Source organism: Lactuca sativa, chromosome 5 (assembly GCF_002870075.4).
Source record: "Lactuca sativa cultivar Salinas chromosome 5, Lsat_Salinas_v11, whole genome shotgun sequence".
Lineage (NCBI taxonomy): Eukaryota > Viridiplantae > Streptophyta > Magnoliopsida > Asterales > Asteraceae > Lactuca > Lactuca sativa.
The window spans coordinates 181,264,112-181,336,200 of record NC_056627.2 but is presented as its reverse complement, the minus strand read 5'-3'; the positions used below and the strand labels follow the sequence as shown (position 1 = coordinate 181,336,200).

The 72,089-nt window shown below is 37.3% G+C and overlaps 3 protein-coding genes across 8 annotated transcripts; all 3 read right to left on the bottom strand.

Annotated features, from left to right (window-relative positions):
- Window positions 1-37,100: 37,100 nt before the first annotated feature.
- On the bottom strand, window positions 37,101-38,886 carry LOC111897614 (peroxidase 47). The gene is made up of 4 exons (XM_023893573.3): window positions 38,537-38,886; window positions 38,262-38,450; window positions 38,004-38,166; window positions 37,101-37,649 (listed from the first exon to the last, which is right to left on the bottom strand). Exons 1-4 carry the CDS (start codon window positions 38,741-38,743, stop codon window positions 37,258-37,260), a joined length of 951 nt encoding a protein of 316 aa, XP_023749341.1. The 5' UTR covers window positions 38,744-38,886; the 3' UTR covers window positions 37,101-37,257.
- Window positions 38,887-44,109: 5,223 nt separating this feature from the next.
- Window positions 44,110-46,543, bottom strand: LOC111897646 (probable anion transporter 5). Its single transcript, XM_023893607.2, has 2 exons — window positions 46,401-46,543; window positions 44,110-45,646 (listed from the first exon to the last, which is right to left on the bottom strand). The coding sequence occupies exon 2, from the start codon at window positions 45,516-45,518 to the stop codon at window positions 44,205-44,207; it is 1,314 nt and encodes a 437-aa protein (XP_023749375.1). The 5' UTR covers window positions 45,519-45,646; window positions 46,401-46,543; the 3' UTR covers window positions 44,110-44,204.
- A 6,016-nt stretch (window positions 46,544-52,559) lies between these two features.
- Window positions 52,560-66,428, bottom strand: LOC111897616 (lysine-specific demethylase JMJ26). 6 transcript variants are annotated; one of them, XM_023893576.3, is made up of 13 exons: window positions 64,829-66,426; window positions 64,598-64,719; window positions 64,217-64,313; window positions 63,971-64,112; window positions 63,613-63,676; window positions 62,531-63,245; window positions 61,661-61,990; window positions 60,717-61,541; window positions 60,549-60,621; window positions 60,379-60,464; window positions 53,856-53,975; window positions 53,260-53,324; window positions 52,560-52,924 (listed from the first exon to the last, which is right to left on the bottom strand). In XM_023893576.3, exons 1-13 carry the CDS (start codon window positions 66,026-66,028, stop codon window positions 52,894-52,896), a joined length of 3,870 nt encoding a protein of 1,289 aa, XP_023749344.1. In that variant the 5' UTR covers window positions 66,029-66,426; the 3' UTR covers window positions 52,560-52,893. The 6 variants fall into 6 exon arrangements, 3 of the variants coding, with proteins under 3 accessions (XP_023749344.1, XP_023749345.1, XP_023749346.1); XR_006192505.2 differs by lacking the exons at window positions 52,560-52,924; window positions 53,260-53,324 and adding an exon at window positions 57,293-57,513 and having other exon boundaries at window positions 53,851-53,975; window positions 64,829-66,428; XR_008224430.1 differs by lacking the exons at window positions 52,560-52,924; window positions 53,260-53,324 and adding an exon at window positions 57,353-57,513 and having other exon boundaries at window positions 53,851-53,975; window positions 64,829-66,428.
- Between the last annotated feature and the right edge of the window lie 5,661 nt (window positions 66,429-72,089).

The following is a 72,089-nucleotide window of genomic DNA, read 5'->3' as shown; positions in this document are numbered from 1 at the left end:
AGGTTTCAGACGGAGTAGATGTGATCTTGTTGCAAGAAATTTGCTCACTTGTGGATGGTTAGGGTTTTGCAAAGATTGGTCATGACTACCCTGGGAATGTTAGAGCGTGCTCAATATAGTGACCATGTTTCTGAGTGGTTGGCGCATGAGAAACGGTAAGGAATGATTTCGAGGACGAAATCTAATTTAAGTGGGGGAGAATTGTAATACCTCGTTTATTTATTTATTTAATAAATAAATAAAGTAATAAAAACATAATAACCCTAAAAGCGGAATAGTGTAGCAAGAAGTTAGTTACGGGGGTTAAAAAGTCATAATTGAAAGTTTAAGGGGCTAAAAATACCATTTTCAGATTAATTTATAAAGGATTTTGACGCCAGGGGCTGAAAGGTAAGTATTGGATTAAGGTGCAAAGATTTTATGGAGTAAGGGGCTAAAAGTAAATTCTAAACTTAAAATGTAAAGGATTTCAGAAGTAGGGGTTTAAAGTGTAAATTATGGAGTTATATTGAAAGGAAATTGAATGGGAGGGCACTATCCTGCCAATATAGCAATATGTTAGTGTGTGTCGGATATATATGCATGCGCTATGAAACCCTAACCCTATTTTGACTATTCCAGCCGTCACCCTCCTCTTCTTCACTTTCAGCCGCCACCCTGCCTTGTGGCTCCGATCATACGACTCTGGCAAGCATGTTGTTTCCCAAACCGATGCCATCTTTCCTCCGCCACCTTCGCTTCCACTTCTGGCGTCGTTCTGCTGACGTTGAAGTCGTGAGCCGCCATGCCGTTCTCAATCAGCGAAGACGACGAGGACCACGAGCATCCGCCTCTCCGTTTAACTATCACCATCCTCCGGAGCTCTCTCAAACGCCACTTCTAGGCCACTATTTGCTCCCCCATCACTGCTATCAGACGACGTGTGTAACCAAGGAAACCCACCAAGAACGGTCAAAGGCAGCTGTGCCATCAGGAGGTCGGAGATGTCGTCAATGCCTTCCTGTTATGCACGACGTCTCTTCGTCAGCGTTGCATCTCAACCTCGTTGGCGTCCAGATTCTGAGCAAAGTCGTGTAGGGGTGTGTTGATTCTTGACTGAGAACCAAAAAGGAATCACCGCCACCACCGTGAGGTGGTGGCTGCCGTCCCAAAATTTTTACTGTCGCCGCCGTGAGCCACCACGTGGGTGGCTAGGGTACATCTCGCAATCAGAAGCATGTATGTGTGTGTTGTGTATGGTTGTGTTTGATCGGAAAATCAAGGAAGGCCAACACCACCACCGTGAGGTGGTGGCTGCCACCACTTACCACCGTCGGCCACCATTAGGTGGTTGTGTATGTGTTAACTTTGCTTAGTGTAGTGTGTGTGCGTTTATTTTTAGTATTTTTCTTTGTAAATTGTAAAATGGAATAATGAAAGGAAATTCCACCACCTTAGGGTGGTGGCTGCCGCCACCGGCCGCCGTGTCGGGTGGTGGTGTGCTTTGCCTCGTGGTGTTGATTCGTTTGGGGTGCTTGAAATCCTAATGGGCCCAATGAATCTTAATGGACTCTAATGGACCCAATAAAACCCTAATGGGCTTAATAATATTTTAGTGGGCTTAATAGGCCCAATAAATCCCTAATTGATCTAAAAGCCCAACAAATTAATAAATAGGCTAGTATTTGGGTTGGAAACCCTAATTAGGATTTGGAAAACCTTAATGCCATCAAAACCCTAATTTTGGTGAATTAATCGAGACACACAGGACTTATTAATAACTTGGAATATTAAATAATAATCAGTGGCAGAAATTAATCTAAGCAATATTGGACTTAATGGATTAAGTCCTTAATGGGTTAAGTAGGAAACTTAATCCTAATCATCATTTTATGTGAAACCCTAATTTCACTTGGGTTTATTGTTAGGCCTTTCTATTGGGCCTTGATGATTGGGTTATTAAATGGGCTATCCAAGATCAAGCAAATGGTCTAGAGTAATTTGATGGGCCTAAGGTAAGGCCCATGTAAGGGGCTTGGGCCCAATTTGGAAAATTGGGCCATAGATGGGCCATAGCTTGGGCCTTAATGATTATATGATGTTGGGCCTTAGATTGAGCCATGTATAGGCCTAAGCCCAATTTGGAAAATTGGGCCATGTGTTGGGCTTTGATTCCTAATTGACTTTGGGCCTATGGATTGGGCCTTGGGCTTGAATAAGCCAAGCTAGGGGTAATGTAGTAATTACCCAAAGAATGTATTTATGGTTATGTATTGGGACATGATTATTAACTGGGTGTTATTTTGGTGTTGACAGTTCGGGAATCTGTCAACTAGCAGCTGGGGTCGAGTCTGCGGGACTTCAGCAAGTGTAGGTTTGTATCTTCGGGACTTCAGCAGTGTGAGGTGAGTTACCTTCCAGTAGTGGTGGGTCTACGGCCACAATGCCGGCCCACCAGTAGGAGTTGTATGTTAGATGATTGTCTTTGTGATATCATCTAGCTTTGCTACTACCTGATATGTTATATGTTGGCATGATATGTTATATGTGATAGTAGTGGAGTTCGGTTGTTAGGACCAAAGGGTAGGTCAGACACCCCAGATATGTCTGGCAGTATGTGATGATATGTTTACATGTTGGCATGATATGTTATATGTGATATTGGTAGTAGGAGGGGAATAGTCCCCAAGTTTGGTTGTTAGGACCGAAGGGTAGTTCGGACACCCCAGATATGTCTGATAGTATGTTTATGTTATGATATATGTGATAGTAGCAGTAGGGGGTGGAATAGTCCTCGAGGTTCGGTTGTTAGGACCGACGGGTAAGTCACCACCCCAAAATGGCTTGACATGGGTAGATCAGCACCCCAGAATGGCTTGACACGGGTAGGTCGGCACTCCAGAATGGTCGTACCGGGTAGGTCGGCACCCCAGAATGGTCGTACCGGGTTGGTCGGGCACCCCAGAATTGCCCGACAGTATGTATGCTTTGTGATTGTATGGTATGTGGTATGATGGGGTAACTCACTAAGCTTCGTGCTTACAGTTTTCAGTTTTGGTTTCAGGTACTTCGTGTTTAAAGGAAAGGAGTCGGCTTGATCGCAACGCATCACACTATGTTTTCCACACATGAGATCTTTGGGATTACACTCTGACATGGTTTTATGATAATATGTTTTGATTATTGACACTTAGGTTTGACACGATATATTATTATGAATGTTTTTACACTAATGGTTTTATGTAATAACTTATTTAAAAATGAAATTTTTGGCCTTGAAATTTGGGATGTTACAGTAGTTCCCACACAGTTTGTGAACATCCCGAAGATGAGTCTTGGGTTGTTGGGATTAGCTCTGCAACTGAATCAAATTGTTCCCCCTAAACTGATGACAATTCCCCTGGGACTGATGATAGTTCCCCCTGAACTGATGATTGAGTTACTATCCTTGGATCCTCTTCGATATCAATATTTTCAACTTCTTCATCCTATGAATCTTGAGAGATAGTTGATTGATTGGTCACTTTGTATACAGGTACTGGAACAACATCTTCAAGTACTGGAACCTCGATGGTTGCGATTTCTAAAGGATTTGAGTTTCCCCCCTCAACTGACGAGGTGGAAGTATTGAATGAGATTCCTTCCAAAATGGTTGGTCCATATACTTCCAAATGTTGTTGTGCTACCGGGGACACCAATATCTCTGACACATGTGCAGTCTCTGCGGGATTAAAGAGTTCATCATAGTTAACTTCAACTGAGTTTAAGGGTCCCAATGATGGTGGAATTTCATTTTGCAGGATGAACTTGGTTTCGTTGATGGGAACAGTGTTGCGGACATAATAGTCATCGAATTTGACATTGAAGCTTTCGACTATTAGTCTTGTCCTCCGGATGAGAACACGATATGCAACCTTGTTCGTTGAGTAACCCAAAAAGATGCCTTCATCAGATTTTGGTGAAAATTTGTTAATATGATCCTTGTTGTTGACCACACAAGACCTGCAAGCAAAAATGTGAAAGGAACATACATTGCGTTTTCTTTTGTTAAGACCTTCATATGGAGTTTTGTTAAGGCATTTGCAGATGATACTTTGATTTTGAACAAAACATGCAGTTGCCACTGCTTCAGCCCAAAAGTAGAGAAGTAAGTTGGAAAAATTGAGAATTAATCTAGCAGCTTCGACGAACGTTCTATTCCTTCTCTCTAATATTCCATTCTGTTGTGGTGTGTAAGGTACTGAGAAGTTATTATTGATTCCTTTTGATACTAAAAAGCTATTGAACAGTTGATTAGTGAACTCGGTACCATTATCACTTCTTCTTCATCTGATAGGCAAATTGATTTGTAGCTCTATCTCTTTTATGATGTTGATTAGAATATGCAGTATGTCTGAATTCAATCTCAGAAAGAAGACCCAAGTGAAACAAGTGTAGTCATCAACTATAACAAGAATCTATTTTTTGTGATGATGGTTGGATATAGATGAAGGACCGCAGAGGTGTATGGGAAGGAGCTCCAGAGGTTTAGCAATTGAAGAATCAACTATCAGAGGATGAATTCCTTTGGTTTTTTTGCAACACTCACATGATTGGCATAAAGTATTGTTGTTGAATTTCAGAATCGGTAGTCCTCGGACTAGTTCTACAGTCAATAAGTTGTTGATGTATCTCAAATTGAGATACGCAAGCTTTTGATGCCATAACCAACTCACTTCAGAAATTTCTTTCGAAAAGAAATATAGTTGTGTTTTGTCGATGATTAGAGACACACCCAGTGGATACATTGTCCCTTTGGCTTTGGACTTGATCAAGCACTTGTTTTTCTCATTTGTCATGATGTAGCAAGATTCGTTGTCGAACTCCACCCGATGAACAACATTACACAATTGACCCACACTATTCAAGTTGTGTATTAGACCCTCTATGTAAGCTACCAGTTGAATAGAGAAGCTACCTGTAGTTAATGTACTACGTCCCCTGATTATTCCATTTGCATTATTCACGAAGGAGACATGTCCGTCACCACTGATCGGCCTAAAATCTCAAAGGTAGTCTAACCTTCCAGTCATATGCAAGGAGCAGGCACAATCAATTAACCATTCTTTTTCTTGGTCCTCTTCGCACATAACCTGTATGATCAGTTGGTTAGTTTGGGCACCCAAACTAGTTTGGAACCCGTGGTAACATGGGAACCCTTTCTATTAATGTTATGCATGTGAGACTCATAAAGATATATCTTTTTCCATGATTGTTTGTGTCCATAATGTTTTATTTTCATTTGAGCACTCCGAGACGGGATTAGACGTTTCTCTTTTAAAAGCGGGTAAAAGCAAAAGGTCAGGTTCTTTTCATTAGTCCAAAGATCGTACATGGTTAAAGGTCTGGAGGGTGTGTCTATTTCTTTGGACTGTGTGACAACCGTCAATTTTTTGTCAAGTCAAAGTCAAACAAAGTCAATGGGTCAAACCGGTCAACTCAAATAGTGCTTGTATGTTAGGGGTTTACTTTATGTTTACTAATGAATAACATTCAATCTTAATACAAAGTATCACTCGGAAGTTACATATGTTCAAAATTCTAAACCCTAACTAGGGTGAGTGATGTAACGACTCTATAAAGCACTATTATGTACCTTTCGGGGGTGTAAACACTCGTAACATGGCAAAATGGGGTCTACAAACATTGCACTACAGGGCCAAACACTAACAAAGGCTACAAACAAAGTCTCTCTCAATCTCTTTCACTCTATCCCAAATCTCTCCTAAACCTCTTAGTAAAAAAATCACATTTTCCAATGATTATATGAGCATCCATACCATCCTGAACCTTCTCATGGTCGAAAATAGCTTAAAACGGAAAAAGGAAGTCAAAAATAGGCCTGAAGGTTCGCAGGTTACTATTCACCTGCGAACCCTCGCAGGTCCTCGCAAGCCTCTCAACCACCTTTCATTTTTGGGTAAAGGTTCGTGTCTACTGGGAAGTTTCACATCTGGCTCTCTCACAAGCGGAACCGGACACTTTCGCACTAAACCGAGCTGGTTCACACCCCAAACCGACTAGTTTCGCACCTACACGGCGAGTTTCGCCTCTACTCGACCACTTTCGCCTCTACTCGGACGCATTCGTGTTTGGTTGGGTACTTTCCCTTCTCACCAGCAACACTCGTTTGTACTCACAAGACTTGCATGAGAGCCTCTCGTACCCAAAGCCCTTCCTCTCTCCATGAACCTTCTCTTCGCGTCCAACCCTCTCACCTTCACAGAATGGCTTCTCATGCCCGGTTTTCGACCACTTTCGCATTTAAGCCCGTTTTTGATGATTTTAACGTGGGAACTTCATCAAATTTGTATTTTCATCATTTTAAACTCCCAAGATTCATATTTTATTCCCATATTGAAGATTTATTGTCTATAAATCATATATTTTGTTCAAAATGACACATAAAGGCTTGTTGACTTTTCCATAAAGTTATGACACCAAGCCATCCCCACATCAAGTTTATGTCACTATTCACACTCTACCTAGTTTAATCATCGCCCTTTTCAACTCTTCCCAACACTCCATTAGATTTTTCCCTTGACAAATCCACTCAAGAAAATCTTTATTCTTCACCTATAAAATCTCATTTGCTGCCCCCAAGAACAAACTTTCTCTCTCTCTCTCTCTCTCTCTCTCTCTCTCTCTCTCTCTCTCTCTCTCTCTCTCTCTCTCTCTCTCTCTCTCTCTCTCTCTCTCTCTCTCTCTCTCTCTCTCTCTCTCTCTCTCTCTCTCTCTCTCTCTCGAACTCAAATTCCCCAAGAAGTCTTGAGCTTTTCCTCCATTCTTGGTAAGTTATTCATTCAACTCCTAAATATTCTACACTTCTTCATACAAATCATGGATCATCTACATAAATATTGACATATTTGTTCTTAGGATCTTCAATCCTCAAGCATCCTTCAAGTGTTCTTGACTTGAAACCCCTTTTCTTCAACCTTCCACCTCAGGAAATCACTCAAGGTGAGTTCATACCCCTATCTTTTCATGTTTTCTTCAAATTTTAAGGGGAGAATACAAGTTACAACACCAACACATATTCTAACTCAACCAACAGCTTTCAATAGAAAAGTTGCGGTCTATTCATGAACTGTTTTGACCATCATAAACTTAATTTTTTTCAAAATTTTTCAATATTCATTTAGTTCAGTTTTATAAATTTCTAATGACTACTTGCACACGTTCATACGATGTTTCTACAATTTATGGCATTTTTACAAAACTGTCTATCATTTCAGAAATGGTTTCGGACCAGTCTGTGAAGATGGACATTTTCACACTGGTTAGAGAATCACTAAAAATCATAATAAAAATTATGAACAAACTAGACACATTTTCTGAACTCCTAGAGTTTACGGATTCAGTTTTTGACTTCCAATTATTTTTCTATGATTTTTCTAAAAACAGTGACAGAAAAGTTAAAACTAGTAAAATAGTTTGTAAGTTGATTAACACTTTTCAACATGTTGAGCAAAGTGTATAACAATAAATAGCTACAATGTTGATTTTATTTCATGTTAGTTTACTTCCATGAGACAGAAATAGACATTCACATAAGGTTATTTCATCATTACAAACACATATGATAAACGATAATAGGTATAGTTTATGGTACATTAACACTACGAACATACTAAGGAAGGTTTCATTTACACTACAAAAAGGGTTTTCGTTCACACTACACATAAACTCGTTGAATCAAATTTGGGAGACACTACTCATTGTACTCTTTAATGTAGTTTATGGTACATTAACACTACGAACCTACTAAGGAAGGTTTCATTTACACTACAAAAAGGGTTTTCATTCACACTACACGTAAACTCGTTGAATCAAATTTGGGAGACACTACTCATTGTACTCTTTAATGTACTGGTTAAAGTCCTGTATTATAACCATAGTCTCCTGTAAGTAGAGCGTGATACTTGTGTATAGATCAATATTGGGACTGACAATCCCGCACCTTAGTTGCATGCAACAGCTAGACCAGTAGGTCTGGGGTGACAAATGTCAAAACATTCCGACGCCCGAAGTACGTCGTAACAGGCTTACTATGTCAACTGCACGGTTATAATAACTGACATAGGGAAACAATGACACATATAGTTTACGAAAATTCTTACATTCAAAAGGTTTTTATTTATTTAAAGTTGTATACACTATTATAAGTATGATAAATACTTGTACAATTCAGTCTTTGGGTCTTAAGACTACAACTCATCTCATAAGGAAAATATTGAATTTTTCTTGAACATACACTACATTTACAAAGACAGGTTTTCAACTCTACATAAAAAAGCTTATGCACTCACCAACTTAATTGTTGACACTCTTTCAAAATTACTTATATTCTCAGGTAATCAATAAAAACAGGTAACTACCATCTTTTTATGATGGAACGCTACGGCGTCAGACAACCCATTTTATCATTATACTGTAATCGATTTTGAAACATGTAACTAATGAAACCATGTAACTTTCTCGATTATATTTAAGATGGTTGTACGTACTTTGATCACTATTATACTTGTTTTTATGATACTATACATGAAGTCATCCCACCCCCGGACGCTTCCGCCATCCTAGGTTTTGGGGTGTAACAAATTGCTATCAGAGCATTGTTTATAGTGAACTAAGTATATTGAACCACATAAAATATATGAACTATAAACACAATGAAACTAAAACTCTTTGACTAAACATTTTTCATACAACTATACTTTTAAAAATAAAATAGTATTTTTATGAAAAGTATAGGTACATGTATACATACCATTATAGTGTCGTAACTAGCAAAATACAAAGAAAAAAGGGCGAGTTGTACACTGCGAGTATGCCTTGGGATATGTAATCATGTCTGGGACGAATATAGTCTGATCAACTATATTTGTCCTAGAAGTGACTCGAATATGCTGGGGGATAGTCGTAGGGGACAACAAGTCTAACAACCTACCATCACCCATACAAGTAATGTACTAGGAAGCAAACATAACATTTAAAATACTATAGGAGTATTTCATATTTCTATAGCGCAATATTTCTATATCCATTATGTGCCTCTTACACCCCTATTCTTGCACAGACGTCATGGCAGGATTCCACTTACCGGGAGACCCCTACTTCCTGAATAAAGGAAACGGGGGATGGATAGAAGAGGAACCAGAAGAAGATCATGAGGAAGTGTTCGAAGAAGATCCCGAAGAAGATGAACTTGAAGAGGAACTGGAGGAAGAAGAAGACGAAGAGGAGTCAGAACAAGAGTCGGAAGTTATCAACCCTCCTTATATTGACAGGGTTCCCGCAAACCGATTCGGCTACAATGAGCCTATGCCTCACTGCGCGGTAGACATAGAGAGGTGGAGTCGTCATCAGTGACAGCGTTCACCTTTTGGCGAACAAAGAGGGTACTATGAGCTCAACCATGGATGACCAGCTGAGAGAGCCCTCCCAGTCGTGATCCAGCAAATCAAGAACCTCGGGGACAAAATAGAGAAACGGCAAATCGAGTTCGGGAACTGAGCGCTGCTACGAAAGCCACTAACTCATTGAGGACCTTATCGCCGCTCGAGCGGAGGTAAGGGAGTATCAGGAAAGGCACTCGACTCTCGAGGAGAGAGTGACCGCAACCGAGAGTCGATTAGTAGAACTACAGGGCGCCTCGACTTCGTCTCAGGGACTGCAGGGGACTGATCGTCGTGAGTAGGGTTCGTACTACTCACAAATCCTTATAGATTAGTTTTATGAGTATGCGTTGGTGCTACTCCTCTCTGTGTGTAGGTTCAATATTGCGATCAAGTGATTACACTAGTCAAAGGATTGTACTACTATCAAAATTTTCCTTGCATTGATGTGATGTAGACCTGCATCAAGGTCAAATTTTCCAAACACTATGTACTAAATCATATCAATGATATTGGCATGTGTATTATATTTCATTGGGAGCACTACCACTAAATACATAACAGTGTATATCGTTACTTATGGTGAATCTACGATTACTTAGTGTATGCAGTAGCATTGTATGTAATTAAGATTTTATCGATTTAGAAATGGTGGTTCCACTTTAGGTCATGTTCCTTGTTTGGTTGTGGGCTTAGGGCAGATCCATTAGATTCAACGATCTGTTCAATCTTAGTTATACACAACTAGCATGCACCACGTGGTTGTAAAAGGACCTAGTATGGATCAAGTCAACGGATTTCATTAAGATATTTCTATTAAATCCACACGTTCACTCATATGGACTTCCATTGTGAATTGCTTGAAAATACTTTAAAGTTAGGACTTAATACAAATATGCTAGTTCAATAACAACCGAATTATCCCAAGCATTTCAAACATCAAATTAAACATGTAATATAACTCACCAAAATTGACATCGATAGTCGCACAAATCGATTTTGCTACTCCATCATTAACTTCTCTTTCCTGATGTAAATGATTTTTCTTATGATTCTCTCAACGTCTTATAAAAAACTCGAACAACTAGGGTTTCTTTTTGTTTTTGTTTATGGTACTTGTGCATCACGAAGAGGGTAATGGGCCGGCCTTTAATTTTAATCATGGCCCATGTTCCATATATTATTATTATATTTTACACTTTAACTAATTAAAGTTGAAAGTATGCCTTTGGTCGATGTATTTATGGAACTATTTATAAGTTAATACATTAGCCTAGATTTAGATCATTTTAAACTCCAACATTAGTAATGAATAAACAATTAAATGGGGAGAGTTAATAATATTTGAAAGGGTTAAGGTTGATATTTTCCAATAAACTATTGTATAAGTGCTTGTTTAGTAACTAATTTTTTTTTAAAGATTTAAAAGGTCATGCAACTTGTTTTTTGGTCAATTTGGTCCTTATGACAAATGATAATAGATTTATTCATGTTTTATTTTTTGCTTTCTAATTTATGTCATTGATTTTTTTAGCAAATATTATTTCATAATGATGTTTGAGCATAAATATATTTCAGTCTCACACTTGTACAAGTTTCATTATGAAATGATATTAGAAGTGGTGAACGTCTAGCAAAATTTCACTGCCCCAATAACACAAGAAGAAGTGTCATTCATTGACATCTAATTCCCTAAAAGCTTAAAGCTATACTTGATGTATCAGGTGAATTATCCCTTTGTCACAGACATCATGTTCAACATGAGATATAGATCACAATTAATATCATTTAATTTTCAACTTCTGGTAAGACCTTTGATGTCTAACTCTCAATAAATACAAAGAACAAATCCTGTCTCGAATATATACGCATCTTGCATGGCTCACATCATACCTAATAATAGACTTTATAACTTCCTGATTAGAAAGCAACATTTGACTACATTAAAGCATAACATTAGTTAAGTCCTAAATATGTATCTCATGGATATAAATAAGTTACCTTTACAAAGTATCATTCATGGCGATGATCCATGAAATTATCTTAAACAGGTCAATCCAATACTTGTTCTCTAGCAAGCACCTATGAACTTGGTTACAACACTTTGTCAACCATTCCAATTCATATTAGTCATACATCATTATTGTTCCTAAAATAATAACCGGCTATGGATTTTAGAGTGAATAACACTAGTACAAAAATTAGATATGGTCACACCAAAAAACTTTGATGATATGCATATAGTCACACTTGAATTTTCAACATGTGTGTGATGAAAGGTCGAGCGACCATAGGGTACATATGGTTACATTAGCGACTTAGTTGTCGTATCCATAAAATAACAGTAACAAAAACAATAAAATTTGTGACCATATGTTTTTTAAAGTATAGAAAATATATATTGTGTGTGACTATTGTTCGTCCTTTGGCCACATGAATAAATAATTTATGTGGCATTTGCGTTGATTTAGTCACACATGGAATGTATTTTTGGGGGAGTTAGTCACTTATAATTAAGCTAAATGTGCCCAAAACTATTAATAAGTGTTCGCGTATGCTTTTTAAAGTCAAGAAAATATGTATTTTTGTGACTAGTGTCTGTCCTTTGGCCACATGAATATACAGTATATGTGGTATTTGTGTTGATTTAGGGGCTGTTTGGCAGGGCCAGAATTTTTAATATCTGAATTTTTAAGATGTTTGAATTTCTAAGAGGGTCTGAATTTTTAATATCTGAAATTTTTAACATCGTGTTTGGTTGGAACCTCTGAATTGTAATATGAATGATAAAAATGACCATTTTACCCTTCTATAGTATTGTGTTGTGCTAAATTATAAATACATAATTGATAAAAATTACAAATGATCATAAATAACCAAATTAAACATAAATTCTTTCAAATTCACTTCTTTCAATCCATAGAAACATAAACATCATACAACCAAATTAAAGATAAACTCTTTCAAATTCACTTTTTTCAATCCATGGAAACAATTACATCATACAACCAAATTAAACCTAAATTATTCCTAATTCACTTCTTTCAATCCATAGAAACATAAATATCATATTATTTCAATAATGGAAACATAAAAACTGTAATTGAGCTTCACAACTAATGAAAAAATGATTCAATAAACAGTAAAAACTTAACCCCAACAGCTGCTGATTTGAATGAGCTTCAAAACGTGGTGGTGCCTTTGATCTCAGCTTCTCTACTTGGTCATACAAATTGTAATTGAGATAACTGCAAAGTAGCAGATTCATGTTTCCTGTGCATCATAAAATTTCAAATTTCATAAATCACACCACAAATAATGATCACATAAACAGTTATAACAAATAAATCTGAGAGCCAATTCCATGATATGATCAAACAAACAATGATAGAGATCAAAACTTGAGAGATTATTACGTTGTAAAATGGAAGCTATCATATGTGAAACCAATTTAGAAGGAGCCAATGGAGCCCAATTCAGGGCAAGAACCAACTTTTCATGATTTTTAGGGGAAATCTTGATGAGATTTCACAGAAGTGGAGGGCGTCGTTGGTGGCGGGGCTGGCAAAGGCGGAGATGCTGACGATGGTGTAGGGTTGCAGGTTCGACCAGCAGTGGAAGGGAGAAGATCTGCAGAGTGTCGTCGCTGGTAGAGCGGAGGGTGGATGTCGGCGGTGGGTCTATATAAGATTTATCAACAATTCCAATTATAATGTTCATTCATCTAAGTATGGGAGATGTTTCTAGAATGGTCAGGTTGGCATGGTTGTTGGTTTTCAGAAAGGCTATATGTCGAAATGATCCTGCCTCTCGACTATCCAACATGGCTAATCCTTATTTGATTGAACTTTCGATATTCATTGAGATTAGTGATGGATATAAGTTTCACGATCAGATTTTCATAGGAACTGAAAAACTATTGTATTTAAGGTTAATATTTGTTAGATGTGTTACCCGTTACGCTGGAAGGATATCTATTAACCATCTAACAAATTTCCCAGGTGAGTCTTCTCACTATATTTTATACCCCATTATGTATCTTTTGTATACTATAAAAAAGTTACCCTATAGTATGTCACTGGGCTAGTTCGGTTAGTTGCTAGTAGTATTGGATTATTGCTTGTTGTATTGTTTTTATGTATTGATATATTAAGCGGAGAGTTAACGACAGAACAACCTTGTGTTGAATGCCAATAGACTCGGGCGGATTAGCTTTATGCTAAAGGCCAAAGCGTAGACCATCTATATGTTGTAGACAAAATGGGGCGAATCGGGCTTATGTCGAACGCCAAAAGGCGGACCAATTATATGTTGAAGGCCATTATATGTATGCATTGTGTGTGTGTGTGTGTATATATATATATATATATATATATATATATATATATATATATATTGTGGTATATGGTATTTTGGGAAGTTGTTTATAAATATTTTTCAGGTACTCATGTGAAGGGTAACGTTCAATTGTATTCATGCGTATTCACTACATATTTCTACATGATGAAATCACACTCTGATATATAACAATAAATAAAAATGAAAATTTGGCCTTGAAAATTGGGACGTTACATACAAACAATAAAGAACAAAAAAGAAAAAAGAACGAGATGATCACAAAGATACTTTCAATAAGAAATAAGGTTCTTACAAAGAGAACAGGTCACAAAGATGGCACCAAGATCTATATGAGTTTAACCCTAATAGTATAATATATACGATTATAGAAACGAAGATCCCACTATTTTCGGGATATAACTAATCTATGTAAAGGTCTAATCCTAATCAATTAGATTACAGACTAGACATCTATTATATATATACAACGTATAACTGCCTAATATACATAAGATCACGAAGATCATTGAGTTCATGCTGATGTTGATCAATTTGGTATTGGCATCCACGTTGGTGGTCAGCGGGTAGTATTTGACTCATCAAATCATAATCTGCAAACTTACAATCTCCCCCTATCTGATGATTTTAAAACTAATATGTGGAAAACTTGTCAGCTTCTGAAGTGAGGAGATAATGAATACTCCTCTTGAGATTGCAAACTTTTCTTGTATTTAGAAATTATCTCCCCTGAGAAAAAAGGCATCTTGAAAGTATCCCCCCCCCCCCCAAAAAAAAAGATGAATACGTTGTAGTATATGATAAGGCTTGTTGAAATTATCTCCCCCTAATAATATGAATACTTCTTAGTATATGATCTCTCCCCTTTTTGACATCAGTAACATGGTATTATGAGCGGAAGCGATCAATGTATCAGAGTTGTGTTATCAGTGGATCAAAGTGGCAGCTGACAAACGAGTGTGATTGAGATGTCTCTTGATAGTATGATTTTGCATTATCATTGACTGACATAGTATTGCGAAGTCTCATCATTGTATGGTATTATATGTTGAATCATTAACTTCTTTTATTTGAAGTATAAAGGGTGAGAATGGGTTGATGCGTGTAATACATTCCGGTACAGAATGTTCCCATCGGCAAAGAATGTCGAAGTTTTATTAGTGTATGGTAGATACGGTGAATCATCAACTTCTTTAATAGAAGAATTGTTGGGTAAGAATGGGTAGGTGTGTGTAATATATCACGAACAATGATATACCTATCGGCACAAATTTTTTGAATTCTCATCAGTGTTTGGTTTCAAATGTTGAATCATAAAATTTTAAAGAGGAGTGTAAGGAGAGAATGGATTGGTGCATGTTATAAGCTATGGTACATAGCCTAACCATTAACACTGATTTTTCAAGCTCTCATCAGTGTATGGTATGGTATGCTGAATCATAAAGCTTATAAGAACAATTTAAGGGCAAGAAGGGATTGATGTGTCTGATAGCGTACTGTACAAATACTAACCATCAACACAAAATTTCAAACTCTCAGTAGTATGTGGTATATCATAGTCAATCGATAAGTTTTATTAATAAGAGGTTTAAATGAGAGAATGGGGTGTTTTAATGATGCTGAGGTAGAATCAGCATGAATCATAAACAATGTAAACTTATCAACAAGAAGTGGTTTATATTCTGTATCATAAAGTTAAGTTGCAGTCTAGAATTCAAAATTCACCATCAGTTCATTTAATGTGGTACAATATAAAAATGGTAAGGAGATGATAACGTGATAAGTTGTCAACTGGTGGATAGTTAAAAGAGGGAATATACATCTTTTTCAGGAGAGTTGGATATAGACTTTTTCAGAAGAATCATAAAAACTAATACAAAAAAACTTTTGATTTAAAGGCTTGTGAATCAGTTTCCTTTCTTCGAGATATCTACCGTTCAACACTATCTATATAAGAATACACAAACATAGTCAAACGTATTAACACAAAACACAATTCACAATATACAAAGAGAGAGAATGTCTTTAATTGATGAGGTATTGCATATGGATTCCAAGCTTCATGTTTATCAAGAATAAGGGAAGAGCAAGAATCAATATTTGTAACCAGCGAGTTAATGGGCTCTAATATGTGAGTTGAGAAGATCAACACGAAGGCACTCGAGGTTTTACCAGATGATGAGTCAGTAGATGTAATCAAGGCTCATTGTATTGACAATGATTGCTTGTATTCATAACAGTGAGTGGAGGAGAATGATGGATTTAAATTTGCTTCCTTGTGAGCTCCCCTCTTCCAAAACTCTAACAAAAACCCAATAAAGCTCAAAATTGATGAAATGGACTCTCAAGCAGGCATGGACACTAGGATTTCAAGATGGGGAGATGAAGGCTGAAGAGGATGCCCTAAACCTAGAGTTTAGGGGCTTAAATATTGTAGAAACACTCAAATTTCGTGGGCTCAGGCTGCACCAGCTACCACGCCATGGCTATTTATTATCACGCTATGGCGGGCATCCAAAACATGTGCATGAAACTATCATGCCATGATGTGGCCATCCATGCTCCACATCATGGCACTCAATCTTTCCCACAAATCCTCCCTTTGATTCTTCCAAGCTCTCAGCTGACCTACATAGGAAAACGGGTGTTACAATTCTCCTCCACTTAAATTTGATCTTGTCCTCGAAATCAGTCCTTGAAATTTCCTTTCACATACCCGCTAAACCACTTGATTAGTCGACCACCTCGGGAAACTTCTAAATACTTTAATAAGAAGAAAGATACCTAAAGAAAAACACTACTCCACGTGACATCCTTAAACTACAAGAGAAGAGTCCACATCTCAGTCCAGGACCCTCAGATCCCACAATAATGCTTAGCCTTCAGATAAATTGAACCACCCCATTAACAGTCATCACAACCAAAACTCCCAGACCTGATCCAACCAAAGTCTCCTGGCCTTGCACCACTTATCGAACATCTGAAATAGGAACTACATCTTACACCATAGCAACCAATCACACATATTGATGCATCAGTGAAAAATCCTTACAAAAACCCAACAGACAAGGCTAAACCACCTTTTTTATCAACTATGTTGACTGAAAATTTACGGATTTGATCGGTCCTAGACCTTTTCGGCCATACGTCGTCCTTCTGAACAATGAATCCCAGACCTCTCGACCGATCGTCGTTATGCTAACCGTGCATATAAATACACGAACACAAGGAAACCCAACGATCACATACTAAACTAGATCATGTTACTACTCGGATCTAATGAACCTGTCCTGCTATCCACTGACAACACTCAGGCTTACCGTCGATTTGCTAACCATTAACAGCACTCAGGCTTACCCCCGATCCACTAACCTGTAATAGCCCTTGGGCTTACCCCTGGTCCACCGACCAATAATTGCACGCTCAATCAACATAACGCATAAAGACCTGAATAAAACTTATCTACACCTACTAGGACTTTGGGTTGTGACTCAGACTTCCAAGCCACAATCAAACAAGAGCAGACAAGGAAGCCCTCCTCACAACCCTCAACCTGGGCTCCTAACATCCTAGGGTCTAAAATGCGAGGACGCCCTATAAATTACTAATAAAACTAAAACTAATAAGATTCGACAAGAAATCCAATAGCTCACGATGACCCGGATGTGAAATCAGAAGATAATGCACTTGCGCGGAAGTCTTGAACCTGGAGAAATCTGGCTGAGAACTGAACCTTGGCATAAGATCTTCCTGTTGCGAGGTTTCCACTCTCCCACACTTAGAATCTGCTAGACTCTGAAAACTTTAACAATCCTTTAAATCCCAGGCCAACATGAACTCTACTACTTGATCCCCACCCTAACATCCAGATACACAGAAGAATCTAAACCCACAACAACATTCACAATTTCAACACGAATGAAAAAACTCCAAGGACGATAATCAATACCTTCATAATAAGAAATCATATAAAACTAGAGATAATTATGATAATTTCATTCCACTGATAAACCAAGTTTACAATTGAACTTCAAATGATAACAAAAGATACAAATGATAACAATATTGCAGTAACCAACAAAACCGAAGAACTGATAACTCAAACCTCGGTCCCTGAAACTCTTACTGCCCCATGACAACCATCAAGTAACTGCAATGCTAGGGGTATAGGGTCCAACACCTCACCGAAAATGAGAAAGGGAGAATGACATTTGATGTGGCCCTCCTGGCTGCAATGGAAGCAAACATGCATACTCCGACTGTAATCCCCAACGAAATGACCCTCCTCGCCACACTTGCGACAAACAAAAGATCAGAACCTTCCATCATGAAACTTCCCACACTTGTAACACTCGAAACTCCTCCCTTCAACTGGTCCTGAACTCGAGTCAGAGGACTTGAATCATTTGGCCACCGGCTGGTACTGTCTTAAAGTTGCCCTCTCCTCCTTCCTATAGATCTCGAACTTAATCTCCCTCCTCCTTGCACTTGACTGTAACATGGTTAAGGTTCGATACGGCTGAGTCGACACAAAATCATGAATCTTTGTCTTCAACGTACTCAAGTATCATGACATTTTCACCAACTCTGAAGCAACATAATCCAAACAAAAAATAAATCTCTCTATAAACATCATGGTGATCTCCTTCACCGACTCATTCGTTAGCTTGAGTGACAGGTAATCATGTTCCAATGGCTCTCGCTCCACAAGAGGAACATACTACACTCGGAATATATCTAGAAACTACTCCCACGTCAATGTGTCTCGCTCTGCATGTGAAAATCCCTAAGTCACAAGCTCCCACCAATCCTTCACACCTCAACGAAGAATATTCAGTGTAAATTTCACTTTCAAGTCCGCGGGACACAAGCATGTATAGAAAAAACCCTCCACGTTTGATATCCACATCAACATGATAATCGTGTCCTTATATCCTCCGAACTCTGGAGGCTTCTTATAACTAAACTCTCGGTATTGCATCCCCTAATCTCTCTATAATCCTACAATGGCAACGGTTGTTGTGGTTGTGTCAGCTTCTAACTTCGTGATGGCGACATAGCACCGATCAACATGGTCTTAACCGATCCAAACAACTCCGGAATCGCCTCCTTGATTTCCACAAGCATATCAAGAGACATGATCCCACAGATCTCCTCATCACTCGGACCTGCCCTCACAATGCCACCAGCACCTGATCATGATCCTCTGAGAGCCACCATACTGAAAAATATACAACGAAAAGTTCAAACATCAAACACAGTTCTCAAAACACAAAATCTCCACCTATTAGTTCCATAGTATCCTCAAGGTTCCTCCTGAATCATATATGGATCCTGTTCTTTTAGTACTAGAGGCCCATACTACCTTCCATACCTATTCGTAGTTGATTCAGAATTCATCCTAAGGTCCTAAGTCACCTGCTACTTTAGACTCACAACTTACTTCCTAGACACTCCTCCTAGGATTGTCATCGCTCTCGCATCGTTGGTTGCTTTATGCATGCTTGTTATACACAATACGGGTTCAGATAGATTGTCGAATAATTGACTCTGCCCTAAGTCCTCAACTAAACAAGGAACATAAAATAAGGCTAAGTAAATCATTCTAAGGCTATTTAATCCCGACCATATACAACTATACACCATACACTTAACAATCACACAATCAAATAACATATATAAAGCAATTCCCTATACCATAAGGCATCACAAAAATCATTCATTACTATACAATAGTTCCTAAAAGAACCTTATCCTATCAACTAGCATGCTTTTCTAAAATTTTCACATATCAACAAGTTCAAATTCAACAAATATAACAAGTATGGATATTTTGGGAATCACTCTCTTATTCAGGCTTTGGATGACAGTGCACACTCATCTTCCTGTAAAACCAAGGTTAAGTCAAAGGTCTATATTCTCAATTCCATGCCAGAAATCAAACAAGAACATGAAAAGAGAACAAGCCTCTGTCCTTCACCCAACTCTTTTATTATAAATTTTGTTTTCAAAAATGTTTTGTGAAACTTCTTGGATCCTAGTTTGAGTTTGGATTCACATAATTGTTCCTCTAAATCCCTGAAACTAGGGCTCTGATACCAACTTGTAACATCCTATTTTTAACAACCAAAATTTCCATTTTTATTAAGGTGAAACTCCATAATATAAAATCCATATTTAGAAAACCATTTGTTTCGAATTACATTTATTGAAAATTAGTGTAATATAATAATGCAAAATCTTCATTGCTCCTAATGAATGTGTACATTCATACCCTCGCCTTCCTATGATGATCGATAATACCTGAAAACAATAATAGTTGGGTAAGCATGAAGCTTAGTGAGTTCCACCAAAATACCCCACACAACAAACATAAAAGCATGAAAATCGGGTCCTCAATCATCGGACTGGAATACCCCTGGCCCATAGTATACGGACTGGAATGCCCTTGGTTTGTTGGTCTGTAGTCTCAACCAAACCGCTCCTCCCGAGCCTCCGTTCCTATGTCTTACAGTTGGCTCGCACATGGCATCTTGGCCTACATCACACAACAAGTAGGCACATAATCAGGAAATTATAAATCATACAGCTCACTACCGCCTACTAGACCCCTCCATGCACACTGCATCGCTGCTATCTAATCTCCATGGAATGTGTAACCATAAGTAACCAAAAGTGAGACAGCCAGCCGAATAGATGATCCTACTCTAGAGCCATAAGCAAATTTGGAACAGGAAAGAAAGTCTGGATTAAGAGTTTTCAGGCTATCCTATGTGACACTCCATTAGACGGTAACCGTTCTAGTGGTACACTAACCAGCATACCATTACTTCTGGATCCTAACACTTAAGGATATACATACATATCTAGCATACCACTACGTCACAAACCACCCTATATACGAGGATAAATAACCAAATCTCCAAAGCATGCATATGTATATGTAAACAGAGGTGAGATCTACACCTAGATAGATGATCATACTCTACGGCTGCAAAAAAAGGAGGAACCCGAAAGAAAGCCTAGATAAAGAGTCTTCAGGCTATCCTACATGACTACATACAACCCCTAGAGCATTCCAATAAATGATAGCCAAAACTAGTTGGCCGGCATTGGTGCCTTTCACCCACGGGTAGAGTGAGGAAAACTCACTTGAATCGAAGAACCAAGAAACACTACGACGTGCTCCCCTTTCTGCATTGCTTTTTCTCACGAACCTTCTAACACCCAAAACATGGTAGAATCTTAATCAATAGTCCAAAACATTCAAGTTTGACCTAAATCCCAACTTGGTCAAAAGTCAATGGCCAGTCTTGGTTAAATTCAATGCCTATCTCACGGCCCTCCCTCACCAGGTCGTAGGAGCGTAAAGACAAACAGCCAGCTATGAAAGACATTTCAACGTCATGGTCTACCTTGGCTACGGCGTAGTAATGTTAGGACAAGGCAGTCGTGATTTTTAACTTCGCAACACCGTGGTTACCATTGTCTACATCATGGCTACCCTTAACCACACTATGACTACTAGAAAAATTTCATTTCTCTTATTAAGAGCAAAATCCTTTCATACCCAAGCTCATATTTCTATATCTATTCTTCCACACTGACTTAATGGATAAATTTTCCGACTTTATCCATTAGGACTCCATATCATGGTTAGATGTATCATTTAAAGTACATTATGTCCTTAATGAGGTTGTAACTTGAACATCGACACAAAATACACCAAGTGTGGTCCTTTTCTCATTCAACAAAAGTAAAAGGGCCTAGGAATGCTACCACATGTTTTGGAGTTCTTCAAACTCCAAGAACACCCAAGAAAGGGACAAAAATCACCCAATATGACATAGAACTTGAATCTAGAAGGAAAGGTGTCAAGGTATGAACTTTGTACCTTTAAATACTCAAAAACTAAAGTGAATTCTGGATCCAAACTTGCTTCTTGTTCCCTTGGTTCTGTATGAGCTTCTATCTTCCAAAACTCTACCAAAAACCCAAGAACAAGGATCAAAATTGATGAAATGAACTCCCAAGCATGCATAGAGGATAGGGTTTCGAGATGGGTAGATGGAGGCTGAAAGAGATGACCTAAACCTAACGTTTTGGAGATAAATATGATAGAAACCCTAAAATTTCATGGGCTTGGGCTGCATCAGCTGCCACACGGTGGATATTCATTGTCATGCCTTATCGGGCATCAAAAACACGCACATGAAGCTTTCATGCCACTTTATGGCCATCCATGCCATACGCCGTGGCACTCAGTCTTTCCCACAAATCCTCCCTTAGATTATTCCAAGATCTCAGTTGACCTACATAGAAAAATGGGTGTTATAGATACATCCATCTCATAGATATCGGGCCTCTAACAATCGCTTCATCAGGTAAATACAAAACTAAATGAATTATAATGTCAAAAATCGTTGGAGGATAAATCAACTCTAACTTGTACAAGAATCTAATAATGTCTTATTTTACTTTTCATATTTCTTCAATCGTTAGTGTTCTTGAGCAAATTTCTTGAAAAACATACAAAGATCTACAGTTGGTGTAGAAGTTTCTTTTTCCAATAATGTTGTAACTCCAATCGTTATCAAACGTTGCATAAGAATGTGATAGTAATGAGATTTCAGCCCAATAATGTTAGTATCATTATCTATGACTTTATTATGGATCTTAGATCCAAACCCATCTGGCAGTTTAACATCTTTTATAAATTGACAAAAGATTTTGCGGTCAGGATTCTTGAATGAGTATGTTTCATGTGGTCTAGTGAACTTGTTACCCCTTCATTACAACCATTGATTAAACTAAATATTCAGATTTCTCAAGTCATCCCATGCATTTAATGTGTCTTTAATATTATCATTCATCAGAGAAGTACCCAAAAAACTCTCACCCAAATTTTTATCGACATGCATCACATATATGTTGTGCTTCAACTGTAGAGAAAACCAATACTCCAATTCAAAAATATGGTACATTTCAACCGATTCAACTTGAATCCTTACCGGCCTATCACTTCCTTGACAATCTTAAGATGTTTACCATGTTTACAAAGTAGTAGACTACCTAGTTGCTCTTGTATGGCTTTATTAGTAAAGTGTCTCAGAGCGGGTCTTATCTAGGGTTGCCAGTTAAATTCCTAACTAATCCTTAATGGATCATTAGCATCTAAAAACCGACGATGACCAACATAAGCGAATTTATTTTTTACATGGTACAAGTGAGTGTCTTCATCGCAAGTCGATCATGCTCTATACCCTTTCCAACTCAACTTGATAAACTACTACGAGCTAGAAAGTCATTTCTTCTCCATAACAACATAGCTTTCATCTTGAAAAATGTGTTTGTCATTACATCTCTAAAACATACACCTGAGTACCACAAAAACTTTATCTCTTCCACTAATGCCCTAATGAAAACATGCATGTCCTTTTTAGGTGCTTTAGGGCCAAGAATCAACAAGTCCAACATGAATGATGACTCTTTCATACAAATTTATGGTGGCAGATTGTATGTGTTGAGTACGACCGGCCACATGCTATGTGGATTACACATGTTACCAACTGGATTAAAGTCGTCAACTACAAGACCTAGGCATACGTTTTGAGGTTCACTCGAGAAGTCATGGTAATCTACATCAAATTTTTGCCAAGATTTTCCATCAATGGGATGAGGCATCCCACCATATTCTGATCTCATGGTACTATGCCAAATCATATTTTTGGAAGTGTATCGTGAAGAATACAAACATTGTAGTCTTGGGGTTACTAGAAAGTACCATAACACCTTATGAGCTTCCTTCTTACCCATAGTTTTTGTATCAACCCACCGACTCTCTTTACAAACGGGACAAATCTATAATGACTTGTGTTACTTTAGAAGAGAAAAAAGTTGTTTTTGCATACATATATTGACTCGTGCCCCAAACCTATCTTCTTTAGTTTCATTTTGGCTAGATAATATGAATAGGGAAGCTTGTTGTCTTGTGGAAATGTTGAATGCAACAACTCAAGGAGTTGATCAAATGAACTATCAGTCCATTTGTTGTTGACCTTGATATGCATCATCTTTGCTAAAAAATTCAAGGGAAGAAAACGTACAGCCAGGGTATAACTTGGTTTTGTCTTCCTCTAACAACTTTACAAAATCATCATTGACACTACTACCCCTTGTATTCGAGGTTTAATCATCGAGGTTGGTATCATTTTCTCTTGACTCCCACATAACATCGCCGGTAACATCATCCATCTCGTTACATGTCACTACGACATCTACAACCGGAGGAATTATAGGTTCACCATGATATGTCCATGTTTCATATGACTGAATGAAATGATGTATACGTACATGACTTCTCATTGTTCTCGGATCCACGAAGTAACGATTATCACATTTCTCACATAATATCTCATAACACATAATGTAAGGGTATTTTGGGAAATCACCGTTCGGGCGCTGGCTGATCGTACACACTGCTCCGTTCTGCCTTTCTCAAAATCTTTTACTCTCTTGGAAAAAAAAATTATTTTATGAAAAACTTCCTCAAACCCTCAGTTTGAGTTCAGATACGCCCGAAGGTATATCCGAATCCCTCAAACCAAGGCTCTAATACAAACTTGTAACGACGTAATTTCAAAACAATTTTTCACATTATAAAAACATATCTCCATTCATTAATATTATAAAGTCTTGTTGTTCACATATTAATTCATAACTACAACCCAAGATCATAATGTATAAAATCTCCTCACGTGTGTATTGATCATGCCGGCGCCTTACCGTGATCCTTACTGGTACCTGAAACACATAACACAACTGTGAGCATAAATGCTTAGTGAGTTCCCCAAAATACCGCAGACAACACATACGCCACTCGAGGCTACAGTACGACCTTCCGGTCTTTGTGTCTCAGCGGGACCCTACAGTCCCATAGCTCATTGGACCTTCTGGTCCGGTCATAGCTCGTTGGGCCCTATGGCCCGATCTGTATCGTTGGACCCTCCGGTCCGGTCTGTATCGTTGGACCCTCCGGTCCGATCTATACAATCATATAACATACATATCTCACATAGCACATAAACTCATTCATAGCACATAATCTCATACATAGCACATAAAACCCTCCGGTTAACACATAAATACCACTCTACGTAACGTATAGTGAGAAGACTCACCCCGGGTATCTCAGATAATCTCGCACTCGAACCCACTAGTCTAGCCCCCGCCTAAACACATAAACAACACCCTCAAATAAATAATGGCTCTCAAAGGCTAGATTAAACCCACTCCTACAATTCCACAGAAGGGTAAAAGACCATTTTACCCCTCCCTGACCCAAAAGTCCAAAGGTTGACCAAAACCCTAAAAAGTCAACGGAAGTCAACAGCAAGTAGTACGCGGGGCGTACCAACTCGTGTACGCAGGGCGTACTCCGGCTAACCAGAATCGGGGGACTCGACCCCTTACGCGGCGTGTACTGGGATTACGCCCAGCGTAAGTCCCAATTTCCTATTCTCAAAAGTTTTTGTCTGAAACGATTAAGACAACAGCTCATATCACATATCTAGGCGCTCCACTGCCTCCTAACCCATAAAGTCAGAATCTTTAGGTCTTTGCATGGCTAAAAAGGTAATAACTTCTTCCAACCTCTTATCCCCTTTTTTCATTAAGACCATAATTCATGCATGACTCCTTAATGACGATCAAGTTTGGATTTTTATTCATTTACAACACATCCAAAGCTGAAATGGGGCAGATCAAGGCTTATGGAGACCATTTACTCAAAAGGTCTCCATCTTGGGACAAAACCCTAAGAAATTGGACCATGAAACACAAAAACCAAAATGAAGAGGAAAGTTCTGAGCTTTTTACCTCCAAGTGATGCTCCCACCCTTGCAAAGCTCAGGTCCAAAGTTTGCACACCAAGACTAGCTTCCACAATGATTCTTTCTTCTTCTTCACAAACACACAAAGGAAATTCCAAGCTCAAAAGCACACACACACAGGTTAAGAACAAAGGGTAGCTCTCTCTTAGGGTTTCACTCTCTCAAATGGTAGCTGAGGATAAGGCCAACACATTCCTTATAAAGGGCTCAAGCCACAATTAGGGTTTTGCATCTGGGCCGGTTACGCCCAGCGTACCCAACCAGGTCCGCGTCCAACTTAAGCCCATGAGTATGCACAGCGTACTCTTCAGTACGCCCAGCATACTCATTTGTCATAATCTTCTTTTAAGGGCTAAACTTGACAACTTGGAAAAAGGAGAAGGGTTTAAGAGATACACCTGAATTTCGAGATGTTACAATTCTCCCCCACTTGAAATAGATTTCGCCCTCGAAATCACTCCTCAAACCACATAGATAAAAAAACCGAACACTCGAACAACACCACTAAGAGGTCCTCACACCAAAGCAATATCTTTCTTCATTAATACCTGGATTCGACCAAGAACTCCAAATTGGAACAAAACTGGCCCTTCTGACGCTAAAATCCCCCCCCCCCCCCCTTCTGACCTTCCCAGAATCGGGAAACTCTAGTGGCCTGGCCCGCCGCCAGACCTCCCACTCACGCTATCATTATGATATTCGCTTCTCGAACATCAAACTTTGATAATTCACTGCTCCTCTGATTCTCACAAGACAAAATCCGACAATCGACTACCGATCACTTGTACCAAAACAGTCTGAATCACGTCCCAAGGAACGAAAGCATTCACATCCCACCAGGGCTCATCCGTTGAAATACTATTAGCATCCATCCGAACAATAAACTTTCAACATCCTGTTCTCTGACACAAGAAAATCATGCTCGCTCAGAAGTCCTCAGATATCTAACATCATAAGCCTCAGTTGCATTCCTTGTATCCCTTTTAAACACTGAGTACCAGGTCTGATCTGGACCCAACAGTTGCGTCTCCAGGTTCATCCGTTACATTATCCCAACCGTCTTCATGGTTTCCGTTTTACTATAACCACATTGGCCCAATGTGACACACAAGTAACGAAGTTCGCTTAACCTAAGCGAATGCTACCTTACCAACTGGAGATCGACTAATCCCCGACCTTTGTCCTCTGTTACTCATCGTTCCATGCATCTTACAGTACTTCCCGTACCCGAGTACTGACCCACACAGGTCTAAGACATCATATGACAAACAATACTCCTCAACATGGAACCCACCTCTGAATCCAGGATCTCATCTCGTCTATTCAATGCACCCCCAGATCCAAACTCAAACTCGAGAGTTTGGTCCAACCTAGAGTTGGAACCACTCGTCCCGAAGAAGCACTCAACCTAGAACTCATTTCCCGCAACCCATGTGTACCTCAGTTATCCCATTCTTTCGGATTGCGACACCCACAACTCAAATCAGAGTATAGCGATTCTCGACAATTATAGAGACCTCCTTCTCCTCCCTGATCTGGCCCCCAGGCTCCCGATTACTCAACCCAATAAGGCTACTCAATCCTAAGAACTCTCTTTCATCATGCTCTGATCAACAAATAATGCGGCTCCTTGCCGCTCCATGACACCCTCCTACTAACTAGTGAGTACTACGCCCCCCCCCCTGTAGTATCACAACACCCTCTCGCTGACTAGTGAGTACTACGGCTCCCCGCAGTATCACAACACCCTCTCGCTGACTAGTGAGTACTATGGCTCCCCGCAGTATCACAACACGCTCTCGCTGACTAGTGAGTACTACGGCTCCCCGTAGTATCACAACACCCTCTCGCTGACTAGTGAGTACTACGGCTCCCCGCAGTATCACAATGCCCTCTCGTTGACTAGTGAGTACTACAGCTCCCCACATTATCACAACACCCTCTCACTGACTAGTGAGTACTACGGATCCCCGCAGTATCACAACACCCTCTTGCTAACTAGTGAGTACTACGGCTCCCCACAGTATCACAACACCCTCTCGCTGACTAGTGAGTACTACGGCTCCCCGCAGTATCACAACACCCTCTCGCTGACTAGTGAGTACTACGGCTCCCCGCAGTATCACAACACCCTCTCACTGACTAGTGAGTACTACGGCTCCACGCAGTATCACACCACCCTCTCGCTGACTAGTGAGTACTACGGCTCCACGCAGTATCACAACGCCCTCTCGCTGACTAGTGAGTACTATGGCTCCCCGTAGTATCACAATGCCCTCTCGCTGACTACTGAGTACTACGGCTCCCCGCAGTATCACAACACCCTCTCAACATAATTCAGACTCGCGTCCACCTGGATATCCTCTAGTGGTACCACTGCCAACTCATCGGCTATACACTTCCTCAGTTGCGACATGTAGAATGTATCATGAATCTGGTCCAACTCCGCAGGTAGCTCCAAGCGATACGCTACCCTGCCCACCCTCGCGATCACTCTAAATGGCCCAATATACCGGGGCCCCAGCTTGCCCCTCTTCCTGAATCGGATCACTCCTTTCCAAGGAGATACCTTCAGGAGCACAAAATCATCGACCTGGAACTCGAGCTCGGATCGTCACCTGTCTGCATAACTCTTCTGACGACTCTGAGTGGTCAACAACCTCTATCTGACCTGTTGTATTTGCTCTGTCGTCTGAAGCACTATCTCTGTACTACCCATCACACGTTGCCCTACCTCACCCCAGCAAATGGGGGTCCAACACCTCCTCCCATACAACAGCTCAAAGGGTGGCATATCAATGCTCGAGAGATGGCTGTTGTTATAGGAAAAATCAGCCAAGGCAAATACGGGTCCCAACTCCCGCCGAAATCCAGTACTCATGTCCGAAGCTTGTCCTCGAGCGTCTAAATCGTCCGTTCGCTCTGTCCCTCAGTCTGTGGGTGGTATGCGGTACTAAAATGCAGCCTCGTACCCAATTCCTCATGAAATTTCTTCCAAAATCTGGAAGTGAAATGCACATCTCGATTTGAGACAATCGAGACCGGTACTCCATGCCGCGATACCACCTCCCTCACGTACAACTCTGCCAATTAGTCTGGAAATAATGAACTATTATTCCTCATCATACTCGACTCCTCAACCCACACTCTGTTACGTCCTTTATCAGAAGAGCAGAACCCACATGTCCACCGTATATACCCATCAAAGACAATAAGGGTCACCGCCCTGATATACTCTTCTTGATCGTCCCACATTGTAGCTAACACATGCCTTACTATACCCAAATAGGGTGTATCTTGATCCTTGACCATCTTAGCCCCCGCTGACAACCTGTTCAATCTGTATCTTTACCTCGCGACAGACCTACTGCCATATACTCTAGTTGCATATTACCATCTGTGCAATCTCACAGGGCTCACCCCCAAAACTCAAAACCGAAATCTCAACACCTCTTACGTCCCCCACAGGAAACGGAAATAGCACCAGTCAGGTCATAGAAAGTGACCTCTCCACTATCGGTCGGTCACCTAACCCAGGCCGTATTCTTCCATAACGCACCATCCCTAATCATCCCTGAGTCATGCGACTCTAACTGGCATATCACCCATAATCCCTCGGAGCTCACTCGATTTCCCATTTCAAGGGATGCTCCACTAAACTTGTTCATCATGGCCTTTTGGCCCCATACTCATTCACCTCTGATCTTTGTATAGACAATCGCCACGGAATAACCGATGAAAACCAAAAACACTAACCGCCACCAGTCATGACACTCGGACCGGGTGACCCCCTCTCGATCTGCTACAACTTATGGTACTCGAACCATAATGTCACTTCTCAATCTGCTACTTATCACGGTACTCGAACCATGACATCACTTCTCAATCTGCTACTTATCATGGTACTCGAACCATGACATCACTTCTCAATCTACTACTTATCATGGTACTCGAACCAGGATATCGCCTCTCGTGGCTTTCGGATCCTATCCTATCGAACCTTGGTGACTTCGTGTTGCTGAGCTCCCGGTACAGCAACGAGTCACCTCTTCGTGGCCTAGCGGTTGCGACAGCTTCGATGGCTGCAGCAGCAGCAGCTTCCGAATCAGCAGTGTATCACTCATCAATGTCTCAATCAACGTGGTCTCGATAGACCCAAACATCTCATATATGACCTCACGTAAGGTCGCGGCCACCTCATCACTAATCATCCTGTGAATCTCGTCATCGCTAACTCCACTGCTCTCTGGAGTGTGATGTGCACTCACCATGATGTCTCTGAAATATAACACAAAGATACCAGAGACTCGATCGAGTATACTCGCACTCGCTCACCCAACCCTACTTGTTCCTTGGTACCCTAAGGAATCTTACTTGTACTGCTCACTGATCCGGTGTCTTCAGTAGTACGGGACCTATACTACCGACCACACCGCATCAGCATTCACCCCAAGTCCTCCTCCTTGGATCCAAAATCACAAGTACTCTATATCTCGTTAGCATAGGCTACACTTTGGTAGACCTCTCATAGCTCCTCACTGCTACCTACTCACTCTCAAGCATCTCATAGCAGAAGAAATCTTCCTAGGCTAAGGCATCACAAATCATGCCACTCTAGTCCTAATATGAGTACCTAGCCTACTCTAGCATGCATAGCATATCACATAATATCTCATAACACATAATGTAAGGGTATTTTGGGAAATCACCGTTCGGGCGCTGGCTGATCGTACACACTGCTCCGTTCTGCCTTTCTCAAAATCTTTTACTCTCTTGGAAAAAAAATTATGAAAAACTTCCTCAAACCCTCAGTTTGAGTTCAGATACGCCCGAAGGTATATCCGAATCCCTCAAACCAAGGCTCTAATACAAACTTGTAACGACGTAATTTCAAAACAATTTTTCACATTTTAACAACATATCTCCATTCATTAATATTATAAAATCTCGTTGTTCACATATTAATTCATAACTACAGCCCAAGATCATAATGTATAAAATCTCCTCATGTGTGTGTATTGATCATGTCGTCGCCTTCCCACGATCCTCACTGGTACCTGAAACACATAACACAACAACTGTAATCATAAATGCTTAGTGAGTTCCCCAAAATACCGCATACAACACATACGCCACTCGAGGCTACAGTACGACCTTCCGGTCGATGTGTCTCAGCGGGACCCTCCAGTCCCGTAGCTCGTTGGACCCGCTGGTCCGGTCATAGCTCGTTGGGCCCTCTGGCCCGGTCTGTATCGTTGGACCCTCCAGTCCGATCTATACAATCATATAACATACATATCTCACATAGCACATAAACTCATTCATAGCACATAATCTCATACATAGCACATAAAACCCTCCGGTCAACACATAAATACCACTCTAGGTAAAATATAGTGAGAAGACTCACCTCAGGTATCTCTGATAATCTCGCACTCAAACCCACTGGTCTAGCCCCCGCCTAAACACATAAACAGCACCCTCAAATAAATAATGGCTCTCAAAGGCTAGATTAAACCCACTCCTACGATTCCACAGAAGGGTAAAATACCATTTTACCCCTCCGTGACCCAAAAGTCCAAAGGTTGACCAAAACCCTAAAAAGTCAACGGAAGTCAACAGCAAGTAGTACGCGGGGCGTACCAACTCATGTACGCGGGGCGTACTCCGGCTAACCAGAATCGGGGGACTTGACCCCTTACGCGGCGCGTACTGGTATTACGCCCAGCGTAAGTCCCAGTTTCCCATTCTCAAAAGTTTTTGTCTGAAACAATTAAGACAACAGCTCATATCACAGATCTAGGCGCTCTACTGCCTCCTAACCCATAAAGTCAGAATCTTTAGGTCTTTGCATGGCCAAAAAGGTAATAACTTCTTCCAACCTCTTATCCTCTTTTCTAATTAAGACCATAATTCATGCATGACTCCTTAATGATGACCAAGTTTGGATTTTTATTCATCTACAACACATCCAAAGCTGAAATGGGGCAGATCACGGCTTATGGAGACCGTTTACTCAAAAAGTTTCCATCTTGGGACAAAACCCTAAGAAATTGGACCATGAAACACAAAAACCATAATGAAGAGGAAAGTTCTGAGCTTTTTACCTCCAAGTGATGCTCCCACCCTTGCTAAGCTCAAATCCAAAGTTTGCACACTAAGACTAGCTTCCACAATGATTCTTTCTTCTTCTTCACAAACACACAAAGGAAATTCCAAGCTCAAAAGCACACACACAGGTTAAGAACGAAGGGTATCTCTCTCTTAGGGTTTCACTCTCTCAAATGGTGGCTGCGGATAAGGCCAACACATTCCTTATAAAGGGCTCAAGCCACAATTAGGGTTTTGCATCTGGGCCAGTTACACCCAGCGTAACCTTGGTACGCCCAGCGTACCCAACCAGGTCCGCGTCCAACTTAAGCGCATGAGTACATGCAGCATACTCTTTAGTACGCCCAGTGTACTCATTTGTCATAATCTTCTTTTAAGGGATAAACTTGACAACTTGGAAAAAGGAGAAGGGTTTAAGAGATACACCTGAATTTCGGGATGTTACACATAAATATACATACAAATACACATATTGCATATACATACAATACACTTTCTAGTATAGCATTGTACTTTCAAAATTGCATATATATATACACAAATTATTGTTTTTAATTTTTTTTCCATTATGGCATTGTACTGTCCAAATTTCATACAAATACACAAACTATTTTTTTTTCAGTTTGTCCATTATAACATTCTACTTTCCAAATTGCATAGAAATACAAACATAATAAACCCTTGTACTTTAGAGATTAAGGTCATGATTGTTGGGTGCAAAGTTCTTCATGTATGACTTTGTAAATGTTTGACTTGTGTAGACCCACTTGCATATGGTGCTTTAGCCTTTAGACCCATTTGTTAGTGAGAGTGAGAGAGAGACATGTAAACACCTCTATATAAGGTGGGTTTGTCCACTTGTAGATGTGTGCTTGAGAGATGTAGTTCATAGTGATTAGTGAGTGAGATATTTATGAAGCTCTAGACTAGATCCTTTTTTGTACTCATTTACTATGATCGAATATATCTTTTAGCACCCAAATCACCATGTTCAAATTGTGCAAGCTTTAATTCCGCATGCCAAACCATGTTCTTTGTCACTACAATTGGTATCAGAGCGGGTCTTCAAGATCAAGGTGATTTTATGAAGAACGATTCTCGGTTTGGCAAATTTTGTCGCAATTTGAACAATTTTGGTGAGTCTCTCTCTATGATCTCTCTTAATCTCTTTAAATCGTGTGTAACGTTTTTGAATTTTGATCGGTTTGTTTCGTTGGATCTAATCTGTTTCAAATTCCTTTGAAGATCCAATAAAAAAATTAGATCAAATCACAAAATTAAATCCAAAGTCAAGTGAAATATCACTTGGTTAATGTTCATACAAATTTAATCGAGTCCAACAAGAATTCTTTTTTGATTAAGCCCATTTCAGATTGAATTAGCCCAAAATCTTTTGAGTTTATTACTATTCATCGATTGTATTTAGAGTCCAATTCATATTTGTTTTGACTCGATATCATTTGCCTGTTGGCCAGTCGATTTGTATGTATGCTTTACTTAGTTGTACGATCAGTTCCAGATATCTGAGTTCTTCATCGTTTGATCTTTAATCGTTTTTTCTATATTCGGTTGTTCTTCATTCTTATTTTTTTAATTGAATCGAAAACTCGATATGGATCGTGTTCGGAATCGACTTTTACTTTGTTGATCATTGATTGAATGCAAGTCGTCTATGCTAGAGTCGACTTTAATTTTGACTAAAATTGTTATTGGATGGAGTCAAATTGTTATTGCAAGTCGCATATAGATTCGTCTGAATGTTTATTGTTTGAATCGAAATAGTTTTGAGAAATTGTCAACTAAAGGTCATCGTATTTTGGATTTGGGATCGACGATTGGATGGTGTTTGATTGTGAGTTGGGGATGAACAGAACTCAGATTTGGAATCAAAGACAATCGAAGTGTTGGAATCGATAATCGAGTATTGTGTTATGTTTGAAGTCGATTGATTTGATTTGGGTCTTGTAGTCAAACTCGATTTTAAAATTTTGACTGAGGATTATTGGAATCGAACGTCTGGATGGTGATAGTCGATAGTTGATGTATTGTGTTGATTTCAAATGGAATGAACAGATAATGGTGTGACGGGTCTCATGTGCGACGGATCGATGTTCGAAGAATTGATATTTGGAATCGATGTGCGAAAATTTGATTTTGGAGTTGGGGCGTATTGTTTGAATGTTTCAAGTATGGTTGATGATAGAACGAACGAAAGTTTTTCGTTTTGGGCTGAACTGGAAAACGCGAACTATGGAAATTGTTTTTGATAGTCGATGTGTAGTCAAAATCGAACAGAAACAATTTTAGGGAAGAAGAACTTAAGATTCGAAGATTTGGGAATCGATGGTTTGAAGAACTATAACAATGAACTGTAAGAACGAAGAATGATTTTTTGGGTTGAATGTACGAAGTGAACAAATCCGATTCAGAGATATTCAGAGGTTACTGTACATTCAGAGTCTTCGTATGCTTCGCATTCGTGTGTTTGGGAAAAACTTTGGGAAGACGGATTTCATATGAAGAGGAGAGAGAAGCAAAATTTCGTATGTTTGGAAGCAAAACCAAAATTTTCGAATATAGTCCCTCAAGTTTCAAATGGTTGTCAATTGGGAAAAGGCTTCGTATGATCGAGCAAAAGTCTTGTATGTTTGATCACAAAAAGCTTCGTATGAATTAAAAGAAAATCGGAAGTTTTGAATCTGGCCCTAGAACCTTCGAATTTTTGACACTTCGAAAATTAAAGCAAGTTTCGTGTGTTTGACACTTTTCACCCAACTTCGAAAATTGTTTGAGGCTTCGCATATTTGGTACAAGTCTTCGTATGTTTGGAGCAAAAAGGGCAGAATTTACGAAGATGGTCCCTGAGACTTCGAATGTATGGCAGTTTACACCCAAATTCGAAAAAGGACTAATTTTTTATGGAAATTGAAGATTGTGCATTTCAGGCCCCTGCAGTTTATGCAAATTGACGCTTTTTACCCAGATTTGAAAAAGGGGGAGAGTTTTGCATATTTTGTTGTTTTGGGCGCACCGGGCCACTGCATAATTTTGAAATTGAAAATTTGTACCCATTTTTGAGAAATTTTGTCAAAGGCGATCCGTGAACAAAGCTAAAAATTGATTGTCTTTTGGATTTTTCGGATTGAAGCAAAAAGTTTATGCCACATGTTAAGGGGGAGTTTTGACACGAAAAATTCCGAATAAAGCACGTTCTTTTTCCTTTGGAGTTTTATAATCAAATTTCGATTATAAAAAGAGGGAGAAGTTAATATGGAAATTCGAACTTGAATTTTTCATAGTACGCGGATTTGAAGACCGAAGTGATCTTGAAGTTTTGAAGCTTACGAGATGATGCAATTGGAAGTTCGGAAGTGTTGTATTCGAAATGGGTTTGGTTTTATTAAAGATTTTTGGGGTGTGTTTTTATGCGTAACTTTTGGGTGATTATTTGAAGTTTGGAATACTCTTGATCATTCGTTGCTGCTTGGTTTGTATGGTCTCACATCCTAGAGCCCAAATTGAAGAATCATGGAAGAATTGAAGATTGAAGTTCGTTTCGACATGTGTCACCTTTGAGGCTCGAACCGCGTAGTGCTTGATTTTGGAAAATTTGAAGTGGGTCATCCATTCCTAACTTTGAGGGGGAGAATGTTGGGGTGCAAAGTTCTTCATGTATGACTTTGTAAATGTTTGACTTGTGTAGACCCACTTGCATGTGGTGCTCTAGCCTTTAGACCCATTTATTAGTGAGAGTGAGAGAGAGACATGTAAACACTTCTATATAAGGTGGGTTTGTCCACTTGTAGAGGTGTGCTTGAGAGATGTAGTTCATAGTGATTAGTGAGTGAGATATTTATAAAGCTCTAGACTAGATCCTTTTTTGTACTCATTTACTATGATCGAATATATCTTTTAGCACCCAAATCACCATGTTCAAATTGTGCAAGCTTTAATTCCGCATGCCAAACCATGTTCTGTGTCACTACAATGATCATTATAGAATTATACTTTACAAAGTAAGGCATACTCATTTTTTCCATACTAGCATTGTAGTTTTCAAATTAACGACATGCTACTTTTTGTTTCATACTTTTCCATTAGAAATTAATATATATATATATATATATATATATATATATATATATATATATATATATATATATATATATATATGCATACAAATATATGAATACATACACAATACACATACACACACACACACACACACACATATATATATATATATATATATATATATATATATATATACACACACACACATGATACATATATATGCATACATTATACACATACATATACAAAATATACATTCCACATACATAATTAAAAATAAAAAGATGATGAAGAATCTATGGGGTGTAATCCGATGGAAAAGATGGTTGATGTTCCAAATTTCAAGATTTTCTAGTATGGAGCTCCAAATCCTGACAGTAAAGCTGGAAATTCAGGTAAAGAAAAGCTGGAAATTTGAGTTTTTAGTTGGGAAAAGAGAAAAGGAAAAGAAAAGCAGAAAAATGAAGAAAAAGAAGAAGAATACTTCACCTGCAGAAGCTTGGGGATGTCGCCGGTTAGGAGGTCTTCGATGATGGGAGGTCACGATTGGGGCTTTTTGGCGATGAAATTCTAGCTCAATCGTAGTGTGAAAGAACGAAGCGGTATGTGGAGTGGATTTTAGGAACCCTGAATCGCCGGTATGTGGAGTGGATTTTAGGAACACAGAATAGATGAGGAAAGAAAGAAGCACAAGGGGTATTATACGTGCAGACCTTTAGCGTCGACGCAAACATATTAAAATAGAAGTAACTGCGGCGACACGTGCCTAAAGGGAAGTTTTGGCGCCACCTATTTAGACTATTAGCCGTGACACTGTCGCCGCCATTGGTAATGTACGCAACGAGGCTCCAAGTCGTTGGATTTGCAACAAAATCGAGAGATATGATGTAATCTCAGCTTTTCACACGAATTGGGGTTGAAGAGTATTAGCAGCGGTAACCTCTATTAGCGGAGACAACCACTATTATCAGCGACAACCAACATGACTGGTAGTTATCCGCTGATACTAGTTGGCGTCACTATTGACGTCACCGCTAGTAGTTGTTATTCTTGTAGTGTGATAGGATAGTGGTTATATTCTTTTGTAAACGGTTTGGATTTCTTTTAATCATGCTTGAACCTTTTTTATTAATATTTGTATGTATTTTATCATTTTAATATGTAAAAAATAAAAATTGACACTAATAAATTTTTATTTGGTAAATGTATCAGGCTAGATTATCTTTTCTATCTACTGTTATGACAAAAATTAACAAAGACATTACATTAATAACTTAATATACATGCATATATCTCCACACAATCACCAAATCCATATTATTTGTATACATCCAATCCAATATAACAAAACTCACAAAAAACTCACTATCAAGTTGTCTGTATTATACATTAATGCGATGTTCAAATCAGTTGATTTTGCGACAGTTTTGACGTACTTGTCCAGTCTCTTTAACATCAAGCAATCCCATCTTGATCATGGCTCTTTGGAAATCAAAGAAGAACATGGCTTGGTTCATAGCATAGCCATTGACAATCGGTCGAGTCTTTGGGTCAGTCATTAGGGTTTGATCCGAGGATAGAACTCCAGCCTGCCTTTGAAGTGCGTTATAGTAAGCGTTATCAAACATATTTCTTGATGCGTCGAAAGGTTGCTCTGCATTGTCGCCCGCATTACATGTATTAGCAAGCGTTTTCACAAACTGATTGTCGATGCTTGGGTCCACTTCGTGGGTTGAGTCGAAGCTTTTTAGACGGTTCTTGAATGATGAACATCGAGCCACCCCTAGAGTGTGCCCACCTATATGAAAACATGTCAACTTATACTATATTCTATATTGATCAACAGATAAAATTTTTAAAAATAAAACAACAATCAGCCAAAAAAAACTTGTCGCTCTTTCAAAATTCATCCGAATTAAACTCAAATAATATTTACAATATGCTTGGGTGTTTTTTATTTTCAAAACAATACATCATTAGTGTTATAAAATAGTTTTCGTAATATATATTATATAGAAACTTTAAAAAAAAAAAAAAAAAGTGATAGTAGGCCAACCCGTCCAGTATAATTATTAATTAACGATACTCAATATATTAATTATTATACCTTATAATCATTGAAACATTTAACTTAAAGGTATCAATCACTTACCTGAAAGAGCAACCATTTCTTGAGCAGTGAAACCATGTTGTCCAAACATTTTTATGAGTTCACTACTATTTAGAATTGGTGGAGGCAGGTTTCTAGTGTCTTCTATTTTTGATCTTGTGCCATCTTTTCTTCCTTTTGGTATATCGTACACAGGGCCCCCAGCCTGCATAATCAATAATGATATTCAATAACATATATATAACTTATAAAGACAAGATAAACATGAAATATTTATTAAAAAAAAAAATATGGCATTACAAAGAACACGGCATCACGAGCTGCCATTGCTACGATATCAGCACATGATACGACCCCAGGACATTGCATTTCAAGTTGTTGCTTGGCATCATCGATGATTTCATAGCCCCTCAAGCTCAAATTCGCAGGAGAGTCTTTCTCTGCTGTATTGTCTTTTGTAGAATCAAGTAAAACGGATGCGTCACAACCCTACACTCATAAATCATGCATTTTTAGATAAAACACGGTCAGGTTGAGTCAACTCGACCGAGTCAACAAGGTAAAGAATCGAGTACCTCAATGAAGCAATCATGGAAGTGCATCCTTATAAGCCCAGCAGCAAGAGTCGGATCGGCTCTCAAAGCTGAGTTGACTGAGTTCTTGATGATGAACTCAACCATTGGGCAAGTCATTATGTAGTAATTCATGTTTAGACCGTTACTGTGTCTAAACATGACCACAATTATCACCACCATTAACATTGTCATCTTCTTCAACCTCATGGTGCTTGATAAATTAACGACCCTTTTCACAATGAGAAAGGATGTTGAAACGAAAAAAATAACCGGCAATGGTAACAAGTAGTGCAAGGAAGACAAGAAAATAAAAAAGACAACCTTTCTTTGATATGGTGGAATTTTAGTTGTGATGAAGAACCAATAAGTCATAATATATATACACTCAAAAATGTCACATCAACAATGATTTTCATTATTTGTTATATACCTAAAGGTAATTTTAAATGCACGATAAAAGTTCTAAATACACGAAAGTGGAGTAACGTCGATCACTATATCAATCATTATGAGTGAATATTAGTTTTAATTTAAATTTTCATTTCATTTCCTTCAACTTCTACAAAACTTTCAAATTTGCCCATTACATTTTCAATATTCGTACCACCTTTTTCAATTGTTATATTAGAATAAAAAAACATAATAATAATATTAATAATATATTAAATTACGATTGTTAAAAAGATGACGTCAAGGATATTAACATCGTACAAATATTTGTTTTTTTTTTTCATTTTTTACTGAATTAAAGTCATTTAATAATCAATGAAAGTTACTAATTTAAGTTTATTTTTTATTTATTTTACTATTTAATGGTTTTAGTCATGAACTTCTACTCTTATATATATATATATATATATATATATATATATATATATATATATATATATATATATATATATATATATATATATATATATATATATATATAGAGAGAGAGAGAGAGAGAGAAAGAAAGAAAAAAAGTCAAGATCAAAAAAGAAAGAAATTTTGAATAGAAAGATAAGAAGTTTTTTTCTATATATTTTTTGAGCGAACAAACAAAATAATCATTAGATGATTCATTTGTAAGATAATTCCAAAAAAAAAATCCAAAAAAACATCTTCATAATTCAATTTTAAGTAAATTATGAAAAAAACCATGACAATTTTAGTGAATAACAACAAAATCATTGAATAAATGAATCATCGAGATGTTTTTTTGAGAATTTTTTTTGTGAATCAAGTTATTTTTTATTCATCTAGTGATTCATTTATTTTGTTCGTCAAAAAAATATATAGAAAAAAAAAACTTCTAACTTTCCTACCAAAAAAAATCTCTTACCAAATCTATAGTAGTTTATTGCACTCAGTCAAAATCATGATCACTTTTACACGATACATTCGAGCCAATAAGATGATACTTTATACTAGTTTACTCGCCGAAAAAAACAAATTACAGAAACAAACTATTCACACTCGTCGTTTGGCGCGGGTAAAATTACCAAAAATATCGCTCGACGTTAGCTAGTAGGTGGACTAGGGTCAAGGGATTAATCGGCTAGGCGAAGATTAATCGGGGACCATTAATTGCTAATTTGTTAGATTTTAAAAAATTAAATATGACTAATATCATATAAAAGTTCATAAATACCACTAATATCATAACAAAATAGGTTAATATGATAAATACAACACTAATCATCCCTCAAATAGTTTCTATTGAGATATAATTTTTTCAAAGTGTTAAAATTTCATCGGGTTCTACTATTTCAGTCATTTTGTATGCATGGATTAATCGCTAGGCGCTCTCTAATCGGTCAAGTAGCACCTAGGGATTAATCGGAGATTAATCGAGACCTAATCGGGATTTTTACAGCATTGATATATATATATAGGGAAGGGTTATTTAGAAAATATAAAAACCCTAAAAATCATAAAAATGCATAAAAAAATTACATAGAGATAACAAAACTTTTTTATAAAAAAATCGTAGGTTTTTTAATAAATTCGCTGAAAAAAAATTCAAAAATCAAAATTTTAAAAAAAAAATAACTTTTTTTTTCAAAAAAAATCTGCAAATTTATTTAAAAATTATGCGATTTTTTAATACAAAAAATTCAAAAAAAAAGTTTTGTGATCTCTAAATATTTTTTTATGCATTTTTATGATTTTTAGGGTTTTTTGTTTTCCATAGAGCCTAAACCTATATATATATATATATATATATATATATATTAAATTTACAAATGAAAATTATGTAAGATTAAGATAATGGTAAATTTTCTAAAATCCTTAAAAATAAATCAAGTTAAAAGTTGAATTTTAAAAACTTTGGACGACTACAACCCATATATGATACAAAACGTTGTAGTACGGTGGATTTAGATACCTAAGTTTATATACTTTGTTGCATATATATATATATACATATATATATATATATATATATATATATATATATATATATATATATATATATATATATAAAGTAAAGTTATTGAAATTTGAGTGAATAAAATTTATAAGGGTGTGTTTTGTAACTTGCATCTAAGCTAAAGGAGCTAAAATCAAAAAGGGATAATGACTTAAAAGGTAATATATTTTTTAATTTGTACACATTTAGTCATTGATTTTTTTTCGTTCACATTTACCCCTTCAACTTGTTAAACTGTACACATTTAGTCCTTATGATCGGTTACTCCAGGTTAGCTGGGAAAAATGACTTAATAGGGTAATATATTTCTCATTTTATACATATTTAGTCCATAATATTTTTTTGTTGCAAAATAAATCATTTTTGTTTTTGTAATCATTTAGTAATTATGAATGATTTCTTCACATTTTTCTCACAACATCTTCCGTGAGATAGCGATATGGTGGTGGGATAGGTTGAGGTGGTCCTGCTATATGATGTAGGCCAAGATAATTGATGTGAGCCGCTTGTAAGCCGTAGGCACGGAGGCTTGATAAGAGCGGTTGGGTTAAGACGGCATGCCGACTTGGGTATTCTAGTCTGATGACTGATTATACCTGTTGCATGTTGGTATTTCAGTCTGATGACTGATTAGGTCAAGGTATTCAATTCCGATGAGTGTGGGCTCGTTATTCATGATAATACGTTTGTTGTATTGAGTGTTTTGAGGGAAACTCACTAAACTTTGTGCTTACCCAGTTGTTTATGTTTTCAGGTTATTCCGTGTTTCTTATATTACTCAGATTTTCGGTAAATGTATTTTGGAATAAAGTTTTTTTCTTAATAATGAATTTATAATTAGGGTGCCTTATTTAAAAATTTAAAATTTTTAGTTGTGAAAATGAGACGTTGCATATAAACATTAACAACCCCACACACTTCATCAATGATTGTCTCACGTAAGATGCCGTAAGAAAAACCTGAAAAAATCATTCGTAAGTACTGAATAATTACAAAAACAAAAATAATTTATTTTGAAACAAAAATATATTAAGGACTAAATGTGTACAAAAATATTAAGTACTAAATATGTACATAATGAGAAATATATTACCGTATTAAGTCATTTTTTTTGCTAACCTGGAGTAACCGATTATAAGGACTAAATGTGTACAGTTTAACAAGTTAAATGTGTAATATGGACGGAAAAAAAAACTCAATAAACTAATATGTACAAATCAAAAAATATTTTACCCTTTTTAAGTCATTATCTCAGTCAAAAAATATAAAAACGATTGAAATTGCCAAAATAACAAATGTGATGGGATTCATTGTAATCATTGATTATACACGAATTTATTCGTGCTAATAGGAGCAACATGATATTTAGCCAATTTTTGATTATTTTTTGAAAAATAATAAATAAAATTAGCCTATTTATCAAAATTATTATATTAGATTAACTTACCTACGCTACTTAAGTTTCTTTAACTTATCTGCTCTTTATAGGGCGGCACCTATGAGACAACTGACGGAAGTGCCACTAGAAGCCGGGCTTCAAACTCCAACCACTAAAAATAATATAAAAAATACATCTAAAAATATAAAACCAAACATTACAAAAATGAAGTGGTAGTCAGTAAGTAATCACACCGAGATGTGCATAGACATAATCACCATATTCCATTTGTGAGTGGTGGTACCATATTTTGTTCTCCCACTTATCATATTGCTTTATATACTCTATATTTTTTTTACTTTTTACGTTTTCATTCAGTTCAAATATATATAGATAACCATTTGACTATCGAACGTGGGTTTTCTTTTTCGTTTTGTCAAATCAGAATCTTACGTGTAGAAATATTTATTCAAATTGAATTGGTATCCATCGTAAATTCATAATTACATATAATGGTGTTGTTATGTGCATGTATATTAATTAGTATATCTATATCTTTTGAATTTACACATTTATTTGCAGTTATTATGTACTGAATGTCGTCTCAGCTACGTACACGTGAAGTAAATATCTCATATGCACAAATAATATATGTACTCTTTTGACAAAATTTTTATCCGAAACTGCTATGCTCATTGATAACATTTGCGGAATATTGATGACAAATATTCTTGTTTGTTATACAGTTAATACTTTCTGTTTGTTTTTGTCTTCACTAAAAAGAAAAATTTAAATTATCTTTTATAATATTATGTTTATATATCTAATCAAATTCAAATGTTAAACCCACCAACTCTCCATTATACCACTTGGTCAATGATAGACCGACAATGGATCTGTTGTTACTGGAACACTACTTAAAGTTCCAGTTACGTAACATAATAAAAGTTATAAAAATTTTAAAGGTGAAATAAGTTAACACTATAACTTTTTCATGTTTGTCTTCCACATAGATGTAAAAATAGTAATTTGATTAAATACATAAATAATAGGTTGAACATATAAAAGTTACGTCTTGATTCAATGGTACTGAATGCGATTGAAGGATTAGACACTAAATATGTATATTGGTGACACAGTTAGTTGCTGTTTGATGATATTAATCCTTCAACTAACAATTTTTTTTTCTAAAACAAAAATTTTTCTATTTATTCATTAAATATTTTAGAGGCACTTTATTGAAAATATATATCTTATTTGACAAACTAAACAACGGAATGTATAAAGAAATTAATTAAATGAGTTGTATGGTAACAATCTACCCATCTATAAATTGAAAAAAAAAATACATTGTATTTGGATAGTATTGCTATAATTGTTTATATCTTTTTAAATACAATAATGCATTGAAATGAAAATAAGATACTACTATACGAAGAAAAAAAAAAATTATATGTGCTGCTATTTCTAGACTATAACCTTTATCATACCCTTCAAATACAGTAAAAAGCAAATGAATAGTAGCAAAAGAATGAATTATACAAGTGTAACAGTTATAAAAGACATTGTGTTAATGCAAAAAGATCATGGTTTTTTTTTCAATTCTTGAGAAAAAAAAAACAAGAAACATCACTATTCACTCGAATGTGTATAATATCCTTTAATTCCATGTTTGATGGTTTTCGCATTTCCTAGCAGAGGGTATAAGGTTTTCAAATTCATTCTTTCTTTTCTCTTTAAAAGACCAAAATACCCTCAGTATAAATATATAAAGTCCAATCAATGAAAGTATGTTGCTATTCGTGCATTTTAACCCTATCAAATGAAACCACAAGCTGTGTGTTACATGAGGAATAATAATACAATTACTAACCTCAATCAAATATTCTCTCTCCAGTTGAAAATAAAAGGAAAATGACAGAACTTGCAATGCAGAGTAATCCAGGTATAAGAAAAACTGCCCTCCAGCTATTGGGACTAGAAAGATCCGAATTCTTGGTTTTTGCAGCTTCTAGAAGCTGCCCAGTAAGCTCAACTCCAACAATACCAGCTAAAGTGCCAGCTGTATTAGAGACACCCATCACAATTCCAGCATATCTAGGAGCAATATCCATATGATTCACTGCAAATCCAGCTCTTCCTAATGCAAGAAAACCAAGAGCTACTGAAGAACACAGTATCACCCCTTCAGATGTTCTAAAAACAGGAAGCAACATTAATGAGACTGCAGACACTAAAAACCCTACAGTATTCAAAACCTTTCTTGTATTTGTCACAGACAAGATTCTGTTTGTTACCATGTGGTCAGCAATAATCCCACCAATATTTGAAAAAACAAACATGTTCAGATATGGCATCATTTTAGAAGAACCCATTTCTTGAAGACTGAACTTCAACCCAAGTTCAAAGTATGTTGGCAACCAGTTCATAAGAACGTATAAAGCGTAATGGAATGTGAAGTTATTGACTAAAATAGCCCAAACAGGTAAGCTCAGAAAGATTTTCCTCCATGGGATTTGAGTAGTTATTATTTCTGCCTTCAACTTTTGATAATCTCTAATTGGCAACAAATATTCTCCAAAACCAGCTGCAGTTGCTTTCGGGTGATCAGAACGAGGTGGATCACTAGCAAATCTTAGCCAAAGAAGTGACCATAAACCACCTAAAGCTGACTCAGCAAGAAAAACAGATTGTGGGCCCTTGAATTTCACTAAAGTAGGGAGAAAAAGCATGCCAAGAGCAGCACCTAGGTACATTCCAGAAGTTGTGAGAGAAAGAGATCTTGACCTTTCGTGTGGTGGGACCCACTGTGCTAAAACCGTATGAATAGAGGGAAAGATAAACCCTTGAGCTACCCCAACAAGCAAACGAGCTATAACTAGAGCCATTACTCTATTAGGGTCTAATGGACATAATGCACATGTTAAAGACCATATCACAAATGAGAAAAGGAGAATACGCCTTCCTCCAATCTTTTGAGCAGCCCACCCACCAGGGACCTGAGAAAAAGCATACCCGTAATAGAATGTTGACAGAATGGTGCCTTTGCTTGATTGACTAACTCCTGCATCATCTGCAGCAATTGTGTATGCAATTGAAAAGCCTACACGTTCAATGTAACATACACAGGTGCAAAGGAAGGTCAAAATGACGATTAGATAGCGTATAGGGAACTTTGTATTCCTCATTCCTTTAGCTTGATGTGAAACAGCTTAACCTTTCTAGCCCACTTTGATATTGTCTTCTGATCCACTACATGATCTTCACCATTGTTGTTTTGGAAGATGGAAATCACATTACTTTGAAAATACCATGGCTGCAGCAACAGAAAACGGATGAAAGATGCATTAATCAAGAGGTATGCAGTCAGTGCGTGAAAAGAAGTAAAGAGTCTTAACAGAATATGACCAAGTTATGCATTGTTTTCTTGTAGTTGCTTTTTGATCAATATATGGTTAAATTGCTACTCAATCACAGGGAATCCCATTGAGTTACCACAATTTTATGATAAATACTGGACAGGGTAGACTGAGCAGAGGAACTTTGGTATCATAAGGTTAAATTAAATTGCTAGTTTGCTACACAAATTTAAGTTTCAAGGCTACTATCTGACACCAGTTTATCACAGACTTTATCACTCCCATAACAACACTTAAAACGTGGCCTAACTTATCACATTTTGGAGTAATTCTGCTCTTCATTAATCCCTAATCATGAGAGCAATGCTAAGACTTTGTATGGTCATCAAGAAGTCCTTGTCAGCTGCTCACACTAAACGATCCCTTTCAAGGAACACAAAGTTGCATTAATATGAATATAGAATCTTCCTCTTAGCTAACTGAACTCTGTTATTCCTCAAATTCATTAAATTTCAAAGTAGAAAGTTCCTCTAAGCATTTCGCATTCACATTTCACAAAAGCACAAATGACATCGTGAAAACAATAAAAATGATCGAAACGATTGTATCCCGCAAAGAGCAACAAAAAGTAGCATTGTGCAGGCTCTGATTTAGGGTTTTGATGAATCGAAGTGAACATTTGGGCAAATGTAAAAAACATGAAGATCATACCTGCTTTGAATGTGAGAACGTCTCCAGGGTGAAAAGCGAGAGGAGGAGACGTACGTAAATAGGGTTTTTGAACAAAACAGGTTTATGTCATGAATAGGAAGGAAAGAGGTCGTTGGCCTTTACGTACCCCATTATAAATTTTTATCTTAAAAAGGTAAGGCAAATCATAATAATAATGTTTTAAATAAAATTGCTGTTCCAAGAAAATTGTTTTAAATAAAATGATCTTCATATAAAAATGTTCGTAAATTCGTAAGATTGTGTTTTTCTGAAATAAAAATCTTTTTATAGCAAAAGGCTTGAGGATGTTAACAGTGAATTCCCAAGTATACTCAATCTGGCAATATTTTTGAAATTTCTTTTAATACATATTTTGCTGGTTAAAAGAATCTAAAAAATAGCTAAGATAAATATTTCTAAAAATATATGAAATGATTTGGAAAAAAACTCTAAGTTTTCAACAATTTGTCTACAAACTCATTACTTTATTTTTATTTTTTTAAAAAACCACTTACTGTAAAAGCTTTCAAAAAAAACCAAACGTAATTCAACAAAGTTTGTTAATTGCTAAGGTTTATGTACTAAACCAAAACCGAACAAAGAATTTCGGGTTTTCAGTTTGGAAATACCAAAACATTGGGTTTTTTTGTTTCAGTTTCTTTTTTTTTTCATTAGTTTTTCATCAAAATGTTGCTAAAATAAAAAATAAAATAAAATAAAACATGTAATTTTCTAAAACATAATATAAAAAGATGCCAATATATTCTTATTATTTTAACTTCCAATAGAAACAATATGTATTTTCGGTTTTGTTTTTTTTACATCATATTAATCACCAACTTCATATTTCTTTTGATCACAAATAATCCAACATATATCATTGGAATCTTGAATCTTGTGTTACATGTGATCTAAACTAAAGTGCATCAATTCAAGATGTTGTAATATCTATTAGACCCTAGTTTTAAGTTTTCAAAACCCAATTTAATAAACATCAAATACTATCTAATTCTAACAAAACTATTCTTTTTTTCTAGGGTTTAGGTCATTTTTTGTAACAGCCCAAATTTTATAGAAAATTTTTAACTTTCAATTTCATGAATATCAACCACAAGATGTCCAAAAATCCCATTACAAAGCCATATTATTTAAAGTTCAGAGTACAAAAGCAAAATATGAAATCACTAAGAACGCACGTCGCGCCATCAAGTCGGGCCCTTGCCCTTTATCAATAGAGGTACCTGAAACATTCAATAAAACTGTAAGCACAAGCCTAATGAGTTTCTCATAACACATGAATCATATAATCTCATAATACAATGCACACACACACACACACACACACACACACACACATATATATATATATATATATATATATATATATATACACACACACACACATAAGTTTGTCACGGACTCCCTCCATGGTCTTCACTTGGAATGTCATGGGCTACCCCCATGGTCTTGTATCACAGGGCCATGGGCTCCTCCCATGGTTTTATCATATGTCATGAGCTCCTCTCATGGTCTTCACATAAATCCACATATAGACTAAATAGCAACGTTTACATACTCCATTACTATCATCACATATCAATTAATGGGCCGGCATTGGTGCCTTCGACCCATGAGTGTGGTGAGAAGACTCACCTCAATCTGTTGAACATGAAAGTTGCCCGCCTAACAGTCCGAAACCACGCACTAAACAATGATACAATTAACCCTAACTTAAGATTATAATTTACCCTAATTAAAAGCCCAGAAATCTAAGTCCAAGATCCTCTATAGTGGCCTAAAGGTCATTCCTTCACTAATGGGCCTATCATCCAAAATTTGTAACCATCATGGGCCACAAGGCCCAAAAGTCCCAACTAAGCTACTAATGATCCAATAATGAATTCTAGGGCCCAACTTATCCAAAACCATCGGCCCACGATTACAACCCAAAATTCCACATAAGGCCCAACGATTTGAGCCCAACACTAAACGAGACTGCATGAACCATACGCCCGACGTACACAATGGTACGCGCAGCATACCTCGGTCGGAGACAGTACGCACGGCGTATATGGGTGTACGTGCGGCGTACGCGCCAGCTATACTACAATCCATGCAAAGACTTAATGCATTAAGATATTACGTCCAAAACTCATATCTGCACTCATTAAGACCTCTAGGGGCTATAAAGTTGCAAACTTTAAGCCCTTTTATGGCTACAAGAAGTCCAAAAACAAGGATCAAGTCTCATAAGCCCTTTCCTACGTCTTAACTCAAGAATGGGGACTAAACTACCTCAAATCTTGCACCTTTAAGCATTGAGACACTAGATCCTAACTGGAAATGCAACTAAAAGGCTTCGGAGTAGCTCATACTCACCAAGATCTAATCTTTTTAGGTCCAAAGGAGAAATCTTGTTCCAACCAAGAACTTAAGGAAGCACAAGCAAGGATGTGAGCTTTGTACCTCAATGTGGTGACAAATAAGTAGAAAATGTTGGATCTAAAGTCTTGGAGACAAAGCTTTCTTCTTGCACCACCTTCTTCACCACCAAAGGAGCTCAAAATCTCACTACAAAGCTCAAGATGTTCAAAAATGGCTAGGGTTAGCTAAGAGGGTCGAAATGACAGTGGAGGCTGAGGTGAGGGAAGGTCTTGGGGTCATAATGGGGTTTAAATAGTGCACAAACCCACTAGGGTTTTGGTCTAAGCCACGTACGCCTAGCAGACGACATGCATCGTACGCACCTGGAGCCCTCTACGCCCAGCATAAGCAAAGTTACGCCCCACGTACTCAAAAAGGCTAAGATTCCAATCTCGGGGACCAATAATGTCATCAACTCAAATTCCAAAGTTAAGAAACTAACCTGATCAATCTTAGATGTTACATTTATTGTCACTTAACGTTTGACTTTGTGTTCATTTGGCCACTTAACTTATTTTAAGTTTTAAAAGGTCGTCGAACATTTGGTTTTGTGTTCGTTTAGTCACTTAACTTTTGGATTTATGCTCATTTGGTCACCTAACTTTTAAAATTGTGTTCATTTAGTCACTAAACTTTTAAAAAAATTCAAAAGTTTAGTGACTAAATAAGCACAATTTTAAAAGTTAGGTGACCAAATGAGCACAAATCCAAAAGTTAAGTGACCAAACCAAAAGTTAAGTGACTAAATGAGCAAAAAATCAAAAGTTCGATGAACTTTTAAAACTTAAAAAGAGTTAAGTGACCAAATAAGCACAAAATCAAAAATTAAGTGATCAAAAATGACCTAAAAACAACTAGATGTGTTACCAGAAGCTTAGATGAACATCATTCAAACTATTCTAGAAAAAAATGTAAACGGCGTTTCAGTTCATACCAGTTGTTCAGGCACTAAATGTTAATAACAAGGAGAGAATATATGTATTTTTCCATCTTAGTAAGTAGTTTTTGACAAAAGACGAAAACATGAGTATGGTGTAAGCATTCTTTAACAATCATTGTGATTGCATTACAAATGGGGTTATAATTGCCACCAATTTTGTATTACATTAAACTCATGCTTACATAAGATCGTCTAACCACCGATCTATATCCTAATCCAATTAATTCCATTAAAATAACACATAAACGCTAATTGTTAATCCCTTTCGGCAGGGGTTTCCGCATTTCTTGGTTCATATTGATGGGAGAGTTTTTAGTTTAGTTTTAGGTCGTCGTGATGAAAAAGATGGAGGGACGCAGTGGTTATGGCGGGGGATATTGATTGGAAAGGGAGAAAAGACGAAGATGTGAGGGGACGACAACAAGAATGAAAGGAAGAAGGAGGTGGGGGTGAGGGTGGAGGTTGGGTTGGAATGTAAAGCCCATATTAATATCTATTATTAAAAGTAAAACAATTGTAACAAAAAAAATAATAGAAAAGGTACAATATTGTTTTTTAATATGGATTAGGGACCAACATTATTATTGTTTGAAACCATAGGGATGCAATTTATTCTATAATTTACTCTAATTTTAATAAATGCCTTTTAACTACGAAATAGTTAAATAAAGATGGCAAATAAAATATAGAATTGCAATTAATCAATTAAATAAAAGACCCTATATGTATATTAGGATTTTTGTTGGATTAAACCTCCAATTTATTTGTTTTTTCTATAAATATATTTTTTCTATTTTTATATTTTTATATTTTTAATTTGGCTCTAGGGTGAGCAACAAATGGATTGGACCGAACCGACACAAGTACCACCGGACCGGTATTGGTTTTATGTCATCGGGTCGGTTATCGATTCTTTGGTTAAACTATATCGGTTCTAGTTTTTTCACAGGATCAATTCGTTGGTTCGATTTTGGATCAAAATTTTAAGAAATATAATCTTTTTCTAAACTTTTATCCTGATTTATGTGATGTTGTTTTCATTGGTTTTCTCCTCCATTTTCTCTCTAAAACAGGATGTCTAATGTAACACCCGATTTCTAAGTAAATTTTTTATTTTTAAATGTTTATTTATTTTGCAATGGTGGAAATTACGATGGGTGTAATTAAGGTACGTTGGGCGTACCTTGGTGAATATTGGACTCGAGGTTTTCCCCCTGGCACGTCGGGCATATTCGAGCTAGGGCAAACCCTAAAATTTAGGGTTTGGTCCCTATTTAAGCACTTATAACCTCAAGGCCTCTTTTGTCATCAGCCTCCTTCGTCCCAAAGAAGTTCCCACGAAACCCTAATCCCTCTTTAGAGAGTTTTGAGCATTTGTATGCTTTGGTGCATCTTAAAGAAAAAAAAAACCTTTAGAGAAGTATTTGTTGGCTTGAAGCTTATGGATCCATAATCTATTCACCTTCATCATCTTCCAGAAGGTATGAAGTCTCAATCTTGGTGATTCTTTGTTTAGATCTAGGCTAGTTAGGGTTTTTGGCATGTTTTGGTTCTTTGAGTTGATTCATGTGAGTATAAGTTACTCCAAAAGCTTAGAATAGTAGATTGATGTTTCTGAGGTCCCTTGTTCATAAAAATGACATCTTGATAGATTTATCTCAACCATGCATGAGTTGATGGTCATTATGTGAAGTTAGAGTGTTAGAAATTAGTGTTGGGCCTTGACTTGTCGAATGGTCAAGACTGAGCACCAGAGACTGCATGGCAAGTTGCAGACATTGGAGGTTCTAATGTGGAAATGGGAACATATTACTATGGATTTCATCACCAATTTACCTCGGACGGCAAAGGGATTCGATGCGATATGGGTTATAGTGGACCGTCTAACCAAGAGCTCCCACTTTCTAGCCATTTAAGAGAGCTCGTCGAACGAGAAATTGGCCAATTTATATGTGCGAGAGATTGTTGTTCAGCATGGTATTCTAGTCTCCATTGTATCGTATCAAGATGTTTGGCTCACATCTCGTTTTTGGCAGAAGTTCCACGAGGAACTGGGTATGAAGTTGCATCTTAGCACCACTTATCATCAGCAGACGGATCGTCAGAGTGAGCGGACCATTCAGACACTCCAGTATATGTTGCAAGCCTGTGTGCATGTGTGTTAAGGACTTAATCTCCAACATGGGGAACACTTAGGCTTTAGGTGCATGGGTTCTTAAAGTGTTAAGGACTTATGGTCCAAGACAGAGCTTTATTAAGTGAGGCTTTCAATTTTCTCTTGGGTTAGACTTGCAAAACCATAAGTGTAATTTAAGATCCTTTCTCTTGGGTTAGACCAACATTGTCGCATCACTAAAGAAGAGTATGATTTAAGATCCTGTCAAAAAAGCCAAAATAGGATAATTTGTAACATTAACAAAATTGTCAATGGTAAGGTTTTTCATAATTTGATAAGACAGAAAAATATCATTTAAAAACAAATTTATTTTGAGAAAACGGTAAAAAAGAATGACCAATGTGAGTGATCTAAAGCATAACACCAATATCAACCATAATAGATTAGATTGATTAATTCTTTAAACTTCCATAAAACTAACTCAAAGTACTTAGAATCGAACATGAGGACATTACATTAAGAACATAATGTCACAATTTAACCAATTGAAATTTCATAAAACCCTTAATTTCACATCAAGGTAACCCCCATTCTTTTTACAGTTTAAGCAATTGAAATTTCATAAAACTAACATACATACATACATATATACATACAAGCTGATTAAGTCAAGTGCCCATTGAGTCCATAAATTCACATAAATAGCTTAACTATTAAACCATTTTTGAAACACAAGATCAACATGTACAAAGTAACATAAATCCAAAGACACAACACAAACTCAAAAACACAAAACCTGCATTTCCCATAACTCGTGCTCAAGGACAAGCCAAAAAACAAACTGTTACATGATCGGTTAATAAGTGACAAGTACAGTTTGAAAGAGTTTCTTGGAAGTATGCTTGGGCTCAGAGCTCCGTTTAAGACTTGACAAAATCTATCAAATTCAATTAATACAATATACTACAGAAAGTGGAACCTCAACAATCCTCTCCCTTGTGGGTTGCATCCGCCTATTCCTTAGATTGAGTTTCAATTCCCTTTCTGGAACAAGTTTCCCTGTTAGTTAAACTCATACATCCAAATCTAATCATCTAATGTTATATTTGCTTCCAGATATTAAGAATCTCATTGTGTGGTAGTTTTTTAAAATTTTGGTTGATATTTATGATATATGTTTGTAAAGCAAATGAAAATTATTAGTGTAATATGTAAAAAGACCAAGTTATTTTATTATTAAAACATTGAAGATGTGTTTTCTGATGTGATGAATTTTAGTGTGTGGTTGGAGTGCATAAACTTGATGCTAAAATTACACTGTTTTTGTATATTTTTTAATGCTAGGATTGAAAATGGTTGAAGAAATGGTTTTCACTTACTTGGTATCAAAATTTTCCAAGTCCTTCACAGCTGCCTCCACTGCATTAAGTGCCATTTTCTTCACCTGTGAATCAACCAATAAATAAATAAATAAACAATACTATGAAAATAATAAATTATCACATTGTTTAGAAACTAGAGTTATATACAAAAAATAGGCACATACTTTCATTCATTTGTTTATTATAAGTTTATAGCATCCTGCTTTTGTTTCTACCTATTATAGTAATGTCATCCAAAGTCAAAACAATTTTCACTGCTATAATTGGGTAGATCTTTCTATTACAGAAATGTACTTTGAAACTTTTTCAAAATAAGGCATTATAAATTGAACAATCTACCCCAGTTATAACATTGTACTCTCAAATATAGCAGCAAAAATGTCTTGTATTTGAATGGCAGGGTTACAACTGGATAGATAGTAGGATGCTATAATCTACAGACTTCTGTGAATCAGACGATTTTTAAGCCATATAACCTGTTACCTTTTTTGCCAAGTATTTTCCTAAATTACCAATTTGACCTGTTATCAGTAACATATGAACCCAAATTTATGGTGAATACATAGAGTATGCCACCAGAAGAGATTGTTTACCTCTAACTTATCTTCTTTGGCCCTATGATTTTGGGGAAGAACACGGAAATCCTCTGTCAGTTGAATGCATTCACCAACGTTTTCAGGAGAAACAAAGTCTAGTGCAACTTTTATACATGACTGCACAAAAAGAAAAAATATTTATTCACTTATTATAACACATAAATTTAGAAGCAACTTGAAAGGTATTCGAAATCATATTTTAGATATTTGATTAGATTCGAGTCATGCTTGCAAGTTTAGTCAAAGTTAAATTTTTACCATTTGTTTTAAAGCTAGTGGGGTAGTTCGTAAAGCTCGTGAATATAATCGAGTTGAGTCAAAGTTATATTTTTACTATTTGTCCTATTCACATTTTATATATTGGATTAGATTCGAGTCATGCTTGCAAGCTTAATCGTATTCCCATTGAAATATAATGCAATGGCATTTTTAAATATGGAATTGAGCCAGGCTCAAAGTGTTGAGTGTTGATCACTTCAACGAGCTCGAGCTTGAAAATTCAAGCTCGGTTGAGCTCAAGTCAGGTTTAAAGCTTTGAGTTTTTTTATTCAAAACGAGCTCAAAGCTAGCACTCAGGGTTCATTCAGGAGTTGAATGATGGACACTAAGAGGCTGCTTCTTTTTTCTTGTTTTAAGTCCAATATGGTCAAAGTAGCTTAATGGATAATATATTATGTCGACTTAGGAAAGGAAAAAGGCTGTACTGCATTTGGCATGCATTGGACTCTATTAATCATGATCATTCATTAATGAATACTAATTTATGTTTGACTTAGGACCGCACCGGACCGGTAGCTATTTTATTTATGTAATAGGTGTGGTTTTCGGTTCTTTGATTTGCTATATTTTCCAACATGTAGTTTATAGTTTATAGTTTAATATGAGATCTTTTCCAACATGTAGTTTATAGTTTGTACTTCAATTTAGGCTACAACAATATAACTTCATCATTTTTGTTTCCATATTGAACAAGTTATAGTTCGAAGTCGGAGTATCAAAGCTGAAAGTTTTTTTAGTTTTCCAGCTTTTATGTTTAATTTGTAAAACTATTAAAAATTACATAACTCATTTGTTTTAAGTCTGATTCACATGAGATCTTTTCCAAAATGTAGTTTATAATTTCTAATTCAATTTAGGCTAAGAATTTCATCATTTTTGGTTTCATATTGAATGAATTACAGTCCCCTGATATCATGGTATCAAAGCAAGCAGTTTTTCAAATTTTCAGCTTTTACGTGCAATCTGTGAAACTTTTAAAAATTACATAACTCATTCATTTGAAGTCGGACTGACATATGATTTTTTCCAACATGTAGTTTATAGTTTATATTTCAATTTATGCTATAACTTCATCATTTTTGGCTCCATAATGAACGACTTACAGCCCCCCAAAGTTAGGATATTAGAGTTGAAAGAACTTCTCTACTGCTTCAACAACTTGCACCATACGCAACGAATGTTGTACCGGTCAAACATGTCCAAGAACCATAAAACCAGTTTATGTTGCTAGGTTTGGTCCACGGTCCAAGGAATTCTCTAAAACCGGTCATGTGTTGGAACTGAATCTGGTCTGATCCTAATGCCCACCCCTAATGGAAACTAACAATGTCTCTTTTTCTTCTTTTTAGTGTGGTGTGAGGAAAGTAGTTAAATGGGTAATCATGTTTGTTGGTTTAGGACATGAAATAGGTTGTACTACCTTTCAAATGCATCGGACGAAGACTTATGTCGATTGATATCATTTATGAGCTTAATGATGAACATTAAAGGGTTGTTTCTTTTTGTTCTTTCAAGTCTATTATAGACAAAGCACCTGAATGGATAACCATGTTCGTTGACATAGAACAGAAACCAGATTGTAGTGCCTTTGGCATGCATCAGACTAATTTATTTTAATTGAGATCATTTTGGAGTTTAAGAATGAACATTAAGGGGTTGCTTCTTTTTTTTCTTCTTTTAAATCCAATATGGACAAGTTTAATAAATAATAATGTTTGTTAACTTAAGACAAAAACAGGTTGTACTGTATTTGGCATGCATTTGACCAAGACGTGTATCTTGTGATCATTCATGAACTTAATAATAGACACTAAGAGGATGTTTCCTTTTTTTCCTTTTGAGTTCGGTGTGGACAACATAGAATAGATAATCATGTCTGGTGGCGTAGGACAAGAAATAGGACATGAAACAGGTTGTACTGCATTTCAGATGCACCGCATTGTTATGTCAATTGATATCATTCATGAGCTTAATGATGAACACTAATAGGTTTTCTTTGTTCTTTCAAGTCTAGTATTTAGAATGGATAACCATGTCTGTTGACATAGGACTAGAAATAGGTTTTAGTGCCTTCGGTATGAAATAGGTTATGGTGCCTTTGGCATGCAGTAGGCTGATGTATGTAAATTAAGATCATTAAGGAGTTTAATGATGGACACTAAGGGGCTACTGCTTTTTTCTTCCTTTAAGCCCAATATGGACAAAATAGTTGAATGGATAACAATGTATGTTGACTTAAGACAGTCTATCAAGTAAAGGCATTTTTTGTGTTCAATAATGGTCACTAAATTTTTTTGTACACCTAGGATCGCCGAACAAAAGAAACATTGTGCTCTTTTATACCGTGTGCCCCATATAATGGACATCGATCTCAATATGTTTTGTTCAAGATTTGTAGCAAGTTGTCATCGAGCCCTCAAGTTATCACACCAAGGATGATATCTTTGCAATGATCATATCCCTTGCTGAAAAAACAACTTTTGAAGATAATGATTTCAACCTAATGATTTTTGAATTGAGCAAGAGTAACATCTCTATGATCAGCTTTTGTAGCAAATCTTGCCACATGATTATGTTACCACGAAGATAAACATGATATGACAATAGGCCATTGTAGACTAATCCATGCTTAGTCTCTTTAATGGGAGCTCAGTGGTTTGAGGTGCAGAATTTCACCCAAAATATTGCTAGTGCTTTGTGATTTACCCCTTTGAGGTTCAACCCACGCCCAAATATTGCTAGTGCTTTGTGATTTACCCCTTTGAGGTTCAACCCACGCCCAAATATTGCTAGTGCTTTGTGATTTACCCCCTTGAGGTTCGGCATAGGCCGTCCTGAAGGTGTGGTTTACCATTTTTTTTCATGTGTATTCCACATAGGCATTCGACAACAAGAGTAAGACTTATGGCCAATGACTCATGTGGATGATTGAAGAAATTGACGACTTAGTTTATTCACCAAGAAAGTAATATTAGGCATGATCGGTGTGAGGTAATCCAACCCTACTTTTGCAAAGAGTCATGTTATCAAAGGGGTTTACATGACGTGAAGCTTATTGCTTGGATTCATTTGGAGTAGGACATGCATTTGCATTTAGCATGTCAATGGTTTACTTTTTTTTTTAAACAACAAATCTAATCTGCTTTCGAGTTCACCTATGTCCTATGTTGTGGAACGGACTTGAACCCTTTGACCTCAAGAAGGGAGGGAAACACCTGATGCATTTGAGCTACATTTAAGCTAGAAGCCCTTTGTTAAATGAATTCCATCTTGCCTCTAGTTGTCTCAAAACCAAGAAAGCTAGCAACTAGCCTTTTGAGTAGAAATTGGACACTCGGTTTAGAAATGTTGTCTCATATTTGTTTAGATTTATTGCCTGCAACCAAAATGTCATCCACATAAACTAAGACAAAGAATATAAAGCATAACCATGAAACATGAAACAGGTTGTTCAAAATCCAAAGTGACAAATGAGGGTCACAATTTGTCAAACCAGGCACAAGGGACTTGCTTAGTCCAAAAATTGCATGATTGTGTTTACCAATTGCAATCAATGTTGTAAAAATCTCAATTAGTCCCCGATTAATCTCTGATTAGTCCCTAAGCGGTACTCAGCCATCCTTGCCTAGACAATTAGTGAAGTTGTAGAAGTCGATGAACTTTGAACACCTTGAAGAAGTTTTATCTTGATCAAAACTATTTGAGGAATAAGTAGTACTTTATTAGTCATATTAGCATTATGATATTAATCACATTTAAACTTATTTTGTTGTGATATTAGTCATATTTATTTATTCTAAAATTTAACCAGTTTACAATTTAGGGTCCCAGACTAATCACCAACTAATCCATAAATAAAAGTCGACCAATCTCTAGTCACTAGTAGGCCAACTTAGTACCGCCAAGCGACGTTTACAACAATGATCACAAATAGGTGCTCAACAACGATATGGCTATCATTACGATCAACAATGAACAATCTGAGTTGTATTTGATGTGAAAACAAATTGTTAGCCATTGTGTTGATGTGACTCACGATGAAAAGAACCCGAGTGTGATTTATGTTTTCATTAAGCACTTGGTACACTATTTTGACAGCAATAGTCAAATAAACATAAGCGGTTAGGGACTTGAGAAAGGAGGAAATGTAAGTTTTAGTTTGAGTAAAATACACGCATAGTCCTTGCGGTTTTGGGTAATTTGCGCGTTTGGTCCCCAACTCCTTTTTTTAACACGGATGGTCCTTAAGATATAATTTTGTTGGGTGTTTGGTCTTTGCCATACATAAAAAGACTATTTTACCCCAACTATTTCTTTGTTAATTAATTTGTTATTTATTTCTTAAACAATAGAATTACTAATAGTTAACTAAAGTTCAACCACTCCTGATTCATATATAAACCCTTTAGTTCATTTTTGGAAGTCGGGAATACATGATCTCTGAAACGATATACAACACTAGAGCTTAATTCTTGACCGGAGATACAACATAGACAAGGTTGATTTGTAACTAAAAGGAACTTATCTCGGGTCATCCCCAAAATCTGAAACCAAATCAGCGAACAAGCATTGACAGTCGGTTTGTAAATACCCATATCAACAAACAACCTATAATCATCCGATTCTTGCAGATTAAACATCGATTTTTGTTAACTGGTGAAATAGAGAGAGGCGGATAACACCGACAATATAGAGAAAGGTCGGCAGACGATTGCTTGACGATGGAGGCTGGCGGACAATGCTTGACGTTGACGATGGGGCAGGCGGCAGCGACCACATGAGTCACAAACTTGCAGGGGTATTTAGGTCACAAATTGGTTATTTTGGGATTCTATCGATGATGAAGTGAGAGAAGGAGATATGGTAAGGAGGAGATTGATGTCGACGGCGAGGAGGGTGAGGGAGGCAGAGTAGGCGGTGAGAAGGTGTAGATGGAGGAGGGTTACAGATTAGAACGTGAAAGCTAAAGAGAGGAAAGTAAGGAAAATAAGTTTTAGAGTAAATTACACGAATGGTCCCTATGGTTTGGGGTAATTTGCAAGCTTGGTCCCTAACTTATTTTTTTAACTCGAAAGGTCCCTATTGTTTCTTTTTGTTACGTGTTTGGTCCCTGTCTTACATAAAAAGACTATTTTTCCTTTGATTTTTTAATTTATTTAAATAAACACACCCTCAACTCCACCCCCCTCACCTTACCCTACCCCACCATTTTTCTCTATTTAATTAATAGTCTTTTTAGATAAGACAGGGACCAAGCGTGTAACAAAAACAAACAGTAGGACCAAGCGCGTAATAAAAAGAAACAGTAGGGACCTTCTAAGTTAAAAAAATAAGTTAGGGACCAAGCACGCAAATTACCCCAAACCATAGGGACCATTCGTGTAATTTACTCTAGGTTTTGGGTGGTGGGACCACATGGATTATTTTAATAAATATCTTTTTTAAATAATAAAAAAAATCTGAATATTAAATTATAGGGGTAAAACTGTCTTTCTATGTTATTAGGGACCAAATACGCAACAAAATAAAGTTTAAGGGACCGTCTGAGTTAAAAATAAGAGTTAAGGACCAAACTCGTAAATTACCCCAAACCACAATGACCATCCATGTAATTTACTCTTTTAGTTTTAAGATGCCTAACTTGGATCTAGTAAGCATTGGGATGAGTGGAGGTAGTAGACTTGCATGGGCATGGTTGTGATATTGGAGGCATTTGCAGTAGTGATTATATGTTCGCAAGGTTGTGAGGCAAACATGGTGAATGTGGTTATAAGTATTACATGATAAAAAAAAACAGCATAGGCCCCAATTAGGCAGTGCCTAGGCACTAAGAGGACTGTCACTGGGTAGGACTAAAGCTAATCAGCCAAATAAATCAAGATCCATCATTAATCAGTCCAAATCGGTCAGAAACAAGTCTAGGCGGAAAAACTCGATCCAAGACGGTCAGTCAAACAGTAAAAAGTCAAAAAGGTCAAATTTAAGATGTGAACCAGGGTATGAAGATCAGCAAAGGCATGAGGATTGAGATGCTCCAATATCATCATTGCAAGACATGAAGTTAACCCCTACGTAGTCATTCATAATCATGCCCTAACAAGGCCAATAGTATTGCCATGTCATCATTCTCTGAATCACTATATAACGACATGCCAATTCCTTTCATTCCAACACTCCCTATTAATTTCAGATGAAGCAACTTAATAAAAAGAATCTAAAAAGTAGTAGTTAAGTGACTAACCTTCAAATTTCTAACTTGATGGGCACAACCAGCAGGTATAAATACAGCATCTCCAAGCTTCTGGACAAAAGTCCATGCTTCAATTCCTGATGACAACCAAAAAGATAATCACATTTCAGAAATTTTATAACAGTGAAATCCGATACAGGGCCTTGCAGATGTACACTAACCAAACTCTTCTTTAAGCTTCCTTTTATGCTCCATGGTTAAGTAAAATGTTTGGTCATGAATTGGGTGGATAACCTGGACCAAAAAGATACAATACAACAGTTAGAGAAATTACTATTTAGGAATGTAATGCTACACATGAATGGATTTCAACTAAAAGTAAGGACTACCTGCTCCAATGGTCGACAAAAGATATGTCTAAACTCTTTAAAGTGTTTTTTGAGATATTTCTCCAGTTTAGGCGAATCTTCCCTCCGAAATATGTCCCACAAAGCACCTCCATCTCCCAAATCAAATCCATCCACACAACTACCTGAAATATCATCCTGGTTATCAACTTCTTCACCATCAGAAGATATCATTTTTTTCTCTCCCTTCCTTTTAGGTCCTTTAATTCCATTTTGTCCCACAACTCTTTTCTTGGAATCCTTTCTCTTACTCTTAACTTCTTCACTAGCTTCTGTTTCCTCGTTATTGGTAACCGATGCTTTCACTTGTTTCCTGCAATTCCTTGTACTTCTTCTATTTCCATTTTGTCCCTCAACTTTTTTCGTGGAATCCTTTCTCTTCCTCTTATCTTTTTCATCAGTTTTAGACTTAGGTCCTTCACATCTATCCTCCTTCAGTGCACTTTCATCTGCTTGATCACTAGTACTTGTCACAAGACAAGAATCTGTTTCATCCCCACTTTTTCGCTTGCGTCTACTGTAAACACAGGCGTAAACACGGGCACTTGTTTCTCCCATATTGACATCACTCGTGTTCTTTTCAACTTTAGATTCAATGATTTTTTTAAATGGGCGCCCTCGTTTTTTCAGGCCAACAACTACCTCAGCAGTGGCATCTTTCATGTCATCAACATCTTGATGTTTCTTCCCTACCAGTCTAAAAAGTTCCCTCTCATCCTGAGCTTTGTGACGCTGTTTCAATTGATTTATCTTTTCATGATTTTCAGGTTCGGGGGTCACAGTTGCAGTATGAGTCAACACATTCACCTGCATGTCACCACAAAATATATTTAGTGAGGATAGATGCAGCATAGTTTTCTTAGAGATGTCTAAAAACCCAAATTTAATTACAAACCTCAAACCCTAACAAGATAGAAAAAGCATACCGCATCAGACATGTCACAATGAAGTTTAGTTACAGAATCTCCACGTCCCAATTCTTGATGAACGCCATAAGCTATGTAGGTTTTAGGACCCATGTCTGGCTTACAAGATTTTTCAGGCAACTTCACTGCAAGATTAAGGTATCCATCACGTGGATGTGTGTACTCTTTAAAGGGTAAACAAGTGATGAATTCAACACCATGACGTGGCAACCGTTCTTCAAATAAACTTGATGGAGGCCAATCTTTCAACTTTAGGATCTCAGGCCACCCTTCTTTGTCATATCTACCACCCAAATACCCAGTAAAAAATTTATGAACATTGATATCAAACTGCATGCCATAAGAAAGGATGATTAGGCATGTAAATACCCCAAAATAGCATTAACTAAACGAAAAAAATCTAACATAGATTCTAGAAAAATATGTTGAAAAAAAATATTCTCCCAAGCTTGTATGAACTGTATCCATCCAACAGTTACCACAGAACATATATTATATATAAGTCAATGTCAGTAAAATAAAGGATTAACTTACAAATAATAGCATTGTACTTCCATTCCTTACTATTATACATTGTTCTTGGATAAATCTACCCAATCATAGCAATTTTATCCAAATACAGTGCAAGTTTTCACTGCTACGGGTAGACTTTTCAAAGTATCATATACTAATACAAAAAAGTACTTGAAAGTACAATGCCATAAATGGGTAGATTTTTCACACTACATGACTACAATGCCTTAATGAGATAAAAGTTGAAAGTACAACGATGTAATAGAAAGCAACGAAAATAGGATGATATAATACACAAATAGATGATAGTATGTAGCTACTTCTTGCATTTAGCCCAAAAGGAAATACTTAACATACCTCACACCAATCTAAACAATTGAGAGCAGACACATCCAAGAGCTTATCATGTTTGGTATTTGTCATCTGGCGAAAAGCACGCCACATAACCATGGGTTCCCAGCTCAACCCAAGTGTAGTTTCTAGAACATTGCTGACTATTACTGGCTCCCCTTTTGACCAATGCCACTGAAAATGCTTCAAATCTCCATGTTGAATGTCTATTGCACGTGGACAATACAAGTAATTGTCTCTAGAATTTTCACGGGAAGCAGCTTTTCGTAACTGCTGATCACCAGCATCTGAAGAACATGTGCACCATTTCTCAGGCATATCCCTCATGTCTTCCTCAAGTTTGTGTGTCTTTAAGAGCTTTTGTGCTTTCTCCAACAACTTTGAAACACTGTCACGTGGCTTTATGTGAACCAACTCTAAAATACCACGATCACAACCACCCATACGTTTTGGAGGACAAGGAATTCTGCCATCATCCAGAGACTTCCAGTTATGAGTTTGCTTTTTCTTTTGTGGAGGATCTTTAACAGCCTTTTTAGCTTTAAGAGGGTTCCCCCCATGTAAGTAATCAGGACCTGGATCATTAAAATCAGTCATAACTTCTTCCTTGTTTCCCATAGGTTTTCCATCTCGCAATTCCCAACAACATTCAAGACAAAGGTCATAATGACAAGAAGGGCAGCTCCTATGCAGATCAAATATTGATGTTTTACAAAAGTCACTGCATACATTAACTCACAATCAAAATAGGAAATCATTAAAAAACAAACGCTAAATGCAAGGAATATCTGTGTGCTTTCACTTGTTTGTTTATCGTAAAATCTTCCTCTCAGTTCTTTCTATTACAGCATTCTCGTCCCAATATTTTTCTCATTGAAACAATGTACTTTGAAAAGGCTGCTAAATCAAAGCAGTGAAAAGTGCTTTGTACTTGGATGCCATTGCCATAATTGAGTAGTTTTTCAGAGTAAAATGTTGTAAGATAAACAAATGAAAGTAGGATGCTATAATCAAGAAAAAAAATGAAAGAACATAAATATTGTGAAACAAGATCCTCATATACTTGTACAATCGCTGATATGACATACCAGTACATGCGCTCATTCGGGCTGCACTTTGCCTTCTTCAACTTTACCTTTGATAAAATAGATCCTGCCCAAGAAATAAAAACTTAGGGAAACCTACATAAAGTATGACTGATTGCTGATTATCTATTTAAACCAACCTTTTAGTGAACAAACTCACATTGTCATCATTACAACTCATCATCAAGCCAAAGGTAAGTTTAAATGATGAACAATGAGAGTTCAGGTTAAAGACACACTCATCATCAATAGTCAAGAATCATATATACATGGCAATACTCACATTTAGATTAGCTACAGTGTAAACTTGGAGTTATATTTGAAAAAACAGCAAGAACACAGAGATGAACAACTGAAATACCTTGAATTTTAGATTCTAATTCTTTCTCCTTTATGTGCTCCTTGTTGAGACGCTTCAAGAATGGAAGAAGCACATGTAGGATATAAACAGAATACCGGATTTTCTGATCATCATCAGGTTTAAAATCAATCTTTTGTTTGACCTAAAAAACCACCAACACATTCAGTATTAAGTTTCTTGTTTACATAAGAGTAAAAACAAAAAAAAATAAGTTCCATAACAAAAGATAAAGATGCAGGAACCAACTTTAGGATGCACATCACGCAAACAACCTTTACAGTTGCAATTGTCTAAGCAAACAGGGCAACACTCAGCAAACATCTCCTCTGTCATGTTAGGATACCTAAAAGAGTAAAAGACAGAGTAAAGTAGTAAACAATCAGGCATCAAGTCAGTGGGTTATAGAAGCATGCTACAAATTTAACCAACACAATCACAAAGGTCAATAATGGCTACTCTCTGATGTCAATGCACCATTTCCCAAGAAAGTTAAAAAGCAATGACAGAAGTGTGAAGGGCTAAAATGATGTAACAAGTCTATTCAACTGCACCTTGAAAAGCAATCACTCAATTTGATTACTCGGTTAGAAAGAGGGAAGAAAAAGTTTTGATCTTTCATAATCATACCATCTTGTCATGCAAGGGACACAGTAACGCTTTGTAGTGCATTTCTGGCACCTAACAACTCGTCCACTGTCGTTTCTTTGACACTGATGACACATGTTTGAAGGTACATAAACCAGATTTCCCTGCCAACAAATGGAAGAAGATAAAGAGATGACGTTTATTGTTTAATCAAGGAGATGTATTTAAATTTAAATAGAGAAAGAGGGAAACCAGGAACACAGAATGTGTTACATTTTCATCTGGAACCTTGTGCCTTGCAGCACACCTTGGCCTTGATTCCTCCTTCTTGATTGGGCTGGAAGCTTTCTTGCTTCTCTTTTCTTTCTTTGGAACTGACTGCAGATGTTTCTTCTTCCTTCCATCCTCAGCATAACTAATATCGGCATTCCTGGTACTTCTTGTGGGCCTCTCACTCTCTTTTTTGACATATTTACTGTTTATTACTTCATTGGTGATGTTTCCCTCTCGATCAGGAGTAGCAATAGAAGTTTTAGCATCAACCATATCTTCTTCTGTTTCTTCTGGGGACTTGTTATCATCGTCACTTGACTTCACAACACCAATTGTCATCTTCCTTACTTCTTTTGTAGAAACACAAAGCTTTTTCTGGCGTGATTTATTCTTCTTCTCTGGAGATTTAGTAGCAGTAACAATGTTCCCATTCTTCGCTTTCCGACCTCTTTTCCTGAATTTCTTCTTCTGAACACCCTTCTTCCCGTCTGCTTCAGATTTAGAACCCCCATTGTGTTCTATACCTCCATCACCATCTTCTTTATCTTGTTCCTCTTCACCCATCTTTTGTTTCTTTGGAACTGATCGCTGGTGTGTCTTCTTCCGTACATCCTCTTCAAAATCATAATAATAGTCAAAAATTGCATAATTAATAACCTCATTCCTAGTACTTCTTTTGGGCCTTCCACTCTCTTTTTGGTCATCTTTGTTGTTCACTACTTGGTTGATAACATTTCCCTCTCGATCAGGAATAGCAAGATCAGTTTCAGCATCAACCATACCTTCTTCTGAGGACTTGTTATCATCATCACTTAACTTCACAACACCAACCGCCATCTTCTCTTCTTTTTTAGTAACAACCTGCTTCAGGCGACCACGTGATTTGTTCTTTTTCTCTTGAGATTTAGTAGCAGTATCACTGATCCAGTTCCCTTTCCGAATTCTTTTCCTACCTCTATTCTTCTGAACATTCACCTTCCCCTCTGCTTCAGATTCAGAAATCCCACTTTGTTCTTCACCTCCATCACCATTGATAGTTTTAAATCGTTCTTTCAGAATATGAGGAGAAGGCAAAGACGAAGGTACACCGTCAGCATCAACACCAACTCGACATCGTTCCTGGTCATTAACAGCCACCTCGACATTCATCACCATGTGATTGATTTCATTATTCCTGTTCTCTGTAATTGTTGTCGCCATCAATAAAAACTAATTCTTGAGACTCAAGAAAATAAAAAGCACTTTATACAGGAAGAAGAAAAACAGTGGGTGGAAGTGGAATTAGGGTTTGAATACAATGGCCGTTTCCAAAAAAAAAAAAAAAGAATACAATGGGGATTGCTGTAGATTCAAACGAGGGATTCCCGCGCCCAGAACTCCAATTCGCGGGTCTCGCAAACACGGGAAGTGCTCACTAGAATCGAGGGAACCCTTACCGTTAACGTTATCAAATCAAAACTAAAAAAATGGAAATTTTCTTCCATTTGGTTGTAAATAGTACAAAAGAGGATAAATTCAAATTTGAGATTGTATTTTTTTTTTTTTTAATTTTGACACTGTGTTATTGATTTTTTACTAAATGTAATCATATAACCCGTTACTTTCAGGTCAACCGGTTTGAATTTTGTTGAGTCAACAATTTGCTTATACGGTATTCACCTAATATCTTATATGGCAGTTGAGCATTTATAAATGATCCCTAACGGCCTCAACCCTTTACAACCCTAGATCAATCTTCACTTTTTCATCTTAGTTCTTCTTCACGAGGATTGTACAATGGTGTCTTCGTCTCAATCAGATGAATCAACAAGTGGGCTAGTGGGGTAAATAAGTCAAACAATGGTCCCTCTGGGACGTGCTATTGTGGAGTAATTGCCCCCTTGAAGATATCAATGAGTGAGAAGAATCCTGGATGAAAATACTTTGGGTGCAGGTACTGGCCCGATGAAGTTGAAGACTATGGCTACTTTGAATGGTATGATGGTGAAGTAAGTCCATGGAACAAGGAACTTCTGTTTGAAGTTATGGCAAATAAGAAAAAAAAACATTGGACGGGGAAAAGGGAACCCTCATCATGGTGAAATAAGTTTGATGAATCTTGTTAGGGTTATGATTGGTTTGCTTGTTATTTTAATAGTCTTGGTAGGGATTTTGATGTGGATGGTGTACAAGGGGTAAGTAGGAAGAAGTTGTGGTAGGTCTTTAAGTATGAATTAATGTGGATTAAGGTCCAATGTTGACCAATTTTGTGTGTATGTATTGATGTACTACCTTGAAGTTTGTATGTTCCAATGTTGATCGATTTTGATGTATGTAGTGAAGTGTATATGTTTATGATGGTGAATTGGAAGTGTGATGCTATATGATGCTAGTGGACCAAACTACCCTTTACTTATGTAACAAACCAATGACCTAAATACCCTTACCTTATGAAACAATTGGGATTATAAAAGATAAAAATGATGACCATAAACGCTATACCAACAATACACATATTTTGACCAAAATGCTATGAAAAATAACAAAAAATTACCAAGTGAATTGGAAGTATGATGTTATATGACGCTAGTGGACCAAACTACTATTTACTTATGTAACAAACCAGTGAACAAAAAAGAAAGGACCAAAATACCCTTACATTATGAAACAAATTTGATTATAAAAGATAAAAAACAGTGACCATAAACACTACACCAACATTACACAAATTTTAACCAAAATGCTATGAAAAATACCAAAAAATTACCATAAACAGCATACCAACATTACATAAATTCTTACAATCAAAATCCACACATTTTGTGTGACATCCCGCTTATTAAATAAATAAATGGATAAAATTAATAACGAATAATAGCCCTAAATATGTAATAAGATAACATTGTTAGTCATAAGGAGCTAAATGACATAATTTCTGGAAATTTTGGATCTTTATTGTAATATTTGGACTTGAATTGTAATAAATTATGGGAAGCAAGGGCTAAAGAGTAAAATGGGGATTTAGATGGTAATGATTAGAGAAGGAGGGGTTGAATATGTCATAATTGAGATCTTTGGGGTTAAAATGTAATTTTCAGATTAGTTTGTAAAGAATTTTGAATTTTGAGGGTTGTTTAGTAAATTATGGATTTAATTTTAAAATGATTTCAGAAGTCAAGGTGTGTTTGGTAAATTATGGACTTATTATGAAAGGATTTTTCAAGGTAAGGGGTTAAATGGTAAATATTGGAGTTATGTTGAAAAGTTTTAGTGGAGGAGGGGCCAAACTTGTAAAAAATGGGTTGATGTTTGAAAGGATCACGGGTTTAGACTCGGACCCCCTTCCCTTCCCGCTTCAAGATACATCACCGAATACCTTCAACCCTAAACCTAATTCGTCATCTCTTTAGCCGCCATGTGTGACTTTCAGCCGCCACCACCCTCTTCACTCATTTTCCGGTCAGCCATGGCCGCCAAACGACTTTCGTTCCTAGCTGACGACGTAGCCACCGATGTGATCCGTTAAACGTTCACCGCCGCGTCAATCCAGTTGCCGATGAGGATCACGAGCATGCGTCTCTCTCACTGTTGTTGCGGTTATACTCGGTGGGTTTCACACCACCTTATCCCTTCTCCATTTCTCTTCTGATGTCGCATTGCCGCTGCCGTCCAGGAGACTATTCCATCGCCTTTCCCTCCGACTGTCATGCGTCACCGCGAGGGTGGATGTGATTGGGTATGTTTCTTGTGCACAACTCGTGTCCGTGAAGTGTGTGCGTGGGTGTGTTGTTGACCGGAAAGCTATGCGGACCACCATGGCAACCAACTATGGTAGTTGCCACTAAGGTGCTTATTTTGCCGCCGCCAACTACCGTGAGAGGTGGTTGTGTGTGTGATATGTTTGTATGTGTGATTTACTGTGTGTTTAAGTGTGGGTTTGATGGAGTTATGTGGAATGTTCATGTTTGGCCGGATTATTCAAGGAAACAACCCGTCACCACCACCGTGAGGTGGTGGCTGCCACTTCACGCCACCATTTGGCCACCACTAACTGCCACCTTGGGTGGCTGTGTGGGATTGTTATCTGGGATGCTCGGATATATTTAGTCTAAAATTATAACCACCACCATGAGGTGGTGGCCGCCGTCGTGAGCCACCGTTGACCACCACTACCCGAGGTAGTAATGGGTGGTGTCAGGCCTAATAAAACCCCAATTGACCTAATGAAGCTCTAATTGATCTAAAGCCTAATCGTTTGACTAATTGGCATGTGCTTGGGTTAGAAACCCTAATTAGGATTTAAAAAACCCTAGTTTTGGAGATGTTAGTTTTGGATTGTCGGGACTCGCGTTTGGATCAGTGGATTGAAGTTATGACTTATGTCGATCCCATTGTATGTTTATCCTAGTGGATTGATAGACTTAATGGATTAATTCCTTAATGAGTTAAGTAAAAACACTTAACCCTAATCGTCATTTTATGTGAAAACCCTAATTTTGTTTAGGCCTTGAGTTGGGCATTTCTGTTGGGCTTTAGTGATTGGGCTATTGATGGGTCATCCAAGAACAAGTATATGGACTAGAATATTAGGCACACACACGCCATTGATATTCTGCTATGACGTTTTACTCTGATTTATGATAACTTGATACATTGGTTTTATTCATGTGTTTGGATGTTATGGAAAATACTATTTTATTTATTATTAAATGGAAATTTTTTGGATCATATTTTTGGATGTTTCAAGTTGGTATCAGAGCCTTGTTTTGAGGAATTCGAGCACACTCTCGGGTGTGTCTTAACTCAAACTAAAGACTTGGTAGAAAATTTTAAAAGAAAATATTTTTATAAAAAGAATTTATAAATGAGAAAAAGGCGTGGTGCATGCAATTAGCCGAGCTCAAGTAAGTTATCCTAAAATACTCATACATGCTTATATATGATATGAATTGTGAATTGTGAATCGCATGCTAGATTACGGCTAAGGATCTAGGAGAGATGCCTTTGTATGCCTACTGTATGAGCTTATGGATTTGCATGCTAGTACTAATCAGTCAGTGATAGGATGGCCTTATTAGGTTATGCTCGACTCTGTTTACTTTATGCTCGAATGCTACTTGTTTTGTACTTTTAGGAGTTCTTGCTAATCTCGGCTAGTTAGTAAGCGAATATGCTAAGTTACATATTATGAAAACTAAATAATTTCAGAAGGTTAGGTTTAGCTCTATTGCGCAACTCATGTTTGAGTCCAATCGTTGTAAGGAGAGACCTCTCATTCGAAGAATTATCTAATATTTGTGATATGTAATTGTATTGTGAGCTAGTTACAGAAGGTTAGCATAAGTTCATTCTACATGTGATGGCGGATAGTGGTGTGGAGTCTTCCCTAGGGAAACCTAGGATGAGATTTAGTGCTAAGAGCCCTATCTTCGAGGGATCTGTTGGTTATAGAGTAACTTGGCTGAGTGGAGGCACTTCTTATAGAAAGTACGGAAATATGTGGAAGGTAGTATGGTCCCGCACTACTGGAAGCAGAGGATTCATACTCGATTCACGGATGGTTGTAATGAAGCCTGGGAGTTTGTGTAGTTATGATTTCCCCGATATGCGCATTAATGCTTATTCTTATAGTTTTATGGTTTGTTCTCAGTATGGTGGTATTGCGAGGCTGTCCAGTGGGCAGTTTCGATGTCAGGGAGGGTTCAGGCTCAGGTTTTGGAGCTAGGCAGCTTGATGACCAGACGAAGGAGTTCATCTTGTTTGATATTACGCGCAACATCCTTGATCAGACTCCTGTGATATTTAGCTCGATCAAGAAGGGTATATTGGAGATTCTTGACGAGAGATTGAGCACCTTTTGCGTTGAGATTGTGACCTTGATTGGGACATGCTCTCTGACTTTTAAGGAGTTTCGGGCATGTGGAGCGTCAGACTATCATAGGGCTAGGGACACCATTGCGAGCAACAAGTGGTTGGTAGATGTTGCCAACGCCTTTCGTACTAGTCGTTGTCTCGATGGGGATAAGATCAGACTATCTTCATGCCTCCTGAAAGACAAGGCTCGTGATTGGTGAGAGGAGGTAGGGCATGTTGTAGGAGGTGATGCTATTGATTTGATGTATTGGAGTGATTTCTCGACCAGGTTCCGAGCCAAGTTTGTGTCGGTGATCGAGGTGCAGTAGCTGGCACGAGAATTTTAAGATCTATGTCAGACTACTGATACGGTGACTAAGATTATTGTTATGTTCAGGGAGAGGGCACTTATGGTTCAACAATATTTAGCGGACGAGGAAATGAAGAAGGCCCAGTACCACGAGATGTTGAGGAGCGATATTTGGGATTTTGTTATCTGATCCAGCTGTAAGACGCTGAAAGACATGATAGTGAGGGCTAGGGAGAGGGAGATTGACTTGGAGATTGATAGAAAGAGGAGGCCAAATTCTGCTACAAGTGTTGAGGGTTTGGGCAAGAGGCCCAAGGTATCTGATTGTAGACCGAGAGACCAGCATGAACGTAACCGCTATGGTAAGTGCGGCAAGTCGCACGAGGGGATGTGCAGAGGGGTGGGTTTGGGCTGCTTCAAGTGCGTCCAGACTGGTCACATCAGTAGACATTATACTGCTACCACCCCCATCACTCTGGTATCTGACCTGATTGGCTTCCAGTGCAATCAGAGGGGCCACAATAAGGCCTATTGTCAGAGTTTGGTTGTGGTAGGACCGGTGTCAGCACCTGCTCCTGCGAAATTGAGGATTACTGATGGCCATAAGGGTCAGGCAGTTGCACCAGCGACGAAGAACAGGGTGTTCCAGCTGACGACAAAGGAGGCACGAGCAGCACCTAGCATGGTGACGAGTATGTATCTTCTCCTTATCTTTTTATTTATATTGAATTGATGCTTATCTTTATGTGTTTTATTTTAGGATCGTTCCTCATGAACAATATATTTGCCTTGGTATTATTTGATTCAAGGGCTACCCGATCTTTTGTATCTCTTGCGCTTAGTAAGAGATTTGATGGAGCTCCAGGGGAGCTAGATCGACCTCTTGATGTGGATATTGTTGATGATAGGTATATTCAGGTTATGAGGGTTCATCAAGGGTGTACCCTTCAGTTATTCAGCAAGCAGTATCCAGTGTATATGGTTCCCACTCCTTTGCGTGGGAACAATGTTATCGTGGGCATGGATTGGTTGAGCCCTAATGGGGTAGTGATAGATTGCGAGCAACAGTTGGTTCGGGTTTGGATCCCGAGGAGGGGAGAGTTGGTGATTCTAAAGGGT

What these genes read in the sequence shown, in the direction of transcription:
- LOC111897614 (XM_023893573.3), bottom strand. Translation starts at nt 38,743, where the DNA reads ATGAGGTTGAAGAAGATGACAATGTTAATGGTGGTGATAATTGTGGTC. An exon ending in TCCATGATTGCTTCATTGAG is followed by an intron (nt 38,451 to 38,536) that starts GTACTCGATTCT and finishes TTATGAGTGTAG; the next exon opens with GGTTGTGACGCATCCGTTTT. An exon ending in CTCGTGATGCCGTGTTCTTT is followed by an intron (nt 38,167 to 38,261) that starts GTAATGCCATAT and finishes TTGATTATGCAG; the next exon opens with GCTGGGGGCCCTGTGTACGA.
- LOC111897646 (XM_023893607.2), bottom strand. Translation starts at nt 45,518, where the DNA reads ATGAGGAATACAAAGTTCCCTATACGCTATCTAATCGTCATTTTGACC.
- LOC111897616 (XM_023893576.3), bottom strand. Translation starts at nt 66,028, where the DNA reads ATGGCGACAACAATTACAGAGAACAGGAATAATGAAATCAATCACATG. An exon ending in ATTGTGACATGTCTGATGCG is followed by an intron (nt 61,542 to 61,660) that starts GTATGCTTTTTC and finishes GGTGACATGCAG; the next exon opens with GTGAATGTGTTGACTCATAC. An exon ending in ATCAAGTTAGAAATTTGAAG is followed by an intron (nt 53,976 to 60,378) that starts GTTAGTCACTTA and finishes CTTTTTGTGCAG; the next exon opens with TCATGTATAAAAGTTGCACT.